Raw genomic sequence first — 72,089 nt, 5'->3', positions numbered from 1 at the left:
ATCAACACAAACTTACTACTCACACCGTCTCCACTATGTCAGGAGGGCTCTACTTGTATACGTGTTTAATAGAATAGGTTCTGTTGACATCGATGTGGAATCAGCTGGTGACGGTGTAAAAGGAGTGTGCTTCTTCTTGGCGCTAACATCGACCTGTAAGGCTAAGTTCATACTTGAGTTATTTGGTCAGTTTTGGCACCGTGACTGCCCAAATAAGTGAAGTGTGCAGTGATTCTAAGAGCAATGCCTGTCATCTGCATGTCATATGGACTCACAATATTATTTCACTACCAAAGCAGACTCCCTATGCGTGTTACTACAAGGCACAGTGTTCTACACCCCTATAAAGGCTCTCAGCAGCCAGGAAACAGACGTTTTTTTAACATATTTTGCCGCAAATTTACTCGGATCGAACTGAATTTTTTACTGAAAAATTTGGCAAACCGGTGAATCAAATTTTTTAAAAATTCGCTCATCTCTAATAGTAAGGGGTAGGCAACTTTCCTATTGGTTGCTAGGGATGTTGCTAAGCTCAGACTAAGACATTGCAGCCTTCTCATTGGCCAAAAAGCAAGAAGCAGGGAGGGATCATGGGTTCAGATGAAAATAAAATTTAGAATATTCTAAATCTTCGCAAATTCGTAGTAACGATATTCGCAATTAAAATTCGCAATTCGAATATTCACGCCCAACACTATTCAGCGGTTCAGTTATATGTTCTAAAGCCCTTTTTGGCATGTATTAGTGGCAAAAAAATATATATCATTTGCCGTTCAGCGGTGCAGTTGTATGTTCTAAAGCCTTTTTTGGTGTGTATAAGTGGAAAAAAGTAAGGGCCTATTTGCCCTTCAGCGGTGCAGTTATATGTTCTAAAGCCCTATTTGGAGTGTATTAATGGAAAAATATATATATATTATTTGCCATTCAGCGGTGCAATTATATGTTCTAAAGCCTTTTGTGGCATGTATAAGTGGAAAAAAGTAAGGGCCTATTTGCCATTCAGCAGTGCAGTTATATGTTCTAAAGCATTCTTTGGCGTGTATTAGTGGGAAAAAAAAGGGGCTTATTAGCCATTGTGTGAGAATATTACAGACTTATTTGGGGTGTTTTAATTTACTTTTTATTTATTTATTTGATCTAACAGTATGTCAAACAGAGAAGTGCCAGGCCCTGCACAGGGGAGTGGCAGATGCCTAAATGTTTCTGGCGCAGGCACAGGTCGCAGCAGAGTAAGGGTGCGTGGCAGCAGGAGTCGCAGCGAGAGGCCTGAGCTCCCGCTGTCATCTAGCGGTCTTTTCTTGAACAGCAACGCAGCGGTTCTTGAGTGGATGACTCGGTCATCCACTTCGTCCCAAGTGGCATCAGACACCCCCAGCCAAGAGTCGGATGGTTCGTTAGACACAACCTTTAGTTGGCATGGCCCGGGAGCAGGCCCTGTGCCCTCACCTGTCCTCAACCTGCCTCTGTCCTTTTCTATTCCCTTAGCCAGAGAAGTATTATATGCTGTGGGCTCAGCTCCACTATACAGTGAGGATGAGCTACTAGAGGACAGTCAGCAGCTACTGCCCAGCCAAGATGTGGAGGAGACATCCGCCGCTTCCTCTGGTAGATGGGCAAGTAGTGGTGAAGAGAGTGGCGCGTGAGCTGGTGTTGTGAGCGGTCAGGCTTCTGACCCAGAGACGTCTTGAGGAGGACATCAGTGATGTGCAGACAGTACTCGATGATGATGATGTAGCTGATTGCACTTGTGCACCGGGTGAATTAGGGGCTTCAGCATCATCGGGAGAAGAGGGTGGCAGCTTGCCTGTGAGGCAGCGGCGGAGCCAGCAAGTCGCTAGTGTGGCGGGGAGCCAAGTAGGGTGGCAGCAGTGGGAGGTCGGGAGCCAAACGTGCCCGGGCTAGACCACCCGCTTCGCAGGAGCCTACCTGCCTGTAAAGTAGTGGTGCAGAGGTTCATAGAAGCAGCGGCGGTAGAAGTTAGTCAGTGCAGAGTGTTGGGGGTAAAATCACCTACTCAGCGGTGTGGCAGTTTTTTGTTAAGCCGTTAAAGGAGGTCAACATGACCATTTGTAGAATCGGGGTGCGGAAGGTGAAGCGTGTGCAGGGTGCCAATTGTCGGGGGGTAATAATTCAATTAAGAATTATTAATTATGGTCATAAAAATAATTAACCATAAAAAAATTTAATTTATAAAATTTGTCATAAATTCTTAAAATCATGACCTGGTGAATTGTAGACAACCTAATTGATACAATTCACATCTGAGTCCGACTATTTCCTCAGATAAAGAAGTTATTTTTGACGTGAGATGATGTTAATGATAAAATGTAGTTCTGCATTATACAATAATACACAGGTATTATAAAAATATGCAGATTTATTGGTTACAAGATTATAAACATATATATAAGTAAATAAACACAATGATACATGCAAATGAATATATATAGCGTTAATATAAAGCATTACAAGCTTAACAATACATGTGAGTGGAAATAACTTGTCACATTATAACCAAGCTATTATTAGGTTTGGATATCAAAATAGGAACATAAGTTATATACATTACTTCTGTTCAGAGAAAACCTCATGATATCAAGATGGGCATGTCTAATCCTAGACATCATCATAGAATGCTAAATACATTCCACCCCCCTCTAACCAACTACACATCACATGACTTCAAGATGGGCAAATCCATTCAAGGATATAACTTAGAAGAGACAGCTGTATCCTTCCGCCCCATCCTGGACTATTTTCACATATATAACTTTGGTAAGACTATTAAGACAAATAACAGGGATCTAGGATCTTAAATGGGAAGGATTTGAAATACGTCTTTCCTGTGGGAATCCATCACTTAGCTTGGCGAAAAATGTTCTATCAATATATATATATATATATATATATATATATATATAAAAGCAATTATATAATTTATATAATGTTTTGCTAGATTATGAGTCTAGATTCTTCTGCAGGTAGAATGAAGCCTCACAATATCCTAAGACTACATCTCAATATGGAGATGATCAATTAATTTAATTATTTATTTGTTCGCCAATCTAGATGGTATAATTTCACCCACACTATCAAATTAGTCTTAATAAAATGAAATATCATTTTCTGTGTCTCTTACCAAGTCCTAGTAGGAATCTCACTTCTGCTCCTAGGAAAGCTGGGTGGTCCATCATAGCGCATCTCACCATGGCTTTCATTTTGATAAACCCCTCTAGAGAGCTCCACTTGTCTCCTCTCTCCTTTTCTCTCTTTTTCTCCTCTCCTCCCTTCTACCTTCCGTGTATGGCTTATGATCACAAACTTATCAGTTAGACACGCCTTCCTAGTTTGGAACTTTCCAATCATTGTCGGATGGGCGTGACCATTGATAAAATGTGACATCATAACCTTACCCAGAATGCATTTTTGCTACTGTTGTAATGTCACCTACTCATACCTAGGTGGCACTGCTGTATAAGCGATCTGCATCATAGTATAAAGGGTTAACTTATGTAAATCTGAATATACATTTTGACCTTAGAAGCTTTAATTCAAAGCCATAGGGATTAATTCTGACACTTGTAGCAATTAGAGACAGACCTCTAGGCGTCTCTCTAAATGTTTCTCACACTGTTGATTTATGGACTCATAAATAGTTTGAATGCCCTTGTTTTCTCACAGAGATATCAGTACCTCCTCTGTCATACCAAAGATGTGATTAATTGTTACAAAACACACATCTTCACAGACAAAGATTCTCCTAATGAGAAAGATATATACAATATACTGAATACATGTTGTCTTCGTAACATATAACAATATAATATAAAGTAATATATATATGTCCTACTGATTGTCTTATGCTAAGGACTAACTAAGGCTCATTAAATGAATACATACATATTATATATTTTGCTTCATTAATAAATGCCTAATTGTATAGGTAATTATCACCAGCTGCATAGAGCTTATCTTTATCTCCCGTCATAAATTTAAAAGTAGACAAGGAGGCCTCTTCTCAGACTGGTACACTTATGAGAAGAATAACACTAAGGCTTTGTGTGACCTTAATTTGGCCTACTCAAGACATACAAAATTGCAACTATAGTCGAGCATGGCTCTTAAAGGCAATGAACATCCATCTTGACAATAATGAATTGGATATGAATGTATTTACCTATGAAAAGGCACAACACAATGTTAGCACCACGGCCCTGCATCAACATATGCAGCGTTATCATAAAGTTGCTTGGGATAACCGTGGCTCTGATGTGGTGGTCCAGCCTGCTGCAGCAACCGTTGCATCACCCAGTAGCACGCACCTGATTTCAGGCAGTCAAGGCTCCATCAGCTAAGCCAAAGGGAGCTGTCTGTCCTTCCTATCATCTGCTGGTCGTGATGCTCCTGCTCCTCCTCCTACTCCTCGTCAGTCATTGCATCAGCAATTGCCAAGAGATAACAGTATATGTGCACTCATCTAATGCCGCAGAAGCTGACTGTGCTCCTGGCCAGGTTGCTGGTGCTGCAATCTTTCCCTTTCCAAGTGGTGGACTCTGCACCTTTCAGAGAACTGATGGCTTGTGCTGAGCCGAGATTTCTTTGCCAAAAAGGCAGTACCAGCTCTGCACACACATGTAGAACAGAAGGTGGGACAGTCCTTGAGCCTGTCGGTGTCTTCCAAAGTGCACGGCAGCGCCGATGTGTGGAGCTGTAACTACGGTCAGGGACAATACATGTCCTTTATGGGCAACTGAGTGAATGTGGTTCCTGCACAGCCACAGCAGCAACTTGGCCAGGTGATGCTGCTCCCATGTTGTCACGCCGTTGGTCCTACGACAATGTCCGCCTCTGCCTCCTCATCCATCACCGTGTCCTCAGCCTCCACTGCAGGGACTTTCACAGGGCCCCTCCAGCATACCACATGTGCATGGCACGGTGGTGTCACGCTGTTCTGCACCTCGTTTGCCTGGGCGAACGGAGTTACACAGGGGAGGAACTGCTCCGTGTCCTTCATCAAGAAATCGAATTTTGGCTTTCTCTGTGACAACTCAAAATCGGAACCATGGTGACCAACAACGGGAAGAACATAATGTCGGCACTGCGTCAAGGAGGACTGAGCCATGCGCCCTGCATGGCACACATGTTCAATCTGGTTGTCAAGCAGTTCCTGAAGTCTTCCACCCATCTATAAACCATCCTAAAAATGGCCAGGAAACTTTGCATCCACTTCAGCCACTCGTACACCGCAAAGCACACCCTCCTTGAGCTGCAGCGGCAGAACGGAATGCCCCAACATAGGCTGATATGTGACATTTCCACCCATTAGAATTCCACCCTTCATATGTTGGACCAACTATATGAACAGAGAAAGGCCATTGTGGCGAAACCAACCTCGCCACTGGGCTTTGGAGAGGACTGGCTGCTGGCCTCTTGCCCCAGGATTATGGGCCCTATCATCAGCCCATGCAAAACTTAAGCTCCATGGCAATTGAACTGTATGTGTGTGGTCTGAGCGCCATTCAATAATATGCGCTCAGACCTAAGCTATCTGGGGATATGTTGCATGTCTTTATTTTATGTAGTAAATGTAACCTTGTGTATTTTATTGTATTTTATGTCTTTTTGCAACCATGTGCTCAATGGAGTCTGCCTCTATCCCTGGATATAATTTGATTATTTTCCCATTGTCTCCAGGAAAGAGGGCTCTGTAAAACTGGTTTGAGCCAGATAGCCATATGCCAGCCAGGGCCCAAAAGATATTTTACTAACTTTTGAACCCCTGGTCTGATTCATGCCATTTTTTAATATGTTGTTCCCCTGAATGGATTGATTGCGAATATGTAATTTTTATGTGAATGTGATGTATGGTTTTAGAGTTATGAAAGTTGGGTAGAAAGTATGTTTAACTGTATGTATAATTGAGTCTCCTCTCAGGATAAGGGGAGGGAATATGCGGGTGTGTTTCTATTGTGCCATTGTCCCATTGTGTGTTTAAATGGTGATGTCTGTTCTGTTGTCCTCACATGTGTATTGGCGATCTCCCTTTGTCCTCAGAGATAATTGGATTGCTCTTCAGGTTGTCTGCACAGAGAGGAGGAAACCATGATGCATTGTGGGGATATGTTGTCCTATGTTATATTCTTCATTCTGGTCCTCTGGGGGCGTGAACGATTGGTTGCTGTAGTTACATTGTATGTCTTGTAATATACTGATTGGGAAACGGTCCGTTACATTGGTGGCAAGCAGCGGGATCGTTCCTACAGCCAGAAGGACAGCTACAAAGAAACATCATTCCCTGGAATTACAATTTGAGGGCAACGCATGTCCCAGTACAGCGACCCTGACAGCACCAGAATGGAAACAGCAGTGGAGTACGATGAGGGTGTCATGGATGACCGAGATGCAGTCCGCAAAGGCATCTGGTACCAGGTAATGGGTATTGTGGAGTATATGCAGGACGAGAGACTCCCCACGGAAGACCAGCGGTTGCAGAAGCGAGTAGCCCTGCGGATGCCCTTCCTGGGAGAGCAGCCCCGGGAGGAATGGGTAAAGGAATTGGAACTCCTAGCATGGCGGGAGCTGTGGCTGGAAGATGCCTACCAGGCGCTCTGGTGGTATGGGGCACAGTACCTACCCAGGACAGCTGAGCATGACAAGCCGGAGGGAGAGGAGTTTGATGGTCCTGGCTTGTTATGGGAGACCTTTTCAGAGCTGGAGTTTGGGAGCCCTACACAAGCCCGGTTCCATGATCTCTTGGAATGGAGGGAGAGCAGGTATGACTGGGACGACACTCATGTGATTGAGCAGGACCTGGTCCACCTGGTGACCCGGGAGATGGAGCTGGAACAGGGCTACCAGCAGCTGTTCCACGCCAGTGAGAAGGCTCAGCAGGACAGTAAGGTGACAGACCCAGTCTCCATTCCCCAGCGGCAGTGTGAATTGCAGGGAATTGGGAGCCCAGTCTCCATTCCCCAGCGGCAGTGTGAAGTGCAGGGAGAGGAGAGCAGCGTCCTCCCTCCTCAGCGGCAGGCGGAGATACAGGGGGCAGAGGTAGTTGTTCCTGCCCCCCAGCAGCAGCATGATTTTTTGGGAATTGGGAGCCCAGTCTCCAGTCCCCAGCGGCAGGCGGAGTTACAGGGGGGCAGAGACAGTCGGTCCTGTCCCCCAGCGGCAGAGTGTCCAGCAGGGAATAGAGAGCCCAGTCTCCTTTCCCCAGCAACAGGACACTGTATTGGGAGCGGAGACGGTCGGTCGCCCTCCCCAGCGGCTGGAAGTATGTATGGGAGAGGAGCTCATTACCCCCTCTCCCCAGCGGCAGCTTAACGCACCAGGGGGAGACAGTAAGCCCCACAACAGTGCAGATGGGACCGTGGTCTCTGCACTTACAGCACAGGGGGTAGAGACAGTCGGTCTCCCCCTCCAACAACCAGACTCTAAGCCAGGGAGCAACACAGAGACCGGGAGTACCAGCTTCCAACATAACCTTGGTGGACTCACTAGACAGAGACAGGCTACCAAATGCAACAGGTCCAGTATTGGGTTGAGGGTGGGCTGCCAGACTAACTCAGGTACCGACCGGCGTGAGGTCAGGTACCTGGTTAGTCTTCCATGGGGGGGGGAGATGTGTGGCGAAACCAACCTCGCCACTGGGCTTTGGAGAGGACTGGCTGCTGGCCTCTTGCCCCAGGATTATGGGCCCTATCATCAGCCCATGCAAAACTTAAGCTCCATGGCAATTGAACTGTATGTGTGTGGTCTGAGCGCCATTCAATAATATGCGCTCAGACCTAAGCTATCTGGGGATATGTTGCATGTCTTTATTTTATGTAGTAAATGTAACCTTGTGTATTTTATTGTATTTTATGTCTTTTTGCAACCATGTGCTCAATGGAGTCTGCCTCTATCCCTGGATATAATTTGATTATTTTCCCATTGTCTCCAGGAAAGAGGGCTCTGTAAAACTGGTTTGAGCCAGATAGCCATATGCCAGCCAGGGCCCAAAAGATATTTTACTAACTTTTGAACCCCTGGTCTGATTCATGCCATTTTTTAATATGTTGTTCCCCTGAATGGATTGATTGCGAATATGTAATTTTTATGTGAATGTGATGTATGGTTTTAGAGTTATGAAAGTTGGGTAGAAAGTATGTTTAACTATGTATAATTGAGTCTCCTCTCAGGATAAGGGGAGGTAATATGCGGGTGTGTTTCTATTGTGCCATTGTCCCATTGTGTGTTTAAATGGTGATGTCTGTTCTGTTGTCCTCACATGTGTATTGGCGATCTCCCTTTGTCCTCAGAGATAATTGGATTGCTCTTCAGGTTGTCTGGACAGAGAGGAGGAAACCATGATGCATTGTGGGGATATGTTGTCCTATGTTACAGTCTTCATTCTGGTCCTCTGGGGGCGTGAACGATTGGTTGCTGTAGTTACATTGTATGTCTTGTAATATACTGATTGGGAAACGGTCCGTTACAGCCATAAACAATTTCTTGATGATCCAAGCAGACAGGAGTACCTTCGATGTCAGCCAGTGGCAGCTCATGCGTGACACCTGCCCTTTGCTCAGGCCCTTTGAGGAAGCCACCTTATTTGTCAGCCACCAGGACTACGGGATGAACAATGTCATTCCACTGCTTCATGTCCTGGAACAGATGCTGGTAAATCTGGCTAGTCAGGGGACTGAAGACATGGCACCTACATCTCATGGCCGCATGAGCCCTGTGGGGGGTGAACTGGAGGGTGAGGAGGAGGACATTGGAGCACAAGCAATGTGTAGCAAAATTGGTGGTTTTTATACACAGGAGAGGAGGAGTAGGAGCAGCCAGAAGGGCTACAGGGTGATGAGGAAGATGAAGCAGAGGAACCAGACACACCGTGGTAGTATGCAGTGGAGATGGAGGCAGGGAGTCCCTCCGATTCACTTGCACAAATGGCCCACTGCATGCTCACTTGCTTGCATAGAGACTGCCGAATTGTCACCATTTGGCAGAGTGATGACTTCTGGTTCTCCACCTTGTTGGACACTCACTACCGGTCCACAATGGGGGCCTTTTTTACACCCGCTGAGATGGAGGACAAATTGAACAACTAAAGAGACATCCTATGTAGTCAGTTGGCCGCTGCCTATCTGCGCCATCATCCATCCTCTCGCAGGTCTGACCGGGGGGTCCCTCTGTGCTCACATTCCTCTGCCATTGCTGCTGTGGCAGGGTAGCGGGGGTAGGAGCAGTTTCAGCTCCTTTAGTGGCAACTTGAGTCTACAGTCGTGGCCAAAAGTTTTGAGAATGACACAAATATTAGTTTTCACAAAGTTTGCTGCTAAACTGATTTTAGATTTTTGTTTCAGTTGTTTCTGTGATGTAGTGAAATATAATTACACGCACTTCATACGTTTCAAAGGCTTTTATCGACCATTACATGACATTTATGCAAAGAGTCAGTATTTGCAGTGTTCGCCCTTCTTTTTCAGGACCTCTGCAATTCGACTGGGCATGCTCTCAATCAACTTCTGGGCCAATTCCTGACTGATAGCAACCCATTCTTTCATAATAACTTCTTGGAGTTTGTCAGAATTAGTGGGTTTTTGTTTGTCCACCCGCCTCTTGAGGATTGACCACAAGTTCTCAATGGGATTAAGATCTGGGGAGTTTCCAGGCCATGGACCCAAAATGTCAACGTTTTGGTCCCCGAGCCACTTAGTTATCACTTTTGCCTTATGGCACGGTGCTCCATCGTGCTAGAAAATGCATTGTTCTTCACCAAACTGTTGTTGGATTGTTGGAAGAAGTTGCTGTTGGAGGGTGTTTTGGTACCATTCTTTATTCATGGCTGTGTTTTTGGGCAAAATTGTGAGTGAGCCCACTCCCTTGGATGAGAAGCAACCCCACACATGAATGGTTTCAGGATGCTTTACTGTTGGCATGACACAGGACTGATGGTAGTGCTCACCTTTTCTTCTCCGGACAAGCCTTTTTCCAGATGCCCCAAACAATCGGAAAGAGGCTTCATCGGAGAATATGACTTTGCCCCAGTCCTCAGCAGTCCATTCACCATACTTTCTGCAGAAGGTCAATCTGTCCCTGATGTTTTTTTTGGAGAGAAGTGGCTTCTTTGCTGCCCTTCTTGACACCAGGCCATCTTCCAAAAGTCTTCGCCTCACTGTGCGTGCAGATGCGCTCACACCTGCCTGCTGCCATTCCTGAGCAAGCTCTGCACATGTGGCACTCCCATCCCGCAGCTGAATCCTCTTTAGGAGACGATCCTGGCGCTTGCTGGACTTTCTTGGACGCCCTGAAGCCTTCTTAACAAGAATTGAACCTTTTTCCTTGAAGTTCTTGATGATCCTATAAATTGTTGATTGATGTGCAATCTTAATAGCCACAATATCCTTGCCTGTGAAGCCATTTTTATGCAACGCAATGATGGCTGCACGCGTTTCTTTGCAGGTCACCATGGTTAACAATGGAAGAACAATGATTTCAAGCATCACCCTCCTTTTAACATGTCAAGTCTACCATTTTAACCCAATCAGCCTGACATAATGATCTTCAACATTCTCACCTGAGTTAACAAGACGATTACTGAAATGATCTCAGCAGGTCCTTTAATGACAGCAATGAAATGCAGTGGAAAGTTTTTTTTGGGATTAAGTTAATTTTCATGGCAAAGAAGGACTATGCAATTCATCTGATCACTCTTCATAACATTCTGGAGTATATGCAAATTGCTATTATAAAAACTTAAGCAGCAACTTTTCCAATTTCCAATATTTATGTAATTCTCAAAACTTTTGGCCACGACTGTAGAGTCGCTGAGGAGCAGCTTTCTTCACCTGCCTAGTGAAGAAACTACTCACTAGCAGCAGCAGCAGCTAGACCTGGAGCAGGACCTGATCTAGCAGGTAGTGGCATACTTGGACAGCACCCTGCCACTCCACATTGAAGATCTGCTGGACTACTGGGGAGCCAAACTGGATTTGTGGCCGCAACTGGAAGAGTTTGCCCTAGAAAAGCTGACCTGCCCGGCCAGTAGTGTGGCATCAGAGCGGGTGCTTAGTGCGGCGAAGGCCATAGTTACCCCAAGAAGAACTCGCCTGTCCACCCAAAATGTGGAGAGACTGACCTTTTGTCAAGATGAATCAGGCGTGGATCAACCAGGATTTCCACCCACCAATGCCTGATGCATCAGACTAGATCATTAATGTTGCCACACCAACACTTTGACAAAAGAGACCGGTTTCTTCTGGCTACCTGCCTCAGCTACTATTCTGATGCTGCCACCTGCCCGATCCCACGCATCTGATGCCAAGTGCTCCTTCTTTCACCCACCATCTTCATCTGGTACTGGTATTGCCACCCACCTCCCCACTCTGTCACTGGGTCACTCTTTGGACTCCTGATGCTGCTTCCACCTCACCACTCAGGTCTCCTGATGCTGCTGCTGCCACCTCCACACTCTGTCATTGTGCCACTCTGTGGCCTCCTCCTGATGCTGCTTCCACCTCTAGACTATGTCAGAGGGCCACTCTGTGGACTTCTCATGCTGTTCCCACCCTCCCCACTTCATGACTGGGCCACTATTTAGCCTTTCGGGCTGTCTGACATAATTTATTTGACCATTCTTCTGATCTGTCAGAAGGAAGGAAAAATGAGACGCACAACAGATCCTGTCTATGTAACAGCTTTAAGGCCTGCATTACATGGTCCCTATTTTGCATCAGAATTGGCTTATGATTTGGTAGCTAAAAGCAGGAGTGGGTACAAAACACAGAAGACATGCAAATATTCCATTCACGTGTCATCTATGTTTTGGATCCACTCCTGTTTTTTTTTGGCTTTAGCAATACTGATGGATTACTGACCAAATGCTGATTGAGTGAAGGTGGATGCTCCATAGACAGGATCCATTTTTTGTGGGTTATTGTTCCGACGGATCAGAGGAAGGGCAAAATAATCAGTGACGTCAACACAAACTTACTGCTGACACCCACTCCACTCTGTCGGGGAGCTCTACTTGTATAAGTGTTTAATTGAACAGGTTCTGTAGAAATCTATGTGGAATCAGTGAATTGGTGTAAAAGGAGTGTGCTCTTTCCCGCTATAGTAGGATCTTGGGCCTCTCCACGGTTCTTTATACCTGGCGCTAACATTGACCTGTAAGGCTGAGTTCACACTTGAGTTATTTGGTTAGTTTTGGCCCCGTAACTGCCCAAATAAATGAAGTGTGCAGTGATTCTAAGAGTGACGCCTGTCATCTACAGTGCCTTGCAAAAGTATTCGCCCCCTTGACTTTTTTCGTGTTTTGGTGCCTCACAACCGGGAATTAACATGAATTGTTTGAAGGTTTGCATCATTTCACTTACAGAACATGCCCACAACTTTAAAGATGTTTTTATTTTTTATTTTATTGTGAATCAAACAACAAATAGGACAAAATAACAGAAAAATTTAATGTGCATAACTATTCACCCCCCTAAAGTCAATACTTTGTAGAGCCACCTTTTGCGGCAATCACAGCTCCTAGTCACTTTGGATAAGTCTCTATGAGCTTGCCACATCTTACCACTGGGATTTTTGCCCATTCCTCCTTGCAAAACTGCTCCAGCTCCTTCAAGTTGGATGGTTTGCGCTTGTGAACTGCAATCTTTAAGTCAGACCAGAGATTTTCTATTGGATTGAGATCTGGGCTTTGACTAGGCTATTCCAACACATTTTCATGTTTCCCCTTAAACCACTCAAGTGTTGCTTTAGCAGTGTGTTTGGGGTCATTGTCTTGGCTGGAAGGTGAACCTCCGTCCTAGCCTCAAATCACGCACAGAGTGGTAGAGGTTTTGCTCAAGAATATCCCTGTGTTTAGCAGCATCCATCTTCCCCTAAACTCTGACCAGTTTCACAGTCCTGACTGCTGAAAAACATCCCCACAGCATGATGCTGCCACCACCATATTTCACTGTGGGGATGTTGTTCTTTGGGTGATGTGATGTGTTGGGTTTGTGTCAGACATAGCGTTTTCTTTGATAGCCGAAAAGTTCAATTTTAGTCTCATCAGTAGGGATGAGTTAACCCGAACTGTATAGTTCGGGTTCGTACCGAATTTTGGGGTGTCCGTGACACGGACCCGAACCTGAACATTTTCGTAAAAGTCCGGGTTCGGTGTTCGGCGCTCTCTTGGCGCTTTTTGAAAGGCTGCAAAGCAGCCAATCAACAAGCGTCATATACTTGCCCCAAGAGGCCATAACAGCCATGCCTACTATTGGCATGGCTGTGATTGGCCAGTGCAGCATGTGACCCAGCCTCTATTTAAGCAGGAGTCACGTAGCGCCGCACGTCACTCTGCTCTGATCAGTGTAGGGATAGGATGCAGCTGTTGCTGTTAGGGCGAGATTAGGCAGTGATTTATTTACTGAAGTGATCGATATACAGCTGTGTATCATACAACCTCTGCTATTCAATTGCTCACTGTTTTAAGGCTGCCCAGAGCGTTTTTCAGTCACTTTTTTCTGGGGTGATGGGCGGGCATTTTGTGTCTTGTGGTGCGCCAGCACAAGCTGCCACCAAGTCCATTTTTAACCATCAATAGTGTGTTTTTTTTTTGCTATATCCTACATCAGGGGCTTGGCTGTGCTTGCTATTTTATTGAGGGGGAAAATACAATTGCCAAAATAGCAGTACCCTAAATCTGGTGTTTCAGCTGTGGCTAGCCAATTGTAATACTGTCTGCTGTCTGCCGAAGCACAGTTTTTGTTCTGGGTTGAATACAATTCCCAACTTAGTAATTCCCTAAATAATTGTTTTCTGCTGTATCAAACCAAGTTTAAATCTATCCATAAAAGGGTATATTAGATTGAAGGTGCTAATAGGGTCATCCTCAATAACTTCACACGCTACCGTGCATTTCCAAGTCTAATTCTGTCCGTAAAAGGGATACCTGTCATCCAGGGCCTAAATACTAGGCCTACAATTTATATTCAGCTAAATCTGTTGTTACTGCTGTGGCTGGTCAATCTATTTAGTGTCCGCCAAAGCACAGTTTTTGTTCTGAGTTGAAATACAATTCCCAACTTAGCAATTTCCTAAATCAGTGGTTTCTGCTGTATCAGGCCAAGGTTAAATCTATCCATAAAAGGGTATATTAGATTGAAGGTGCGGATAGGGTCATCCTCAATAACGTTACACGCTACCATGCATTTCCAAGTCTAATTCTGTCCGTATAAGGGATTACGTGTCATCCAGGGCCTAAATACTAGGCCTACAATTTATATTCAGCTAAATCTGTCGTTACTGCTGTGCCTGTATTAGTGTAATACGGTACCTAAATAGATAGTTTGATAGTGTTAGGTGCCTGTAAAAAAAGGCCTGAATTTCAATTCAATACATTGGGCCAAAAAATGTTTTTCTTATTGTGGTGAACGGTAACAATGAGGAAAACATCTAGTAAGGGACGCGGACGCAGACATGGTCGTGGTGGTGTTAGTGGACCCTCTGGTGCTGGGAGAGGACGTGGCCGTTCTGCCACAGCCACACGTCCTAGTGAACCAACTACCTCAGGTCCCAGTAGCCACCTTAATTTACAGCGATATTTGGTGGGGCCCAATGCCGTTCTAAGGATGGTAAGGCCTGAGCAGGTACAGGCATTAGTCAATTGGGTGGCCGACAGTGGATCCAGCACGTTCACATTATCTCCCACCCAGTCTTTTGCAGAAAACGCATGAAAACCAAGCCCATCAGTCTGTCACATCACCCCTATGCATATCAGGGAAACTGTCTGAGCCTCAAGTTATGCAGCAGTCTCTTATGCTGTTTGAAGACTCTGCTGGCAGGGTTTCCCAAGGGTATCCACCTAGCCCTTCCCCAGCGGTGGAAGACATAGAATGCACTGACGCACAACCACTTATGTTTCCTGATGATGAGGACATGGGAATACCACCTCAGCACGTCTCTGATGATGACGAAACACAGGTGCCAACTGCTGCGTCTTTCTGCAGTGTGCAGACTGAACAGGATGTCAGGGAGGAAGACTGGGTGGAAGACGATGCAGGGGACGATGAGGTCCTCGACCCCACATGGAATGAAGGTCGTGCCACTGACTTTCAGAATTCGGAGGAAGAGGCAGTGGTGAGACTGAGCCAACAGCGTAGCAAAAGAGGGAGTAGTGGGCAAAAGCAGAACACCCGCCGCCAAGAGAGTCCGCCTGCTACTGGCCGCTGCCATCTGGGACCGAGCACCCCAAAGGCAGCTTCAAGGAGTTCCCTGGCATGGCAGTTCTTCAAACAATGTGCTGACGACAAGACCCGAGCGGTTTGCACGCTGTGCCATCAGAGCCTGAAGCGAGGCATTAACGTTCTGAACCTTAGCACAACCTGCATGACCAGGCACCTGCATGCAAAGCATGAACTGCAGTGGAGTAAACACCTTAAAAACAAGGAAGTCACTCAGGCTCCCCCTGCTACCTCTTCTGCTGCTGCCGCCTCGGCCTCTTCCTACGCCTCTGGAGGAACATTGGCACCTGCCGCCCAGCAAACAGAGGATGTACCACCAACACCACCGCCTCCGTCACCAAGCATCTCAACCATGTCACACGGCAGCGTTCAGCTCTCCATCTCACAAACATTTGAGAGAAAGCGTAAATTCCCACCTAGCCACCCTCGATCCCTGGCCCTGAATGCCAGCATTTCTAAACTACTGGCCTATGAAATGCTGTCATTCAGGCTGGTGGACACAGACAGCTTCAAACAGCTCATGTCGCTTGCTGTCCCACAGTATGTTGTTCCCAGCCGCGACTACTTCTCCAAGAGAGCCGTGCCTTCCCTGCACAACCAAGTATCCGATAAAATCAAGTGTGCACTGAGCAACGCCATCTGTGGCAAGGTCCACCTAACCACAGACACGTGGACCAGTAAGCACGGCCAGGGACGCTATATCTCCCTAACTGCACACTGGGTAAATGTAGTGGAGGCTGGGCCCCAGGCGAAGAGCTGTTTGGCGCACGTCCTTTCGCCGCCAAGGATCGCAGGGCAACATTCTTTGCCTCCTGTTGCCTCCTCCTCCTACTCGGCTTCCTCCTCCTCTTCTTCCACCTGCTCATCCACACACCTTCACCACCAACTTCAGCACTGCCCGGGGTAAACGTCAGCAGGTCATTCTGAAACTCATATGTTTGGGGGACAGGCCCCACACCGCACAGGAGTTGTGGCGGGGTATAGAACAACAGACCGACGAGTGGTTGCTGCCGGTGAGCCTCAAGCCCGGCCTGGTGGTGTGCGATAATGGGCGAAATCTCGTTGCAGCTCTGGGACTAGCCGGTTTGACGCACATCCCTTGCCTGGCGCATGTGCTGAATTTGGTGGTGCAGAAGTTCATTCACAACTACACCGACATGTCAGAGCTGCTGCTTAAAGTGCGGGCCGTCTGTGCGCGCTTCCGGCGTTCACATCCTGCCGCTGCTCGCCTGTCTGCGCTACAGCGTAACTTTGGCCTTCCCGCTCACCGCCTCATATGCGACGTGCCCACCAGGTGGAACTCCACCTTGCACATGCTGGACAGACTGTGCGAGCAGCAGCAGGCCATAGTGGAGTTTCAGCTGCTGCACGCACGGGTCAGTCGCACTGCGGAACAGCACCACTTCACCACCAATGACTGGGCCTCCATGCGAGACCTGTGTGCCCTGTTGTGCTGTTTCGAGTACTCCACCAACATGGCCAGTGGCGATGACGCCGTTATCAGCGTTACAATACCACTTCTATGTCTCCTTGAGAAAACACTTAGGGCGATGATGGAAGAGGAGGTGGCCCAGGAGGAGGAGGAAGAGGGGTCATTTTTAGCACTTTCAGGCCAGTCTCTTAGAAGTGACTCAGAGGGAGTTTTTTTTGCAACAGCAGAGGCCAGGTACAAATGTGGCCAGACAGGGCCCACTACTGGAGGACGAGGAGGATGAGGAGGAGGTGGAGGAGGATGAGGATGAAGCATGTTCACAGCGGGGTGGCATCCAACGCAGCTCGGGCCCATCACTGGTGCGTGGCTGGGGGGAAACACAGGACGATGACGATACGCCTCCCACAGAGGACAGCTTGTCCTTACCTCTGGGCAGCCTGGCACACATGAGTGACTACATGCTGCAGTGCCTGCGCAATGACAGCAGAGTTGCCCACATTTTAACGTGTGCGGACTACTGGGTTGCCACCCTGCTGGATCCCCGGTTCAAAGACAATGTGCCCACCTTACTTCCTGCACTGGAGCGTGATAGGAAGATGCGCGAGTACAAGGGCACGTTGGTAGACGCGCTACTGAGAGCATTCCCAAATGTCACAGGGGAACAAGTGGAAGCCCAAGGCGAAGGCAGAGGAGGAGCAAGAGGTCGCCAACGCAGCTGTGTCACGGCCAGCTCCTCTGAGGGCAGGGTTAGCATGGCAGAGATGTGGAAAAGTTTTGTCACCACGCCACAGCTAACTGCACCACCACCTGATACGGAACGTGTTAGCAGGAGGCTACATTTCACTAACATGGTGGAACAGTACGTGTGCACACCCCTCCACGTACTGACTGATGGTTCGGCCCCATTCAACTTCTGGGTCTCCAAATTGTCCACGTGGCCAGAGCTAGCCTTTTATGCCTTGGAGGTGCTGGCCTGCCCGGCGGCCAGCGTTTTGTCTGAACGTGTATTCAGCACGGCAGGGGGCGTCATTACAGACAAACGCAGGCGCCTGTCTTCAGCCAATGTGGACAAGCTGACGTTCATAAAAATGAACCAAGCATGGATCCCACAGGACCTGTCCATCCCTTGTGCAGATTAGACATTTATAACTACCTCCCCTTAACCATATATTATTGTACTCCAGGGCATTTCCTCATTCAATCCTTTTTTTATTTTCATTTTACCATTATATTGCGGGGCAACCCAAAGTTGAATGAACCTCTCCTCTGTCTGGGTGCCGGGGCCTAAAAATATCTGACAGTGGCCTGTTCCAGTGTAGGGTGACATGAAGCCTGATTCTCTGCTATGACATGAAGCCTGAATCTCTGCTATGGGACCTCTCTCCTCTGTCTGGGTGCCGGGGCCTAAAAATATCTGACAATGGCCTGTTCCAGTGGTGGGTGACATGAAGCCTGATTCTCTGCTATGACATGAAGCCTGATTCTCTGCTATGACTTGAAGCCTGATTCTCTGCTATGACATGAAGCCTGATTCTCCGCTATGGGACCTCTCTCCTCTGTCTGGGTGCTGGGGCCTAAAAATATCTGACAGTGGCCTGTTCCAGTGTTGGGTGACATGAAGCCTGATTCTCTGCTATGGGACCTCTCTCCTCTGTCTGGGTGCCGGGGCCTAAAAATATCTGACAATGGCCTGTTCCAGTGGTGGGTGACATGAAGCCTGATTCTCTGCTATGGGACATCTCTCCTCTGTCTGGGTGCCGGGGCCTAAATATCTGACAATGGCCTGTTCCAGTGGTGGGTGACGTGAAGCCTGATTCTCTGCTATGCCATGAAGCCTGATTCTCTGCTATGACTTGAAGCCTGATTCTCTGCTATGACATGAAGCCTGATTCTCTGCTATGGGACCTCTCTCCTCTGTCTGGGTGCTGGGGCCTAAAAATATCTGACAGTGGCCTGTTCCAGTGTTGGGTGACATGAAGCATGATTCTCTGCTATGACATAAAGCCTGATTCTCTGCTATGGGACCTCTCTCCTCTGTCTGGGTGCCGGGGCCTAAAAATATCTGACAATGGCCTGTTCCAGTGGTGGGTGACATGAAGCCTGATTCTCTGCTATGACATGAAGCCTGATTCTCTGCTATGGGACATCTCTCCTCTGTCTGGGTGCCGGGGCCTAAATATCTGACAATGGCCTGTTCCAGTGTTGGCTGACGTGAAGCCTGATTCTCTGCTATGACATGAAGCCTGATTCTCTGCTATGACTTGAAGCCTGATTCTCTGCTATGGGACCTCTCTCCTCTGTCTGGGTGCCGGGGCCTAAAAATTTCTGACAGTGGCCTGTTCCAGTGTTGGGTGACATGAAGCCTGATTCTCTGCTATGACATGAAGCCTGAATCTCTGCTATGGGACCTCTCTCCTCTGTCTGGGTGCCGGGGCCTAAAAATATCTGACAATGGCCTGTTCCAGTGGTGGGTGACATGAAGCCTGATTCTCTGCTATGACATGAAGCCTGATTCTCTGCTATGGGACCTCTCTCCTCTGTCTGGGTGCTGGGGCCTAAATATCTGACAATGGCCTGTTCCAGTGGTGGGTGACGTGAAGCCTGATTCTCTGCTATGACATGAAGCCTGATTCTCTGCTATGACTTGAAGCCTGATTCTCTGCTATGACATGAAGCCTGATTCTCTGCTATGGGACCTCTCTCCTCTGTCTGGGTGCCGGGGCCTAAATATCTGACAATGGCCTCTTCCAGTGGTGGGTGACGTGAAGCCTGATTCTCTGCTATGCCATGAAGCCTGATTCTCTGCTATGACTTGAAGCCTGATTCTCTGCTATGACATGAAGCCTGATTCTCTGCTATGGGACCTCTCTCCTCTGTCTGGGTGCCGGGGCCTAAATATCTGACAATGGCCTGTTCCAGTGGTGGGTGACGTGAAGCCTGATTCTCTGCTATGACATGAAGCCTGATTCTCTGCCATGAGACCTCTCTCCAATTGATATTGGTTAATTTTAATTTATTTTATTTTTATTTTAATTCATTTCCCTATCCACATTTGTTTGCAGGGGATTTACCTACATTTTGCTGCCTTTTGCAGCCCTCTAGCCCTTTCCTGGGCTATTTTACAGCCTTTTTAGTGCCGAAAAGTTTGGGTCCCCATTGACTTCAATGGGGTTCGGGTTCGGGGCGAAGTTCGGGTCGAGTTCGGATCCCGAACCCGAACATTTCCGGGAAGTTCGGCCGAACTTCTCGAACCCGAACATCCAGGTGTTCGCTCAACTCTACTCATCAGACCAGAGCACCTTCCTCCATACATTTTAGGAGTTTCCCACATGCCTGATCACAAACTCATGACGTGCCTTTTTGTTTTTAGCTGAAAGTAATGGATTTCTTCTGGCCACTCTGCCATAAAGCCCAACTCTATGGAACTTATGGCTTATTGTCATCCTATGTACAGATACTCCAGTCTCTTCTGTGGAACTCTGCAGCTCCTCCAGGGTTACCTTAGGTCTCTGTACTTCTGAAGGTAATTGGTGGCTACCAGAGCTTTTTATGGGCTTCCAAACAAAGGAGGGGGGGGGGATACATATGCACATGCCAATTTTCTGTTTTGTATTTCTAAACAATAGTTTTATTTATAGATTTTTCTAATTTCACTTCACCAACTTAGATTATTGTGTTCTGATCCACCACATAAAATTCAGATTAACAAAACTTTGAACTAAAGGCTGTAATGTATCAAAACACAAAAAAAGTCAAGGGGGTGAATAATTTGCAAGGCACTTGTACATGTCATACTGACTCACAGTATTGTTTCACTACCACAGCAGACTCCCTCTGCATGTTACTGCAAGGCACAGTGTTCTACACCACTATAAAGGCTCTCTGCAGCCAGGAAATAGCTGTTTTTTAACACGATTTGCCACAAATAAAATCGGATCGAACACAATTTTTTCGGAAAATTCGGCAAAGCGGCCGAATCGAATTTTTGAGAAATTCGCTCATCTCTAATTATGATCCTGAATACAGATGATAAGAACTTTAGCTGAATCTCTGCAAGGATTGAGTTCACGAGGCAACATGAAGTACAGAGAGGACAGACAGGACAGGCTGTGGTAATAGAGACTGCATACAAATGCTGCTGCTTATTAGCCACATAATCCTCTCATCATCTCCATTCTTCCAGAAATTCACCTGTATTCAGGATCATAATCCCTGACAAGTAGAGCAGAGAGGAGGATGAGGCAGATGTTTTCCTCAGTGTTGTGAAGTAACTTCTCTTCCTGTATGATTAGGACAGATTTTGTGTGTACTAATAGGACGGCGGACATTTTATTTCTCCTAATGATTGCTCCCTAGACAAAACGAGCCAGTCTAACTAAGGCCTCATGCACACGACAGTATTTTTTCACGGTCCGCAAAACAGGGTTCCGTTGTTCCGTGATCCGCTTCCGTTTTTGGTTCCATTGTGTTTCCGTGTGTCTTCTGTTTTTTTTGCGGACCGCAAAAAGGAAGGAATGTTCCAAAACAGACAAATTAAAAAAATAAATTATATCCACACCCAGGATACAGGTATAAATGCTGTTCACCTGAGTTTGGTTAGGTGTCCATTTTCTGTAGTCTTTATAGGGTAGAGAGGTGCGTTTGGTTGCTTTGCTGTTCTTTGCTTTTTCCTTGTGGCGTCTTGGTTTCACCATGGCGGATGACTCTGAGGAAGAAGTTGTACTGCACTGGCTAGTTTCTCGTCGATGGGGACAGCGCTCCCTTTTGTTGGATGAGGAACCGATTAGAAGGCGGCGATTTTGGGTTCATCCGATTGTTTCCCAACGCTACCGGAAAGGACACTTTCATACACTCTACAAAGATCTATGGCAGCATCCTGAGAAGTTTGGGGCGTTCTGTCGGATGACAGTGTCTACATTTGATAGCTTGCTGTCGTCTCTACGTACTGTCCTTACCTTCATGGACACCAATATGAGGCACAGCATTTCTCCAGAGGAAAGGCTCATTGTCACGTTGAGGTAAGCTATATCTTTTATTCCTAGTTCAAACAGTAATGTGCATGGCTTATGTCTTCTGTTCCTTTTTTCTTGAAAAGGCTGGTGTTAGACATATGTTTATTTTTTACCTAAATTACCTTTCTTGGGCCCAAATATGTTTATTCAATTGTATAATATATTTTTGATGCTAAATCAGTCACACATAACATGGCCTAGTTAAAGGTAGACGCGTATTTTAAACAGGTAAACTATTTGTGTTTGTTTGCCTAATGTTATCATCATGCAGAGTGTTCACATCATCCTTTCATTCGCCTATATATTCTGCATGTAAATGTCGTAAACACAGTTGCTGTAGCATAGCTGGTGTGAGTAGTGCCCACACCGCAATTTCGGAAAGTGTTTTGGTGATTTGTAGCCATATGTCTCATATCAAACATTTGCCAAAATGAATGTATTATTTATGCACTTATTTCAGCTGGTTAGTGATTTTTTTTCTTTCTCTATTTTTCAACAGATTCCTTGAAACTGGGAACTCATTTGCATCCCTGCATTTTGAGTTTCTTTTGGGAACCTCAACCATTTCTCGGATCGTGCGTCACACTTGCCATGTCATCTGGCAACAACTCCGAGAGACGGTGATGCCACAGCCCAAGGCGGACGATTGGATTTGGATCGATGAGGGCTTCAATTGATCAGCGCAGTTCCCCAACTGCCTTGGGGCAATGGATGGCAAGCACATCCGTGTGAAGAAGCCTCCTCACTCAGGGTCCCGATTCTTCAATTATAAGCAATATTTTTTGGTAGTGCTTATGGCTGTTGCTAACAGTAACTACCGGTTTATAATGGTTGATTTCGGGGCCTATGGAAGCACAGCAAGATGCACGCATCTTTTCTGCTTCTAGAATGGGTGTGCGGCTTCGTGCCAACCAGCTTGCCCTGCTCGAGTCCAGAGGACTGCCCGGATCTGATGGTCCGCCGCCTCCATTTGTCATCGTGGCGGATGAAGGCTTTGCATTGACTCACCATGTTATGCGGCCCTTTCCAAAGCGTGGTTTGGATGTCAGGAGGCGTATTTTCAACTACCGGTTGACTTGTGCCCGTCGGTATGTTGAGTGCGCTTTCGGGATACTCTCTAGCAAGTGGAGGGTGTTTTTGTCATCCATACAGATGGATCCGGAGAATGCTACCCTGGTGATTCAAGCTTGTGTTGTTCTACACAACTTCACCAGGATTCACGAGGATTCCTCTTCTGTTGACATGGAAGATTTTCCTCCGTCAACAGGTTTGGGTTTGGATAGGACCTTGCATAGAGGACCTGGAACTGCAGGCATTGCAGTTCGGGAACTCTATGCAGACTACTTTTTAAGCCCAGAGGGGTCCTTGCCATGGCAGAGGGACGCGATTCGTGACAGTGTTTAATTTCTTCTGTGCTCGATAGTTTTCTTTTTTTGTTTTCTAGATAGCTTGTGTAATTTTTGTCATAGTTGAGTGTAGGGACTCGCAAGAGAATAAGGACCCTTGACGTGGGCTTGCGGGCTGAGGTTTTTGGATCCCACATTTAAAAATCCATAATCAAAATAATAAAGATTCTTATGTTGGTCTACTTTTTTAAACTTAATGTTTGATTTTTAAATATGCTTCCAAAAACCTTCTAATACCTCATTAAAATATTAATTATTAACCAATTATGTTGCCTAATAAAGTGTGCGAACTTGAAGTATTGTGTGTGTATCTGTTGTGACAAAAATGGTAGAAGTGTTCTAATGTGTTGTAGAATAAAGAACATAAGCCACTTGACATTTTGCTACAAAAATTTACTGTAACCCAAGAAATCATCCATTCAAAAATAACCTTATTTTGTTCTAAATTCAAAATGCAGATAAATGCTTCTGACAAAATAAAAAAAAAATAATAATAATTCACATTTCAAATAAGTCTCGAGTGAAGGAACCAGGGGCATAGGAAGATCCTGGGCGTACCTGTGCCGGATCTGGTGCCCCAGCAGAATACATGCCCACATTCATGGACTGGGCAAGGGGAGGGTTGCGGTCTTGGGACCCATGGAAAGTTGTTCCCGGCAAAGGTGGACCATGGGGTGTATATGTAGCCTGGTGGAAGCTGGTAGGCTGCTGAGTGGAAGACATCATTACTTTTTGGAGCAACTTGTTTATATAAAGATGTATGTCTCCCTGGTATGGGATAGAATACATTTGTAAAACAAGTGCAATGGAGGCAACACAATGATGATGGCTTTCTTTTGGCACATGCCTCATAAGTGGCGCAAGCCCCCTCAACATTGCTTCTTCTTCTCCATCAGTCCTCCTCTGAGCTAGGAACTCGATAACTCGGGCATCTATCATTTCCCGAGTTACTACCTCAGAGGAAGACTGGCGGACATTCCTCCTTCTCCTGGGCTGCTGTGATGTTTGGGGCCTTTCTTGTTCCCCGCCGCTCGTTGCCATGGGCGGTTCTGTGGCCTCCACTGCTGGTGTTGCTTGTGGGCTGGATTCTGGAGAAAAAATGGCTGGGGTTTCTTCACCCCCCAAATCCGAATCGTCTGTGTCTTCCAAATTGTCCACAGTTCTGTAGTTGGAAGAAAAATTGTAATATAGCTTAATGTATTATAATATCACAGAACCAACATACAGAATACTATGAAATTTACAAACAATATACACTCACCTAAAGAATTATTAGGAACACCTGTTCTATTTCTCATTAATGCAATTATCTAGTCAACCAATCACATGGCAGTTGCTTCAATGCATTTAGGGGTGTGGTCCTGGTCAAGACAATCTCCTGAACTCCAAACTGAATGTCAGAATGGGAAAGAAAGGTGATTTAAGCAATTTTGAGCGTGGCATGGTTGTTGGTGCCAGACGGGCCGGTCTGAGTATTTCACAATCTGCTCAGTTACTGGGATTTTCACGCACAACCATTTCTAGGGTTTACAAAGAATGGTGTGAAAAGGGAAAAACATCCAGTATGCGGCAGTCCTGTGGGCAAAAATGCCTTGTGGATGCTAGAGGTCAGAGGAGAATGGGCCGACTGATTCAAGCTGATAGAAGAGCAACGTTGACTGAAATAACCACTCGTTACAACCGAGGTATGCAGCAAAGCATTTGTGAAGCCACAACACACACAACCTTGAGGCGGATGGGCTACAACAGCAGAAGACCCCACCGGGTACCACTCATCTCCACTACAAATAGGAAAAAGAAGCTACAATTTGCACGAGCTCACCAAAATTGGACTGTTGAAGACTGGAAGAATGTTGCCTGGTCTGATGAGTCTCGATTTCTGTTGAGACATTCAAATGGTAGAGTCCAAATTTGGCGTAAACAGAATGAGAACATGTATCCATCCTCTGATGGCTACTTCCAGCAGGATAATGCACCATGTCACAAAGCTCGAATCATTTCAAATTGGTTTCTTGAACATGACAATGAGTTCACTGTACTAAAATGGCCCCCACAGTCACCAGATCTCAACCCAATAGAGCATCTTTGGGATGTGGTGGAACGGGAGCTTCGTGCCCTGGATGTGCATCCCTCAAATCTCCATCAACTGCAAGATGCTATCCTATCAATATGGGCCAACATTTCTAAAGAATGCTATCAGCACCTTGTTGAATCAATGCCACGTAGAATTAAGGCAGTTCTGAAGGCAAAAGGGGGTCCAACACCGTATTAGTATGGTGTTCCTAATAATTCTTTAGGTGAGTGTATATGCCTACTATATATAAGGCGAGGCAACATATATCCAAAAAGGGGTCCGAAATTAAAAATATGATAAATTTTAAAAAAGGGCACATAGCATAAACTAACCATTGAATAACTGTTGCTTTGTACTGTGTGCCAATAGCATAAGTTATGGCAAAAATTGCTGGGGTGTTGGTTGGTAGCCTGATCAGAAACTTGTAGGTCAGGAGCTAACCAAGTGCTGATATTCTGTCCTTCTATATCTGGCCTGCTCAACCAATGTGCCTCCATATGTTTTTAAAATGTAACTCCCAGCATGTCCTAATAGCTGTAAGCTCTCTAGACATGCTGGGAGTTGTAGTTTAACAGCAGCTTGAGTGTCGCATTATGGATATGCCTGGCGTAAAAGAATCAGCCTACACAAGGGCCTGGTGGGACTTGTATTGTACAAAAAACTGGAGCAACGCAGGGAGAGCAACCCTGGTTTAGTTAAAAATGGGCGAATGAGATTGACATTATTTGAGAATACCTTGAAAACATTTTTTTTTTTTTAAGAAATAACTTTGAATAGTGTGCAAAAAACATTGACCATATTTTAAAGTGTTAAACAGTACTGGAATGAATCCAAAACTCATAAATTTACTAAAAAACAAAAAAACATCTCCGGTGCATCTCCAATTGAACTATAGAAATATGAAAGGTGTATTTCAAAAATATTACATAATGTCGCCATATTGCTCTGATATGGGCACATTGTCTGATTGGTGTGTGTCCCAACGCTCGAACGTGCAACTATTTATGGCGAACAGAGCACAGAGTGCTGTTGCAGGAGGACCACATATTTTCCAGGGTCCGTCCACCACCATGCGCTAATCCCCGCCTCTACCATAGAAGTGAATGGGAGGGTGCCGCACATGCACGGCCCATGCTCCCATTTATTTATATGGGGCAGACGCTATTAGCGGAACAAGCACACAGCTATTTTATGCGTCCCCATAGAAATGAATAGAGGGATGTTGCGCATGTGCAATGTGGCCTCCTTCTCTTTCATGGCTATGGTTGCAATATAGGTGCAAGTCCCAGCAGAGAGACGTGGACCTGAAAGACAATGGGTGCATATCCTATCAATATGCCTCCATTGGATGAGATGAGTAAGCACCTTTTGAACACCTTTTGAAATTAACTACCAACAATGTCTCAGCATCATTTTGGGCCTAACCTCAAAAAAGGAGTAACAACAAAGGTGAAGTGAGAATTTAGACATAATTTTTTGAAACATTGGTGAAACAGGGCATCCTGTCTAAAAGCACAAGTCTGAAATACACCACCAACATCATATATAGCAGACCAAACTTGGAAGAAAGGTCTGCTAGATATATTCGTCCTGGTGTTTTTAACTGAAAACAACCAAAAAATGTCAAAAATTATTTTCTTGAAAAAACAATAAACATCCAAAATTCATAAAAGTTCCAAAAAAGTTTACAATAATGCCAAAAGGGGATACTGGACAGGACATCGTACAGTCGGGCAGTTGTGGGTGTTATATAATGTTTGTTAATTACTGGAAGGACGAAATTTTTTGAAGACTGATTTAAACAAAGTCTACTTTCTGATATTGGAAGTAGACAGATGTTTAATGATCAATTCCAACAGGGCACATGTGTCCAAAATTCTGATAAAACACATCCTGGGTATACATTACGACAGTGGCCAGAAGGTAAGGTCCGAACAGACATTAAAACATTGTGGTGTGGTAAAAAGTTCATGGAAATTGAACAAAACATGGACACAGTGGCGTACAGAGAAATGACTGGGCCCAACCACAAATTTGCAAAGGAGGCCCCCCCCTACCACAGTAATTTGTTTGATACACCTTCCTATCAAGCTGCTCCCAGTCCTGTGGCTAGTAAAGAGCACTCTCTTATACCAGGCCGCAGTTTCTACAGTTTTACACACTGTCTATACTGTTACTGTATATATAAATGTGCTAAAACTGTTGAGGGGGCCCTGACAAAGTATTTTACTCCTCCTCCTCCAGGATGGGCCACTTCAGGGTCAGGGTCCAAAAGCAGCTGCTTCACCTGCTTCCCCTATAGCTAGGCCCCTACATGTACATACCACTAGAGCAGGGATGCTCAACGTGCGTCCCTCAGTCTAGATGTTGCAAACTGACAACTCCCAGCAGGCCTACAGCTACAGCAGGGCATGGTGGGAGTTGTTGTTTAACAACAGCTGGAGGCCCGCAGGTTGAGCATCCCTGCACTACACAATTAAGCCTGGCCACAAAAGGAACATGATTCGGAAGTCACTGAAGTACTTTTCTATATCATTAGGGACAACACAAGGACCGAACACCAAAACGACATTGCTTGCACGTACCTAATTCTGCACAACCTCGGTGATCCGCTTTATCCCATTCGCTCGGCTTTAAGCGACTGGCCACTTTCTCCCACGAAACTTCCTTGCGCACACGGTCCTGATATACAGGGGACCATGTGTCCCACAGCTCGGGCCTTTCATGGACAAGAGTGATAAGTTTGTCCACATCTACTTTGGCATTTTTAGTTGGTACAGTAAAATAGCCAAATTATGACAGGCAAAAAAAAAGTGTCTGCCAAATCACCACACAAGGCTCGCCAATCTGGTAGTTTAAACTTCCTGTCTTTTTTTTTTTTTTTATTGCCAAAAGGACTTGGAGACAGGTTGCCAGGCAACTGATCCGCAAAAAAAAAAACGGATGCGGATGACATACGGAAGGCTTCTAATGTGCATCCACGATTTTTGCGGACTCATTGTGCAGCGTACTCAAGTTAGGGTTAACAGTGTTCCTGGGTATTGTAGTGCAATTGTGACCACTAACCTGAGACAGCTGACTCTCTGCAAGGCAGGTAATGATAAGTAATGTTCGTGACGCCAGTGCCAATTAAACGGTGGCACGCCGTTTGCTGATAGCAGGAATAACTGAGGAATCACGTGATGTTAAAACAGAACTCAAACTTTAGTAGTCATCATACATGGACACAGATGGAAGCGCAGTTCCTTTGAAGACAGTTGGTTTCAATACATTTGATGCAGGCAATATATAGCAAGGTGACTTCAGAGTGTTAAACACAGGACTTGCAGTACAGGCGGCTTGCACTCTATTCCTGACTGATCCTGGAACTTAGAAACTCTTCTCCAAGGCCCGATGCCCTAGCTCTGGCTTATATCCTTGGTTTTATAATGATCAAGTACCTCCTCTGTTATCTTTAGTACCTCTTGCTTTTCTGGACTTGCCTCTGTCTCTCTCAGTTTCCTCAGGCTGGTTAACTGTGGTGTTCCTGCTTCTGCATATATGAACTCAGGAGGGGAACCTTCTCCTTGGATCTGGAACCCGATTACAGGGACTGCAATACCCTCTCCTGGTCTGCAAGCTCCAGGCCTGGACTTAACTCAGACATAGTCTGATCTCTAACACAGTCTAAATCTCCTATTCCTCTCCCTGACTGGGCCTTATATAACCTAGGGCTCCTTAGCTCCCTCTAGTGACTCAGAGCTGGAATGACACCCTTAGCAGGCCTGTACATGCACATTTTACAGTAACAGGGCAGTACATAGCATTACATTATATTTTATGAAGATGACTTATACCAACCTCCCCATAAATAAGGGGAAACGACAGCACACAAGTGACCCTTCTGTAGTGACGGGCATTACAGCCCCCGTACACTACAATTGACTTGAATGGGTCCGCGAACCGTTGTCTGCGAAAAAAATAGGACAGGTCATATTTTTTGGACGGACTGGAAACACGGATCACGGACGCGGATGACAAAGGGTGCATTATCCGAGTTTTCAACGGACCCATTGAAAGTCAATGGGTCCGCAGAAAATCACGGAAAACGGAACAACGGACACGGAACACAACACAACAATGGTCGTGTGCATGAGGTCTAAGGAAAGGTATTTGGGAATATATTAATCATAAAGTAATATTTAAATATTTTCATTTTCTTCATTCCCAGAGAACCCCTTTAAGCATTTCATAAATTGACTTCTTTAAAATCTGTACGTCGTAGCGAGTTATATGCGGGCTTCAGTGAGGACACTCTGTACAGCTTGTGGATGCCATTTTTTAATTCTCATGCCCTCTGGTACTTTTATAAATGGTTCAGATTTTCTGTACACAATTCCGCTGTGGGGAATCAGCAGCATTTACGCTATTTGTGGCTATATTCTTAAACTGCTCACAGTTTTAACATTTTATTCTATTGTCTTACTACTGGGCAAGGATGATATCCTACAGAGCAAGCAGGAGTTAAAAAAAAAAAAAATGGCTCTGCATGGTGTAAAATAGAAGTCATACTCATGTTACTTATCAGGCTCGGACTGGCCCACAGGGGTACAGGGGAATCCCCCGGTGGGCCCCTGAGCAAGGTGGGCCCCTATTCTCCCACCCCCTGCACAAGTGGCACATAACACATTAGATTTACTGCACCTACATACATACATTCAATCTACAGCACCTCAACCAGCCTATGTTCATACACTGCTCAAAAAAATAAAGGGAACACTTAAACAACACAATGTAACTCCAAGTCAATCACACTTCTGTAAAATCAAACTGTCCACTTAGGAAGCAACACTGAGTGACAATCAATTTCACATGCTGTTGTGCAAATGGGATAGACAACAGGTGGAAATTATAGGCAATTAGCAAGACACCCCCAATAAAGGAGTGGTTCTGCAGGTGGGGACGACAGACCACTTCGCAGTTCCTATGCTTCCTGGCTGATGTTTTGGTCACTTTTTAATGCTGGCGGTGCTTTCACTCTAGTGGTAGCATGAGATGGAGTCTACAACCCACACAAGTGGCTCAGGTAGTGCAGCTTATCCAGGATGGCACATCAATGCGAGCTGTGGCAAGAAGGTTTGCTGTGTCTGTCAGCATAGTGTCCAGAGCATGGAGGCGCTACCAGGAGACAGACCAGTACATCAGGAGATGTGGAGGAGGCCGTAGGAGGGCAACAACCCAGCAGCAGGACCGCTACCTCTGCCTTTGTGCAAGGAGGAACAGGAGGAGCACTGCCAGAGCCCTGCAAAATGACCTCCAGCAGGCCACAAATGTGCATGTGTCTGCTCAAACGGTCAGAAACAGACTCCATGAGGGTTATATGAGGGCCCGACGTCCACAGGTGGGGGTTGTGCTTACAGCCCAACACCGTGCAGGACGTTTGGCATTTGCCAGAGAACACCAAGATTGGCAAATTCGCCACTGGCGCCCTGTGCTCTTCACAGATGAAAGCAGGTTCACACTGAGCACATGTGACAGACGTGACAGAGTCTGGAGACGCTGTGGAGAACGTTCTGCTGCCTGCAACATCCTCCAGCATGACCGGTTTGGCATTGGGTCAGTAATGGTGTGGGGTGGCATTTCTTTGGAGGGCCGCACAGCCCTCCATGTGCTCGCCAGAGGTAGCCTGACTGCCATTAGGTACCGAGATGAGATCCTCAGACCCCTTGTGAGACCATATGCTGGTGTGGTTGGCCCTGGGTTCCTCCTAATGCAAGACAATGCTAGACCTCATGTGGCTGGAGTGTGTCAGCAGTTCCTGCAAGACGAAGGCATTGATGCTATGGACTGGCCCGCCCGTTCCCCAGACCTGAATCCAATTGAGCACATCTGGGACATCATGTCTCGCTCTTTCCACCAACGTCACGTTGCACCACAGACTGTCCAGGAGTTGGCAGATGCTTTAGTCCAGGTCTGGGAGGAGATCCCTCAGGAGACTGTCCGCCACCTCATCAGGAGCATGCACAGGCGTTGTAGGGAGGTCATACAGGCACGTGGAGGCCACACACACTACTGAGCCTCATTTTGACTTGTTTTAAGGACATTACATCAAAGTTGGATCAGCCTGTAGTGTGTTTTTCCACTTTAATTTTGAGTGACTCCAAATCCAGACCTCCATGGGTTGAAAAATTTGATTTCCATTTTTTTATTTTTGTGTGATTTTGTTGTCAGCACATTCAACTATGTAAAGAACAAAGTATTTCAGAAGAATATGTAATTAATTCAGATCTAGGATGTGTTATTTTTGTGTTCCCTTTATTTTTTTGAGCAGTGTATAAAAAACTTGTTCAATTATTTATTATATTCGAATGTATCCATACTGTGGGACCCCAAAATAAATTTTACTGGTGGGCCCTAGGTACCCCAGTCCGACACTGTTACTAATCCCCAATGCTCCACTGGTTTCTGCTACCTGGTCCCTCTTGACACACAGGGAATGGCAATTTAGAAAATCAATGGTTGAGGCGGGTCACTGTTGCAGCCATTGATTGGCTAAGCAGTCATTTGCAGTGTGTTTAGAGTTTTACAGGAGCGCGAGGCATAATTTCGAATGAAAGACGGGAAGGTATAATTTATTTTAATATTTTACACCATGTGGCCAGAAAGCACCTGTAATCTCCTCCCTCTGTTTCATTTCAACTGGGGAAAATATGAGTGGTTGGGTCTTAGCTAAGTGGGTCTAGCCCAGTGCTTCTCAATTATTTTCTGTCATGTGCAGTATCCCAGGGGGTCAGTAGCTGCTTTGGGTATGCGGGGAGTCGTAGTGCAGGGCAACCCACTAACCTGGGATTCACTGTCGTCTTCAATCTGGGTAAATACTGGAACAGGCAGTTCATAAATGTCGTGACGCCAGTGCCAATTGAACGGTGACACCCCGTGTAGTGATAGGTGGAATAATAGAGTAGTCCGGATATTCATATAACAGGTCAACTTTACTGCATGGATTTGTAGTAGGATGAACAGCCAGAGAATACAGTTCCAGAGTTATTCCACACTTTACCATACAGTTAACAGTAGTGGTTCAGGCTTCTACTTACAACAAGGTTAACTTCGAGACAGGCCTTCTAGGTTCAGGGATTCCCTCTTATGCTACTTGCAGCAATACCCTCAAGATCCGGACACCTAAATCCTGGTGATAACCCTTGAGCAAATACTTGGTAGAGGTCTTCTTCCCTCCTGATGGCAGGCTCTATCTTTTGAGTTCTTCAGGTATAACTAACCTGGAAAGCTGGGTGGGTATGACCCTCCACACCAGTAGTGCAATCTCTGCACTCTTGACTGAGCCCTGATCCTCTCAGCACTCACTCCAGAAACATCTAACCACCTCCTAGGCTAGGCCCTAGCCTATTTATACTGAACTGGGGGCTCCCTCTGCTGGCTGGAATAATGATTGCCTGCAACAGGCCTAACTGGCTTAAAGGGAAATACACCTCACAATCTAGCAGTGTCGGGTAACCTACCCGTATGCTGCACACCCCCAGACTTTAACGTGAGTAAGGCCTCGTACTCACACACCTTCCTGAACCGGCATAACATGGTACATAACTTAAGCATTACATTATAAATATAATAGATAATTATTTCACACAGAAAAACATAACATTAGTAACTTCATGACCAAATGACGCAAGGGAAAGGGGCGTCTTCTTACTTCTTAGTCACGGCCGCCGACCTGGCACAGCGGACTTAAGGTGAACCAGATTAGTCCATTTTTCTTTGGTTGCAGTATAATAACGGAACTACCCAGGGGTTTCCTGTGGGTGTATCACAGGCAAGGGCTAACGTGGAGGAGTCCATTCTTGCGCACAAATGTCAAGCAAGGTATTACCAGTAGCAACTGCTCGGGAAGAGACACCACCAGCATAGTCAAAGTCTCCCAACCGGACTGGCGGACGTCCCCTGATCATCCGGGTAGACCTTCTCAACACAGGGGTCTCCTCTTCCCTTAGCAACGAGGTAGAAGAGAGAGGAGCAACAGGAGGGTCTCCATCAGTGAGACCTTGGTCAGGAACAACAGGAACAACAATATCCCTTAGAAGGGGGACTGGATCCGGGGCATCTTGAACCGGCTCTTCTGGAGGTGAAGATACATTAGCTGCCGGAGCGGGCACCAACAAGTTCAACCATGGTGTCAGAAGCCAATGCATGGGATCAGAGTCATACCTTAGATTATTGACAGCCTGCATCGGATCCTCGGGCTGTATTGATGGCTTTGACACAGGTGATTCAGATCTAGAACTCTCGGCACTGGGTTCTGGTGTCAGGCAGAGTTTTAACCGGTTTCTGTGTACAATTTGGGATCCCCTGCCTTCCCGGGTGATCTCATAAGTGTGAGTCCCAACATTTGGGATTGCACTGACAACATAGGGACTTTGCTCCCATTTACTGTCCAGTTTACTTGTACGGCGGTTATTTTTTAACCATACCACAGCCCCTATTGTCAAGGGTTCTGCATGGGCTGCTTGATCATAGTCTCTCTGCTGTCGGTCTCTAGCATAATCCATACGTTCCTAAACAATGGCTTTGGTCGTATTCAATCGCCTTTGGCGCTCAGCAACCCAGTCGGTATTAGGTAATGGGTTGATGCAATCAGGTACGTGTATGTCCAAGGAGTGATCAGCAGGCAATGTCCCTTGGCGCCCAAACATCAAATAAAAAGGGGTATACCCAGTGGAACAATGGATGGTATGATTGTACGTGAACATGAGCTGTGGCAACAGACTAGGCCAATCTCCTCTGGTTTCAGGAGGTACGGCCCTCAGCATCTCTATCAAGGTCTGATTCATTTTTTCACACAATCGATTACCTTGAGGATGGTAGGCCGTTGTCCGGATCTTCTTACAGTTGTGTAAGCGGCACAGTTCATGGAACAGATGGGACTCAAAAGCAGGTCCTTGATCGGTGAGGATCTTTTCTGGACATCCGTAGGGCAGGAGGAAGTGTTTCCAGAACAGTTCGGCTGTAGTCTTGGCTGTCTGGTCTCTCACAGGCACCGCTACAACAAACTTAGTGAAATGGTCAATAATAGTCATGGTATAAGCATACCCTGAGCGACTAGGCTCCAGCTTCACATGGTCGATGGCGACAAGTTCAAGAGGAAGGGTACTTACAATGGGTCTCAGTGGTGCCCTCTGATCATGGTGCTCACTTCGTTTTAAGGCACAGGCTACACACTCCCGACACCACTTCTCAATGTCTTCTCTCATGCCCACCCAGTAAAACCGCTGGCGGATATTAGCCTCAGTCTTTTGGACCCCAAAGTGACCGGATTGATTGTGGTACATCTCCAACACCATACCTGCATCTCGTCGGGGTATGAGAATCTGGTGCACTCTTTCATTGGACACTGGGTCTAGGCTTCTCCGTAGCAATAGGCCCTTTTGTATGAAGAGCTGATGGCGCTGTCTCCACAGTTTGATGAGTTCGGGATCTGCACTCTTACGCCGAATCCTCTCAGGGGCTCTGCCACTAGTAATGAAGTCCAACAACTCACCCAGCACTCTACTTTCAGACTGTAGTTTCACCCACCTTTCTTCTTTAGGCTCAGGCCTACTGAAGGGTGAAGGAACTGCAGCTCTGTCATTGGTAGCTCGAGCCTGATCCTGTTGAGCAAATTTGTTATAGAAAGCCGGCATTTCTACATCTTCCCAAGCATCTCGCCCATCATCAGGAGCTGTCTCTGTGGGAAGCCTGGATAAAGCATCAGCATTGTCATTAGTACGTCCAGCACGGTATTTTACAGAGAAATCATAGTTGGCAAGGCGAGAGGCCCATCTCTGCTCCAAGGCCCCCAATTTAGCTGTATTTAGATGCGCTAGAGGGTTATTGTCAGTGAATGCAATGAACGGGGTGGCAGCTAGATAATCTTTGAATTTCTCCGTCACTGCCCACACTAATGCCAGGAACTCTAGTTTGAAGGAACTATAATTCTGGTCATTTTTCTCAGCCCCTTTCAGGGAGCGGCTTGCATAAGCTATCACCCTTTCCTTTCCCTCTTGGATCTGGGCTAACACAGCTCCCAGGCCTCGCTTGCTAGCATCGGTATACAGATGGAAGGGCTTGCTGTAGTCTGGATAACCTAACACAGGAGGCTCGGTCAGTTTCTTTTTTAACAATTGGAACGCTATCTCTCTTTCCTCATTCCACTCAATGGGCACAGGAGTTCTAGGACTTTTCTTGGGTTGCCCCCTCAGGAGTTCCTGGATAGGATCAGCTATTTGAGCAAAATGGGGGATAAAACGTCTATAGTAGCCTGCAAAACCAAGGAAACCCCTCACTTCATTGACGGTAGTAGGAACCGGCCAATTACGGACAGCCGCTAACTTATCAGGGTCAGGTTGCACGCCCTCTCCGCTTACCACATGCCCCAGGTATTTTACTGCAGGTTTGAGCAAGTGACACTTGGATGGCTTTACCTTCAAGCCATATTTGATAAGGATTTCAAATACTTCTGCTCAATGTTTCAGATGGTCTTCATATGTTTTTGAGTACACAATGACGTCATCTAGATACAGCAGCACTGTTTCGAAGTTTTTGTGACCCAAACACCGCTCCATTAGTCTCTGGAAAGTTCCTGGGGCATTACATAGCCCGAACAGCATACAATTGAATTCGAACAGGCCCATGGGAGTAGTGAAAGCAGTCTTTTCCCTATCTGCAGGAGCCATGGGTACTTGCCAGTAGCCACTGGTCAAGTCCAAGGTGGAGAAATAGGCAGAGGAGCCCAGAGCAGTTAGTGACTCCTCAATGCGGGGCAGTGGGTATGCATCTTTGTGGGTCATTTGATTAATTTTCCTATAATCCACACAGAAACGGATACCACCGTCCTTCTTCTTTACAAGGACCAGGGGTGCCACCCACGGGCTACGGCTGTCCCGGATTACATTAGAGTCTTTCATCTCTTGGATCATTTCCTTTACAGTCTGATATGAAGTAGGCGGTAAAGGTCTGTATCTCTCCTTGATAGGAGGATGAGAGCCAGTAGGTATGGTGTGTTGTATGGCACTCACCTCTCCATAATCAGTGGCATGCTTACTGAAGGCCTGGTGGTGCTCCTTGACAAGCTGAAGAATCCCTTCTTGTTGATGTTGGGGGGTAGTCTTGTCCCCTACATGGAGCTCTTCCCACCAGGGCACTTGTGGCTGGGTCACCGGCGAACGTCCGCTGACTGCAGCTGGCAGCTTTTCTGTCACTGGAAGACGAATGATGTCTTGGAAGGACACCTGGGACAGCTGAGCAACAGGGTAATGCTTAGTAAGCGCAACAGGATGATCACTCAGGTTAATCAGACGGACAGGTACTTTACCTTGGGAGACGTTCACCAGGCACTTGGCAGCTCTCACATAAGGGTAGTTCTCCATCTGGATTGGTTCCACCAGGGCTGGATAATCTCGGCCTTGGACTCCCAGGACAGCACGACACCATAAGAGAGTTTGAGAATTAGGAGGCAAAGTCACAGGCTAAATATCACGAATCTTGGCAGTACAAATTTCTCCTTTCCCATTAGCAAACCTCTGCTGGGCACTTAACACAGTAATAGTCTTCTGAATAACCCTCTTGGTTGCAGAGGAAGCAGTGGGCAAAGTCTGGTGTAATACGGCCAGTATTTCCGAATAACAGTTTTTGAAGACATTGGTGCCTAGAATGACAGGGTGTCCTCCTCTGTCGCCGGCCTGTACTACTATCACCCCCTGTTGCGGTAAGGTTACTTCTCCCACCTGCAGGGTGGGTTCCCAGTATCCATGAATCTTTACTGGTTTGCTATTGCTGGCGATAATCTCCACCCAGGATTCAGGCGGCTGGGTTAATTGGTCGGTGTCCCAGAATCTTTCAAAGGCGGGCAGCTGAATAGTAGTGACCTGAGACCCAGTATCTAATAGGGCTTCAAAGGGGACCCCATTGATCTCTATATTGATTTTAGGATGGGATCCTACATACCAGGGCATCCAATTTGGATCCTTTGGACCTATTGTTCTACCTCCCGAGCGGTGGTCCTCAGCCTCGAGGGTAGCCCGTTTAACTGCCAGCAAGTGGATTCTGTGTGTCCCACCTTTTTACAGTATTTACACACGGGCCGCTTGCGATCTCTATTACGCCTCCCAGGATCCCTGGGGTGAGTCTCTTGGTATGGAGGTGGGAACGGCCTAGGAGGTGACAAGAACTCTTCCTCTGACATTATGGGTTTTTCCCATTCCTCTATTCTTCTGCACACTCTCTCTAGACTTTTAGTGAGGTGATTTTACTTGCTCTGTCAGCATGGCGATAGTATCGGTAGCTGAAGCTTGAACAGCTTGACCGGCCTTAGCCTGGTTAGTGATAAGCGGTTTTGGCCTGCAGGCTGATGACTCAGGTGGGGTGCTCAACTCCATAGATACTGCTGACCCCAGAATTTTTATTGCCAGTTCTTTAAAGTCCAGAAAGGTACTGTTAGGGTGCTGGGCGGACAGCATCTTTAATTGGGTCCTTATTTGCTCACTAGACACCCCGGTGATAAATTGTTCCCTCAGGGTCTGGTCCTGATTATCAGCCTCCTTGGGATCTATCTGGATTACAGACCCTAAAGCCTCCTGAAGTAATAGGGCATAGTCACGGAGGGACTCACCGGACTTCTGTTTCTTGCCAAAGAAGTGCATCTTTATCTCTGAGGCAGTCCTTGTTTCAAAAGTGGCCCTGAGGCGGGTGAATATCTGCTCCAGAGTACTCCGCTCAGCAGCAGGCCAGGATAATACCTCTCTGCGGGCAGCTCCCTCCAGTTGTGCTAGCAGGATTTCCATTTGCTGGCCGGCATTTATGGGGTACAGTTTGAATAATGCCAGCAACTTTTCTTTAAAGTCTCTTAGGGTATGGGTCTCTCCTTTATAGCGGGGAAACCATGGGGCCCCAAAATAGTAAGGCATGGTAAAGGGCATCATGCTGGGGGCTATAGGATGATTAGGAGCCGCAAGCTCTCCCGGGCCGGCTGCTCGGGCACTCCCGGTTCCGACATGTTAGCTTATTACGATGTGGCCGCTGGCGACTAAAGGGGCCGGAACAATCCCCTTCCCTCCGGTTACAAGTCCTTACCGGTATCGCCTGGCTTGCGCAGTCCAAATCTCGAGAGACTCCGGACGTCCTGAGTACGCGGTGACGTGGAACAAGCAGGGCCGCGGCGGTGCGATGATGAAGAGGGGCGGGATTCTCTGTGTCTTTGAAGGGATCCGCCCACGAAGGTCCTCAGCAGCGCGGGAAACTTTACTCCAGGCGGCCGGTGGCCATCTTGGTCACCATTCCCTGACAGCAAGCAGGGTTGTTGACAAGTGAATAAATTGTAATCCACAGCCACGATTTTCTTTTCCTGGGGGTAGAGCAACACAGCACAGCGCCTCCGATTCCTCCCAGGCACAATTGTAATCCACCGACTTGAAAATAAAGGGTATAGTCCTTGAAATACGGTGGTGGAATAGTTAAAGCACACAGTTCACACTTCTCTGCACTCCAGAAGCATGCGGATCCTGTTCGTGACGCCAAAACGAGCGATGCAGTATCCCAGGGGGTCAGTAGCCGCTTTGGGTATGCGGGGAGTCGTAGTGCAGGGCAACCCACTAACCTGGGATTCACTGTCGTCTTCAATCTGGGTAAATACTGGAACAGGCAGTTCATAAATGTCGTGACGCCAGTGCCAATTGAACGGTGACACCCCGTGTAGTGATAGGTGGAATAATAGAGTAGTCCGGATATTCATATAACAGGTCAACTTTACTGCATGGATTTGTAGTAGGATGAACAGCCAGAGAATACAGTTCCAGAGTTATTCCACACTTTACCATACAGTTAACAGTAGTGGTTCAGGCTTCTACTTACAACAAGGTTAACTTCGAGACAGGCCTTCTAGGTTCAGGGATTCCCTCTTATGCTACTTGCAGCAATACCCTCAAGATCCGGACACCTAAATCCTGGTGATAACCCTTGAGCAAATACTTGGTAGAGGTCTTCTTCCCTCCTGATGGCAGGCTCTATCTTTTGAGTTCTTCAGGTATAACTAACCTGGAAAGCTGGGTGGGTATGACCCTCCACACCAGTAGTGCAATCTCTGCACTCTTGACTGAGCCCTGATCCTCTCAGCACTCACTCCAGAAACTTCTAACCACCTCCTAGGCTAGGCCCTAGCCTATTTATACTGAACTGGGGGCTCCCTCTGCTGGCTGGAATAATAATTGCCTGCAACAGGCCTAACTGGCTTAAAGGGAAATACACCTTACAATCTAGCAGTGTCGGGTAACCTACCCGTATGCTGCACATGCCCACCCCCTAGGAAGAAGAAAACATTTCGCGCCCCCCGCGCGACTGTAAATAGTATCATTTGTCTATAAAATTGTTATAAGTACACCTCTGCATAACACTGTATCCTTATTAACGTATAAGAGAATAAAAAAAGAAAGAAATGTGGATCGGACACACACTTATGGGGGGATCTGTGGATGACGGACACTTATGGGGGGATCTGTGGATGACGGACACTTATGGGGGGATCTGTGGATGACGGACACTTATGGGGGGGATCTGTGGCTGGCACTGTTATATATGTGCCATCCACAGACCCCCCACCCCATAACAGTGCCATCCACAGTGCCCCCCCCCACCATAACAGTGCCATCCACAGACCCCCACCCCTTAACTGTGCCATCCACAGATTCCGTGTGCCCGCCGCCGCCGTTTAAAGTTATTAAACATGCCCCCCTCACTCCTAATAGTACCGTATATCCGAATTTCTTCTGTATAATGCCGGCAGGCGGGCCGGGCGGCCGGCGCGTCCCTCAGTGACGTCACTTGTCTGCGCCGCCTGCTTCATTCATAAAGCAGGCGGCGCAGGCACGTGACATCACTGAGGGACGCGCCGGCCGCCCGGCCTGCCGGCATTATACAGAAGAAATTCGGATATACGGTACTATTAGGAGTGAGGGGGGCATGTTTAATAACTTTTAATTCAATAATACATTTTATATTAGTATACCGGAGGGAGCGGTGGGGCGGGGCTATAGTACAGTGACCGCACCGCCCCACCGCTATTGCCGGCCCCCAGCTCCTCCTCCCAGTCCCTCCCCCGGCCCCCGCTCTGTACATCGCATCCAGCGCCTGCGCCGGCCTCTGGTCAGACGGGAGATGAGCGCTCATCTCCCTGCCGCATATTACACTGCGAGCTGTCGGCCGCCCGGCGCCCCTGTTGCTATGGCGCCCTGTGCGGCTGCACAGCCCGCACACCCCAAAGGCCGGCCCTGAACGAGCCCCCCTTTACGGAGCCTGGCGCCCCCCCACTATTTGAGAAGCACTGGTCTAGCCTAACAATGTGTTCTGTTGCAGGCAGTTGTCTTGTCAGGCACGGGAAGGTGAGCAGGAAAAAGGGGGATGTGGATGCTATACTGGGACACAGAGGGAAGATTTCTTTATATACATACAATGCTTTCAGAAAGTCTTCAGACCTTTAGTTTTTTTTCATATTTTGTTATGTTGCAGGCAAGTTTTCCCTATCATTTTGCACTCAATACCCCACAATGAGAAAGTGAAAAAAGAATTTTAGAAATGTTTGCAAATTTATTAAAAAGGAAAAATAAAACATTTCGCAGGAAAATAATTATTTTAGACCCTTTCCTATTATACTTGAAATTTTGCTTTGAGGGTCCCATTATTCTTGATCATCTTTGAGTTATTTTGTATACCATGCTTGGGTGGTGATAAATTCAGTTTACTGGACATGATTTGGAAAGAAATAACCCTATCTATATAAGGTCTTAGGGCTCTTTCACATGAGCGAATGCCGTGCGGGTAATCTGCTGCGTTAAAGAGAGCCAAGCCCCATTCCGGACAGCAGAGACATGGAGCATTAATATGATTAATAATGCTCCATGCCTCTCTGTGATCTTTTTTTAATACAAAATCACATGGAGATAAAGTTGTCACCTTGATTTTGTAGTAAAAAGGTCACAGAGAGGCAAAGAGCATTATCAATCATGTTAATGCTCCGTGTCTCTGCTGTCCGGAACGGGGCTTGGTACTCTTTCACGCAGTGGATTCCACGCACGGGATACGCTTGTGTGAAAGAGCCCTTACAGTTGACAATGCATATCATGACGAGGAAAGAACCGCCTGTGGAGGTCAGAGACAGGTATGTGTGGAGGCACAGATTTGGAGAAGGGTACAAAAAATTTCTGCTGCACTGAATGTTCTAAAGAACACAACATTTTTAACCCTTTTACTACTGAGCCACTTTTCATCTTAAATCCCAGGCCGATTTTTGCAAATCTGACATGCCTCACTTTATGTGGTAATAACTTTGGAATGCTTATACTTATCGAAGCCATTCTGAGAATGTTTTTTCGTGACACATTGTCATTCATCACAGTGATAAATATGAGTCAATATAGTTACATAGTTACAGTACATAGCTACATAGTTGATAAGGTTGAAAAAAGACATAAGTCCGTGAAGTTCAACCAAGGAATAGGTGGGGACGTGAATTTTTACAGATTTTCAAAAGCATTTAATAAGCATTAATGTTGTTTACTTTTAAGAATTCATCTAAACCCTTTTTAAAACTGTCCACTGTTCCTGCCTTGTGCGTCCTGAGAAATTCTATTCCACAGCTTCACAGTTCTTACAGTGAAGCAGCTTAGACGCTTCCGGAGACTGAACTTTTTCTTCTCCAGTCGGAGGCGGTGCCACCTTGTCTGTTGAGGGCATTTTTTATGGAACAGCTTTTCACCATATTTTATGTACAGCCCATTTATATATTTGTATAGGTTAATCATATCCTCCCCTTAGATGTCTCTTCTCAAGACTAAATAAATTTCTAAGACTCTCCATGCCCCTTATCAGTTTAGTCGCCCTCCTCTGTACTTTTTCCAGCTGCAGTGCGTCCTTTCTATGGACTGCTGCCCAGAACTGAACTGCATATTCCAGATGTCGCACGAACGCTTTGTAAAGTGGTAATATTACATCCCTGCCTCGCGAGTCTATGCCTCTTTTAATGCATGACAATATCCTGATGGCCTTAGAAGCTGATTGACATTGTATGCTGTTATTTAATCTACCATCTACAAGGGCACCCAAATCCTTCTCTGTAAGTGACTCTCCCAGTGTTACAGCACCTAGGATATATGAAGCATGGAGATTATTACTACCAAGATGCATAACTTTACATTTATCCACATTGAACCTCATTTGCCAAGTTGATGCCCAATCACTCAAAGTGTTCAAGTCAGCTTGTAGTTTATGGACATCGTCCATAGACTGTACAGTACTACTTAGCTTAGTGTCATCTGCAAAAATAGAAATGGTGCTATTAATCCCGTCCTCGATATCATTAATAAATTAAATAATAATTGCCCAGGACTGAACTTTGGGGTACATCACTTATAACCCAGAACCATTGTGAATAGGAATCATTGACCACAACTCTCTGGACAAGGTCTATCAGTCCTTCTATACTTTCAAAGCCAATAGACCTTACTTTACCTATTAAGCATCTATGAGGGACAGTATCAAAAGCCTTTGCAAAATCCAGAAACACTACATCCACGGCCTCCCCTCTGTCCAGGCTTCTACTCACCTCCTCATAAAAACAAATCAGGTTAGTCTGACAACTTCTGTCCTTGGTAAACCCATGTTGGTTATCACTTATAATATTATTTACAGTCACATACTCCTGTATATAGTCCCTTAAGAGTCTTTCAAACATTTTTCCCACAACAGAAGTTAAACTAACTGGTCTATAATTACCTGTGAAGGACCTAGATCATTATTTGAATATGGGCACCACATTTGCCTTGCGCCAATCACTTGGCACTATTCTAGTACCTAGAGAATCTTTAAAAATTATAAACAGGGGCACAGCAATGACTGAACTGAGCTCTTTAAGCACTCTTGGCTGTAATACATCTGGACCCGGAGCCTTTACCTTATTTAACTTATCTTGGACCATATCTACAGTTAGCTAATTGAATATATTACTGGATGTACTAACAGACTACTAGGTATAGCAGTGGTACTATACATCCAAAAATTGGTGAATTTCACCCGAAAATGTAAATGAGAATTTATTTATTTTTTAACCGGCCTACTAGATATAGCAGTGGTACTGCGCTATATCTAAAGCAGTGTATGAAAGTAGTTGTTACTTAGAACCAAAAAAACCTGAAAGTCGAGTTCATATTCTGCTACAAAGGTGGCTGTCATAAGTCTGTGTTGCGCATGTACAGAGACAGATGTCACAAGTCTACACTGCGTGCAGAATTATTAGGCAAATGAGTATTTTGACCACATCATCCTCTTTATGCATGTTGTCTTACTCCAAGCTGTATAGGCTCGAAAGCCTACTACCAATTAAACATATTAGGTGATGTGCATCTCTGTAATGAGAAGGGGTGTGGTCTAATGACATCAACACCCTATATTAGGTGTGCATAATTATTAGGCAACTTCCTTTCCTTTGGCAAAATGGGTCAAAAGAAGGACTTGACAGGCTCAGAAAAGTCAAAAATAGTGAGATATCTTGCAGAGGGATGCAGCACTCTTAAAATTGCAAAGCTTCTGAAGCGTGATCATCGAACAATCAAGCGTTTCATTCAAAATAGTCAACAGGGTCGCAAGAAGCGTGTAGAAAAACCAAGGCGCAAAATAACTGGCCATGAACTGAGAAAAGTCAAGCGTGCAGCTGCCAAGATGCCACTTGCCACCAGTTTGGCCATATTTCAGAGCTGCAACATCACTGGAGTGCCCAAAAGCACAAGGTGTGCAATACTCAGAGACATGGCCAAGGTAAGAAAGGCTGAAAGACGAACACCACTGAACAAGACACACAAGCTGAAACGTCAAGACTGGGCCAAGAAATATCTCAAGACTGATTTTTCTAAGGTTTTATGGACTGATGAAATGAGAGTGAGCCTTGATGGGCCAGATGGATGGGCCCGTGGCTGGATTGGTAAAGGGCAGAGAGCTCCAGTCCGACTCAGACGCCAGCAAGGTGGAGGTGGAGTACTGGTTTGGGCTGGTATCATCAAAGATGAGCTTGTGGGGCCTTTTCGGGTTGAGGATGGAGTCAAGCTCAACTCCCAGTCCTACTGCCAGTTTCTGGAAGACACCTTCTTCAAGCAGTGGTACAGGAAGAAGTCTGCATCCTTCAAGAAAAACATGATTTTCATGCAGGACAATTGTCACGAGGGTATCGAGAACCACGCCTGACTCCGTTATACCCGGGGTCAGGAAGTCGCAGCGGTTGGCTGCACGCTCTATTTAAGATAGGGCTGTTTTCCTTATGGTAGCTTTCTGGGTTTGCTTTGCAAACCCTTTTGGCTCACTCAGGGATCCGTAGCTCCTTCCCCTCAGCTGTTCCTTGTCCAGCACTCCCAGACCTCCTTATATTCCTCTCTGACACTTCTCTGGTTGCCAGAGATAGAGCTTCCTGTCTGGACATCTATTCTGACCTTCTGGAGCTGTGTTGCTGCGTTCTCTGGTAGTTGGTCCAGAACGCTACCCTCCGGATCCCTGTTGGACCTTTGTGGAATGCTGTGGTCGCCTACCTGGGTGTATGTGTTTGTCTGTATTTGTCTGTCCTCTCCCTGGTGTTTCCCTCTTAGTGATAGTGGTGCGGACTAGCGATCCCACCGGCCCGTTCACTATCTAGGGCTCATTTCAGGGAAAGCCAGGGTTTAGGCACGTGATCGCCGCACGGGTGAGGAACCCGTCTAGGGACGTCAGGGCAGTCAGGTGCCAGCCGCAAGGTGAGTTAGGGGTCACCACCTTTCCCTCTCCCTTGGGCAGGGCTTTCCCTGTTTTCCTCCCTGTGCGTGACGTCGGTCATTACATTATCTCTGGCCCTTATTTTGTGTAGGTAAAAAAAAAAAAAAAAAATAATAATTTTTTTTTTTACCTACTTAGAATCCAGTATGGATCAAATTGCTGCTCTGTCCAAACAATTTCATGGCCTGTCTTTGGAGGTGGTAGGATTGAAGGAGTCGGTCCTCCAGCAACAGCAGCGATTGCAACTGACTGCAAGCCCAGCGGTTGCTACTGGTAACCAGGTTGTTGCGGAACCCAAGGTCCCTCTCCCTGACAGATTTTTTGGGGGAAGGGACAAGTTTTTGACATTCCGTGAGGCCTGTAAGTTATATTTTAAACTGCGCCCTTACTCCTCTGGTAATGAAGATCAGCGGGTGGGGGTTGTTATTTCCCTGCTGCAGGGGGATCCGCAGTCCTGGGCGTTCTCTTTACCTACTGATTCCCAGGCTCTTCGGTCAGTGGATGAGTTTTTTGGGGCCTTGGGTCTCATATATGATGACCCTGACCGAGTCGCCCTGGCTGAATCAAGATTACGGAGACTCTTACAAGCAGAGCGGCCGCTAGAGGAGTATTGCTCTGAATTCCGTAGGTGGGCTACGGATACCCAATGGAACGACCCGGCTCTCAGGAGTCAGTTCTGCTCTGGGTTATCCGAAAGGGTTAAGGATGCGCTTGCATTATATGAGACCCCCTTTTCCCTTGATGCGGTTATGTCCCTTTCTATCCGTATAGAGAGACGCCTTAGGGACAGGTCGAAAAAAACGGAGCAATTGGTAACCCCTCCCAAGCAGCAGTTAGTCTGTACGGACTTAGACGAGCCTATGCAGCTAGAAGGAACTACTCGTCAGGTCCGTCCTCCTGAGGCTCGCCGTAGGCGTGGGGTTTGTTTTTTTTGTGGGGAGAGGGGTCATTTCATTAATGTCTGTCCTTCTTTCCTCAGAAACAAAAGACCGTCGGAAAAACTACTAACCCCAGGCTGTGTGGAGGATGTCAGCCAGGGGGTATACGTTTCCTCCATACGTACATCGCAATTTGTGTTGCCAGCGGTTATTATTTTTGGTGATAAGACGGAGACTATTTCTTTCTTTCTAGACAGTGGAGCAGGGGTAAATTTGATAGATTCCCATTTTGCCCGCACTTTGGGGTTGTCTCTCTGTACTTTACAGAGACCCATTCCCATATTCGCTATTGATGCTGCTCCCCTGTCTCAGAGAAACCTCACCCACATGCAGTGGCGTTGCAAGGGGGGTGCGGGGGGTGTGTATTAGATGTAGCAGTGCTGGGTGTGTTTGGGCAGCTGTCATGTGTATAGCTGTAGCAGAGCTGGGTTTGCTGGGACAGCTGTCATATATAGAGATATAGTAGAGCTGATTGTGCTGGTGCAGCTGTCATGTGTATCATATGTAGCAGAGCTGGGTGTGCTGGGGCAGCTATCATTTATAGAGATATAGCAGAGCTGAGTGTGCTGGGACAGCTGTCATATAGAGATATAGCAGTGTTGGGTGTGTTAGGGCAGCTGTCATGTGTATAGATGTAGCAGTGCTGGGTTTGCTGGAGCAGCTGTCATATATAGAGATATAGTAGAGCTGAGTGTGCTGGTGCAGCTATCATGTGTATTCGCTATTGATGCTGCTCCCCTGTCTCAGAGAAACCTCAGCCACATGGTTCATAATCTACACCTTCGGGTAGGGGACCACCATAACGAGATGCTTTCAGGTTATGTTCTGGAGGGGCTTCCCACTCCGGTAGTGCTGGGTCTTCCCTGGTTGGTAGCGCACAATCCAGTAGTGGATTGGCAGGCCAGGGAGATATTGGAGTGGAGTGAGCAGTGCAGAGAAAATTGCTTAAATAGCAATTGCTTAGTCGCCTCCATAACTACCCTACCTACATTTATTTTGGATTTTGAGGATGTTTTTTCTGAAAAGGGTTGTCAGAAGTTACCACCTCATCGTCCTTATGATTGCCCGGTTAACCTTATTCCCGGCGCAAAATTACCCAAGACCAGGTTAAATAATCTTTCGGGTCCAGAGAGACAAGCCATGAAAGATTATATCTCCGAGAGCTTGGCTAAGGGACACATCAGACCCTCTTCTTCACCCGTGGCTGCAGGGTTTTTCTTCGTTAAAAAGAAAGATGGGGGCCTGCGTCCTTGCCTAGATTTTCGTGAATTAAATCGGATAACCATCCGAGACCCATACCCTCTTCCTCTCATTCCTGACCTGTTTAATCAGATTGCGGGTGCTAGGTGGTTCTCCAAACTTGATCTTAGGGGGGCCTACATTCTGATTCGTATTAAGGAGGGGGATGAGTGGAAGACAGCGTTTAACACCCCTGAGGGGCATTATGAAAATCTAGTTATGCCTTTCGGTCTGACCAATGCTCCTGCCGTCTTTCAACATTTCGTTAATGACATTTTTAGTCATCTAATCGGCAGGTTTGTGGTAATATACCTAGATGATATTTTAATTTATTCGTCTGATCTGAAAACACATGAGGTGCATGTCAGACAGGTACTGCAGGTCATACGGACGAATGAATTATATGCTAAAAATGAAAAATGTGTCTTCGCCGTTCAGGAGATACAATTCCTAGGTTATTTTTTATCTGCTTCAGGTTTCCGTATGGATCCTAGGAAGGTCCAGGCAATTTTAGATTGGGATCTTCCTGAGAACCTCAAAGCACTACAACGGTTCTTGGGCTTCGCGAATTTCTATAGGAAATTCATTAAAAATTATTCACTTATTGTAAAACCCCTTACTGACATGACTAGGAAGGGGACTGATTTTTCAAAATGGTCTGACGCCGCTAAAGTTGCTTTTTCCTCTCTAAAAGAGAGGTTTACCTCAGCACCTGTACTAGTCCAACCTGATGTCTCTCAGCCTTTTATTGTTGAAGTCGATGCGTCAGAGGTGGGAGTGGGGGTGCCAGTCTCCTGGCAAATGGCGTCCTTGTGCTTTCTTTTCCAAAAAACTATCTGCAGCAGAAAAGAACTACGATATTGGCAAAAGGGAACTATTAGCTATTAAACTTGCGTTTGAGGAGTGGCGTCACTTCTTAGAGGGGGCAGTCCACCCCGTCACTGTGATTACGGACCACAAAAATCTTCTGTACCTCGAATCAGCTAAGCGTCTCACCCCTAGACAGGCTAGGTGGTCGCTATTTTTTACCAGGTTTAACTTTGTGATTACCTATCGTCCTGGGGCAAAGAACACCAAGGCTGATGCACTATCTCGTTGTTTCCCTGGAGGGGGTAATGTGAGTGATCCGGTGCCCATTCTTCAAAGAGGAGTGGTTGTTTCTGCGGTACACTCTGTTTTGGAGGGGAAGGTGTTAGAGGCCCAGGGGGACGCCCCGGTCTCTTGCCCCTCAGAGAAATTGTTTGTACCGTTGAACTTACGTTTCGAATTATTAAAGGAACATCATAATTCGGCACTTGCTGGGCACCCGGGTAGTAAAGCAACCTTGGAGCTATTGTCTCGTCGTTTTTGGTGGCCAAGGTTGCGTCAGGATGTATTGGATTTTGTGTCTTCCTGTTCTACCTGTGCGCGCGCAAAAGTTTCACATACACGTCCTGCAGGGTCTCTATTACCACTCGTCATTCCCAATAGACCGTGGACACATCTGTCAATGGATTTTATCACTGACTTACCTTTGTCTGCGGGTAAAACAGTTATTTTGGTAGTAGTGGACAGGTTTAGCAAAATGGTACACTTCATTGCGTTACCCGCACTACCTAATGCTAAGACTCTTGCTCAGGTATTCGTCAAATCGTGAAGCTTCACGGGGTCCCCTCCGATGTGGTTTCGGATCGGGGTACCCAGTTTATTTCTAAATTTTGGAAAGCTTTTTGCTCCCGTTTGGGGGTACACTTGTCCTTTTCCTCAGCTTTCCATCCTCAGTCGAATGGACAGACTGAGCGTACCAACCAAAACCTTGAGACATATCTAAGATGTTTTGTGTCTGAAAACCAAGAGTTGTGGTCATCATATTTACCGTTAGCTGAGTTTGCCATAAATAATCGTCGTCAGGAATCCACTGGCAAATCACCATTTCTTGGTGCATATGGTTAGTTCGGGTTTTTCATGCCTCTCATCCTGAGAGACCTGGTCCTGACTGTCCGGAGGCCCCTCGTAGAGAGGGGGGTACTGTCACGAGGGTATCGAGAACCACGCCTGACTCCGTTATACCCGGGGTCAGGAAGTCGCAGCGGTTGGCTGCACGCTCTATTTAAGATAGGGCTGTTTTCCTTATGGTAGCTTTCTGGGTTTGCTTTGCAAACCCTTTTGGCTCACTCAGGGATCCGTAGCTCCTTCCCCTCAGCTGTTCCTTGTCCAGCACTCCCAGACCTCCTTATATTCCTCTCTGACACTTCTCTGGTTGCCAGAGATAGAGCTTCCTGCCTGGACATCTATTCTGACCTTCTGGAGCTGTGTTGCTGCGTTCTCTGGTAGTTGGTCCAGAACGCTACCCTCCGGATCCCTGTTGGACCTTTGTGGAATGCTGTGGTCGCCTACCTGGGTGTATGTGTTTGTCTGTATTTGTCTGTCCTCTCCCTGGTGTTTCCCTCTTAGTGATAGTGGTGCGGACTAGCGATCCCACCGGCCCGTTCACAATCTAGGGCTCATTTCAGGGAAAGCCAGGGTTTAGGCACGTGATCGCCGCACGGGTGAGGAACCCGTCTAGGGACGTCAGGGCAGTCAGGTGCCAGCCGCAAGGTGAGTTAGGGGTCACCACCTTTCCCTCTCCCTTGGGCAGGGCTTTCCCTGTTTTCCTCCCTGTGCGTGACGTCGGTCATTACAACAATGCTCCATCACAATCGTCCAAGTACTCCACAGCGTGGCTGGCAAGAAAGGGTATAAAAGAAGAAAATCTAATGACATGGCCTCCTTGTTCACCTGATCTGAACCCCATTGAGAACCTGTGGTCCATCATCAAATGTAAGATTTACAAGGAGGGAAAACAGTACACCTCTCTGAACAGTGTCTGGGAGGCTGTGGTTGCTGCTGCACGCAATGTTGATGGTGAACAGATCAAAACACTGACAGAATCCATGGATGGCAGGCTTTTGAGTGTCCTTGCAAAGAAAGGTGGCTATATTGGTCACTGATTTGTTTTTGTTTTGTTTTTGAATGTCAGAAATGTATATTTGTGAATGTTGAGATGTTATATTGGTTTCACTGGTAAAAATAAATGATTGAAATGGGTATATATTTGTTTTTTGTTAAGTTGCCTAATAATTATGCACAGTAATAGTCACCTGCACACACAGATATCCCCCTAAAATAGCTAAAACTAAAAACAAACTAAAAACTACTTCCAAAAATATTCAGCTTTGATATTAATGAGTTTTTTGGGTTCATTGAGAACATGGTTGTTGTTCAATAATAAAATTAATCCTCAAAAATACAACTTGCCTAATAATTCTGCACTCCCTGTATACTCCACACGTGAATTTTCAGCAACACTTTGCTTCGCTTCGCATATACAAAGGCAACTGTCACACGTCTATATTCCACATGCGATGAACCTGTTATCCGCCTCCAACATGTAGTCAGATCTCGCCTTTTGTATTAAGGAGCTTTGAACCTACCCCAATAAGGGCACCGCTGCTCTAGTCCAGTATTCCACACCAGCTATTTTTCTGTTTTGTCATAGCAGTGGTACTATACACCCAAAAATTGGTTAATTTCACCAGAAAATGTTAATGACAATTTTATTTATTTTTTAGCCGGCCTACTAAGTATGGCAGTGGTACTATACAGCCAAAAACTGGTTAATTTTACCAGAAAATGTTAATGACAATTTTTTTTTTTAACCGGCCTACTAGGTATAGCAGTGGTACTATATATCCAGAAATTGGTGAATTTCACCCGAAAATGTTAATGACAATTTTATTTATTTTTTAACCCCTTAAGGACTCAGCCCTATTTCACCTTAAGGACTTGGCCATTTTTTGCAAATCTGACCAGTGTCACTTTAAGTGCTGATAACTTTAAAACGCTTTGAGTTATCCAGGCCATTCTGAGATTGTTTTTTTGTCACATATTGTACTTCATGACACTGGTAAAATAAAGTTAAAAAAATTCATTTTTATTTATAAAAAAATACCAAATTTACCAAATATTTGTAAAAAAATAGCAAATTTCCAAGTTTCAATTTCTCTACTTTTATAATACATAGTAATACCTCCAAAAATAGTTATTACTTTATATTCCCCATATGTCTACTTCATGTTTGGATAATTTTGGGAATGATATTTTATTTTTTGGGGATGTTACAAGGCTTAGAAGTTTAGAAGCAAATCTTGAAATTTTTCTGAAATTTTCAAAAACCCCAATTTTTAGGGACCAGTCACTTTGCGAGGCTTACATAATAGAAACCACCCAAAAATGACCCCATTCTAGAAACTACACCCCTCAAGGTATTCAAAACTGATTTTACAAACTTTGTTAACCCTTTAGGTGTTCCACAAGAATTAATGGAAAATAGAGATACAATTTCAAAATTTCACTTTTTTGGCAGATTTTCCATTTTAAAATTTTTTTTTCCAGTTACAAAGCAAGGGTTAACAGCCAAACCAAACTCAATATTTATGGCCCTGATTCTTTAGTTTACAGAAACACCCCATATGTGGTCGTAAACCGCTGTACGGGCACACGGCAGGGCGCAGAAGGAAAGGAATGCCATACGGTTTTTGGAAGGCAGGTTTTGCTGGACTGTTTTTTTTTACACCATGTCCCATTTGAAGCCCTCCTGATGCACCCCTTAGAGTAGAAACTCCATAAAAGTGACCCCCATCTAAGAAACTACACCCCTGAAGGTATTCAAAACAGATTTTACAAATGTCGTTAACCCTTTAGGTGTTCCACAAGAGTTATTGGCAAATGAAGATGAAATTTCAGAATTTAAATTTTTTGGCAAATTTTCAATTTTTCCCAGTAACAAAGCAAGGGTTAACAGCCAAACAAAACTCAATATTTATGGCCCTGATTCTGTAGCTTACAGAAACACCCCATATGTGGTCGTAAACCGCTGTACGGGCATACAGTTTTTGGAAGGCAGATTTTGCTGGACTGTTTTTTTTTACACCATGTCCCATTTGAAGCCCCGCTGATGCACCCCTAGAGTAGAAACTCCAAAAAAGTGACCCCAATTTAGAAACTACAGGATAGGGTGGCAGTTTTGTTGGTACTAGTTTAGGGTACATATGATTTTTGGTTGCTCTATATTACACTTTTTGTGAGGCAAGGTAACAAGAAATAGCTCTTTTGGCACCGTTTTTATTTTTTGTTATTTACAACGATCATGTGATATTTTTATAGACCAGGTTGTCACGGATGCGGCGATACCTAATATGAATACTTTCTTTTTATTTATGTAAGTTTTACACAATGATTTCTTTTTTGAAACAAAAAATAATAATGTTTTAGTGTTTCCATAGTCTGAGAGCCATAATCTTTTCAGTTTTTGGGAGATTACCTTGGTTAGGGTATGATTTATGCGGGATGAGATGACGGTTTTATTGGCACTATTTTGGGGTGCGTGTGACTTTTTTTTTTTTTTTTTACATCAAGAAAAGCAAGCTAATGGTGATGGACACGTAAGTGTGTCCCATAACATCACCTTACATTCGATATTGTGACAGAGATATTAAAAGAATAATACAAATAATAATAACTAAACAGAGACATGTGGATTTCTGTGCTATACAACAGATGTAATTCTTTTCTACATGCGTTATGGCACCCAAGTGGTTAGCTTCACAGAGAAAGTTTTCTAAAGTCTTTCCAAGGTTTCCATAGGGCACTGAAGTTTCTATAAGAGTTTCAAGCAGACATTTATTCAAACCTGCAAATGGAATCAATTTTGTTAAGCCAGTGCTCAATGGGAGGAAGGTCATGGGTCAGCCAGTATCTAGGTACCAGTAAATGGGCTGCTGATAGTAATTTTTTAAATAATTTAAGTGATATGGAACTGGGAAGATGTGAGTGCAATCCTAAGAGAGCAAATTTGGGGCAGGGGGAGAAGGGTGTTTTACAGATTGAGTTGCATTTTTTAAATATTTTGGACCACCATGGGCTAATTAACGGGCATGTCCACCAAAAGTGGTAGAACGTCCCCTTTCCAGATTCACATCTCCAGCATACGTCAGAGCCCGAAGATGATTAAAAAACGACAAGTTATTTCTGGTGTTTTATACCACCTAGTGAGGATTTTATATCCGTTTTCTTGGATTCTGACGCATCTGGAAGAAGAGTGAGGTTCAATAAAGAGGCGATGTTGATCTTCTATGGTAAGTGGCGTAGCCAGGTCCTTCACCTAAGAGCCAATAAAGGATGGTTTAGGCATGTTGACAGGAGATGAGAGTTTCCTGTAAATAAGGGAGATGAGTTTTCAGGGGGGGGGGGGGGGGTTTGCACAGATAAGGCTTTCAAACCAGGTTAAAGGCCTAAGCATATCATTATATTGGATATTTTCAGAGATAAAAGATCGCAAGAATAATATGAAAAATATGAAAGGAGTAGCTGTGGAGAAATGTGTATATTACCACAGTCCTTCAGTTTGCCATCTTCATCAAAAAGGGAAATTACGGGTATTGTGGAGTTTCTAATCGATAGTGGGAGGCTTTGTGATAATTCCAGCGGGGCCAGACACAGAAGGTCTCTTTCCTGGATAAAGGGGGAAGGTAGAGAGACCGCTAGAGCTGATTTTTGGAACTTATCCCAGGCATCTAGGGTGGCTCTAATATTTAGATTTTGTTGAATATGGATTGGGAGGATTTTTTTTAGGGCAAATTAAGAGGACTCTAAACGATGAAAGGAATAGAGAGGATTCCATACCCACCCAGGATTTGGATGGGGTTTCCCTAAACCAATCTACTACTCTAGACATTAAGGTGGCCATATTATAGGTCCCTAGGTCCGGAAGGTTAATACCGCCTGCAATTTTAGGTCTCTGTAGGACGTGTAGGCTAATACGAGCTTTTTTCTTATTCCAGATAAAATTCCGGATTTTCCTATTGATGGATTGGAAATATGAGTTGGGGATAGGAAGGGGTAGGACCTGTTGAATATAGTTTAGTTTTGGCAAGACCAGAGAGGTGAAAAGGTTTTTCCGGCCAAACCAGGAAAGAGTTGGAAAGTATAAGTTATCAATTTGGGATTGTATGGATTGTAATAGAGGGGAATAATTGAGATTGAACAGTTTGGAGAGGTCTGGTCCAATTTTGACCACTAAATAAGTGATGGTGGGTGAGTCCCAGTTAAAGGGTGAGGTGGAGGCGAGTTTATTCCTAGTGTGTGGGGGCAAACCAATAGCTAGAACGTGGGATTTTTTCATATTAATTTTAAAGTTAGACAGGGGGCTAAAAATCTCTAAATGGTCATAGATACGAGGTAGAGAGGTGGAGGGATTGGTAGTTATGAGTAAAAGATCATCAGCAAAAGCAGCGGCTTTATGTTTGTGGCCTCCTAAATCAACGCCTTTGATCAGGGGGTCCTGGCGGATGGATTGTAAAAGGGGTTCCATGACCAGGACAAAAATCAAGGGGGATAATGGACATCCTTGGCGAGTACCATTTTTGATAGGGAAGGGGGGGGGGGGGAGAGTGTGTCGTTCACCAGCACCGATGCCGAGGCATTGAGATACATTGAAAAGACTGCTTGTATAAAAGGGTCTGGAATTCCAAATTTCATCAAAACGAGACGTATAAAGTCCCAGTTGACTCTGTCAAATGCTTTTTCGGCATCGGTGCTGAAGAGGACTAATGGGTAGGATTTCCTTTTAGCGTAGAATATGGCATTTATAATTCTTGTTGAATTATCTTTACCTTCCCTGCCAGATACGAAGCCTGTTTGATCTTTATGAACTAGAAAGGGAAGAAGCGGGGGTAAGCGGTTAGCGAGAATTTTAGCCATTAGTTTAAGGTCCAGGTTTAGTAGGGAAATCGGGCGATAATTTTCACAATAGGCGGGATCTTTGTCTGTTTTGGGAATAATAGTAATATGTGCTTTGGTCATATCTTGGCTCAAAGGTGTTCCCTTCAAGGATTGATTGAAGAGCGAGAGTAGGTGAGGGACTAGGAGTTCTTTGAAGGTACGATAATAAATTGCTGTTAGCCCATCAGGCCCGGGGGCTTTGTTTTTGGGGAGTTGTTGTATGGCCTCTTTCACTTCCTTGAGTGTAAAGGTAGATTCTAGGTGAAGTTTTTGAAAATGGTTCAGGTTTGGAAGAGACAAGGATTGAGATGGTACTTCTGTATGGGAAGTATTATCAGGGATATTATATAAAGTATGGTAGAAGTTTTGAAACTGGGAGACTATTTCTTCCGTCTTGGTCATAATGTCCCCTATGTATTTTACCTATATGGTTATGGGCTCTCCTTTGTTTTATCTTGTTCATCATAAATCTCGACGCTTTGTCCCCATGGGAAAAGAACTTGAATTGAGAATTGAGAAAATGTTTGGCTGATACATTATTTAGAAGGTTTTTTAGTTCGGAACGAAGTCTAGTCAGTTCAGTTAGGTCTGTGTCGGATAGGGTTTGTTTATGTTGGGACTCTAATTTTTTTATATGTAGTAACAAAGTATCTATTTGGGCCGATCTCAACTTTTTCGCATGGGAGCCTAAACTGATAAGTTGCCCTCTCATGAAGGCTTTGTGGGTATCCCATAACAAGTTGGGGGAGGTATCTGGGAGGGCATTCAGAGTAAAAAAGTCTTCTAGAACATTCTTTAACTTAGAGATATAGTTTGGGTTAGAAAGGAGTTGTTCATTGAGTCTCCATTTAAATGTTCTAGGAGGGGGTATTGTAGGGGAAATGGAGATGAATATAGGGGCGTGGTCGGACATGTGAATAGAATCAATGCATGGATCTTTGCATATTTGGATATATTTCTTGGGTATTAACAGGTAGTCCAATCTTTGATAAGAACAGTGTAAATTCGAATAGAAGGTGTAATCCTTCACTGATGGGTTTAATATTCTCCAAATGTCGACCAATTGTAATTCCGCAATTGAGTCATTGATTGTGCGGAGTGCCCTTTTGGAAAGAGCAGATTTATTAGTAGAGGAATCTAAAGACGGATTCAAAGTGGCATTAAAATCTCCCCCTAGAATCAGTATACTTTCTTGAAAAAGAGATATTTTTGGGATAAGGTCTTTGAGCCAAGCGGCTTGATCAACATTTGGAGCATATATATTAACAAAGGTGTACATGCTTTTATCAATATAACCAAGTATCTACCATCAACATCTTGTTGGTGGGTACAGTATTGGAAGGGTACATTTCTACTAAAACCTATGCTGGTTCCTCTAGAGGCAGAAGAATTAGAACCGCAATGGTACCATACAGGAAAGTTGGAGCGAGAAAGATCGGGATATCTACCAAACCTGAAATGGGTTTCTTGTAAGAACAGAACTGAAGTCTGTTTTTTTTTCATGAAGGACAATATTTGACATCTTTTAGAAGGTGAATTAAAGCCTTTTACATTAAATGATGCGATTTTCAGATTAGCCATCATTTCGATTTAAAGAGATCCCGATCCATCTGACCCCAACCAGGTGGCGAAATTTTCGGCCAATCGGGCCTAATCAGTAATCTCTGTGAAAATACAATTATGTAAGAGGTAGTATGGCAGATCCACAAAACAAAAAAGGTAACCACTGGGGTATTAACAATATACCACAGTAACATGATAACCGTTAACATGTGCGCGCATGCGCTAGCTAATACTATATTGGCCATGGGGGTAGTGGATTTCAGGTTAATCGCCCCGAAGTGTTGCTATCGTCGAATATATAATCGGCATGAAAAATTTTCGAAGCATGATTGAAAAATAATCGGAAGGGGGAATATATAGGGATGACTGAGGAGGAAAGTTTAATCGAAGGAAGGTTCGAGGAATAGTAAGTAGAGAGGAAAGAATGATGGGAGGAACTGGAGAAGACAGTGAGTATGGATAGAAGGAGCGTAGCGACCGATTCCGGTATACCGCGGAAGCGCAGATTGTTTCGTCTGCCCCGGTTTTCTTGATCTTCCAGGGCACAGTACAGGGTATTTAAGTTCGATTGGATCAAGTTAACATGTTGAGAGACTGTCTGTTGATGCTTTATGATAGCAGCTTGAGAGTCCTCCAAAGCTTCAACCCTCCATCCGATATGTTTAATATCTTGTTTGATGGTAGAAAGGTCCGAGCTTATGGGATCGAGGGCTGCAGATAAAGATGACATCAGCGTGTCTTTAAAGTAGGGTCTGGATATAGGAAGCGTGTTCGGTTCCTCTTCTTCTTCTGCTGCAGCTTCTGGGTGTTCTTTCTGTGAGCGGCTGCTTGAGCGCGGGGAGACAGGCGCCATCTTGTTTTCTCTAGCCACATACGAGAAGGCAGCTTTTTAAATAAATTTGTCCATTTCTCCCTTGCTCATCGCAGATTTTTGTTGATCGGAACCTTCACTGGGTTTGGAACCCCCAATCTTCACCATAGTGACTTCTTATAGCTGAAATCCAAGCTGTTAGGGCGATTTTTCAAACGGAGCTGAGCACTCACACAGCCATTCACTGCAGGAGCCGGCTCCGCCCCGTGTGTGACTTTTTGATCGCTTGCTATTACACTTTTTGTGATGTAAGGTGACAAAAAATGGTTTATTTAGCACAGTTTTTTTTTTTTTTTTTACAGTGTTTATCTGAGGGGTTAGGTCATGTGATATTTTTATAGAGCCGGTCGATACGGACGCGGCAATACCCAATATGTATACTTTTTTTTTATTTATGTAAGTTTTACACAATAATATCATTTTTGAAACATAAAAAATGATGTTTTAGTGTCTCCATATTCTGAGCCATAGTTTTTTTATTTTTTGGGCGATTGTCTCAGGTCGGGGCTCATTCTTTGCGGGATGAGGTGACGGTTAGATTGGTACTATTTTGGTGGGCAAACGGACGTGGCGATACCTAATATGTATACTTTTTTTTTTCCCTATTTTTTACCAAATTTTTTTAACTTTATTTGGGGAAAATTACGTTTTTCTTTATCTTTACTTGAAACTTCAAATTTTTTGGGGGGAAAACTTTATTTTTTCAACTTTTTTTTTTACTTTATTTGACAGGATGCCTGCTGAATGATTTCAGCAGACATCCTGTTGCGATTAACCCCCGCCGCGCCGCAATCGCGATTTAAAGTTAGGACGTACCGGTACGTCCTGAGTCCATAAGGACTCGGGAAATAGGGTGTACCGGTACGTTCTAAGTCCTTAAGGGGTTAACCGGCCTACTAGGTAAAGCAGTGGTACTATACACCCAAAAATGTATTAATTTCACCAGAAAATGTTAATGACAATTTTATTTATTTTTTAACCGGCCTATACACCCAAAAATTGGTGAATTTCACCCGTAAATGTAAATGACAAAGTAGTGAAATGATATAAAATAAAACACGTACAAAAAAAAAAAAATGGATTTATGAGGTGGAGTTCCATATGGAGTAGGAGTTTGAGGAGGCGGTGGACGTAGCGGTGGAGGAGGACGAGATAGCCAACACAGGTTTTTGGTTTTAATTTAATTTTGTAATATTAAGGTACAATCCAAAATACAAACATGAGCAATTGCGCTGCAGTATAACAATGGCTGCTTAGTGCCGGTATACATGTCTATTCCTCAAACGGTACAGACAAGTCCTGAGGGATCCATGCCTGGTTCATTTTAATGAACGTGATCTTGTCCACATTGACTGTGGACAGGCGGCTGTGCTTGTCTGTGATGACGCCCCCTGCCGGGCTAAACACACGTGTCACAGCCACTATCTCTGGCTGTGACCTTCCGTCCTTGCTTGTTCGGCGCTCCTCGCTGAAATTTCGTTTTTGTGTGTTATCTGTGGTTCTGTATGGGTTAACTCCCCTGTGTTCCTATTAGGAGTTAATCCTCTGTCTGCTCCACCCATGGAACCTGTATATAAGGCCACAGTTCCGTGTGAATTCCGCATCACGGATGCGGACCCATTCACTTCAATGGGTCTGCAAATCCGGAATCGCGGAACGCCCGCACGGGACGGGACCCCTCGGAAGCACTACGGAGTGCCTCCGTGGGGTTAGGTCCCGTACTTCCATTCTGCTAAAAGATAGAACCTAAGTCCTATCTTTTTGCGGAACGGCCGGATCGCGGACCCATTAAAGTAAATGGGTCCGCGATCCGATGCGGCTGACCTACGGCCGGCTATTTGCGGGCCGCAGCACAGGCATGGGTCACACACGTTCGTGTGAACTCGGCCTAAGGCTGAGGTTTCCTCAGTTCTGGGTCAGCTCTCCTGGTGTGTGTTGTCTTGTCCTGCTCCCGGTTTGTACTCTCTCTCCCATGCTGCTGACCCATGGGATCCGTGTCTGTCTGTGCTCTGTGGGTTTCCCTACTTGTTCATTGACGTCCTCTTTCCTGTCCTCTTTGATGTCCTCTTTCCTATGTTTCTGTTATCTGTTCTGCCAGTTATGTTTGTTATGTTATTTGTCTCTGTTCAGCAAGCCCTTGCTGCACCTTTCTTTGACGGTACATAGAGCTCATGTTTTGTCTGTGCTGCCTTCCCTGGTTTTTGTTTCTGCAATAAACTCTTATGTGTCTGTACTTGATTTCCGTTTGTTTATTGCTTGACGACGCGGTGGTCTCTCCTGGGACCTCCTACTCGTGACAACACGTTCAGATAATACACTGGCTGCAGGGCAGGCCAGCACCTCCAAGGCGTAAAGGGCAAGCTCAGACCATGAGCCCAATTTGGAGACCCAGAAGTTGAAGAGGGCAGACCCGTCATTCAGTATGTGTAGGCGTGTGCACACATACTGCTCCACCATGTTGGTGAAACATTTCGGCCATGCTAACCCTGCCTTCTGAGGTGCCGTTGGTGCCCTAGCTGCATTGGCGACCTCTTCCTCGTCCTCTGCCTTCGCCTTGTGCTTCCACTGTGCCCCCGCTGTCAGGTGGGAATGCCACCAGCAGCGCATTTACCAGTGTGAGCTTGTACTCGAGCATCTTACGATCACGCTCCTGTGACGGAATTAAGGACGGTACGTTGTCCTTGTAACGGGGATCCAGCAGCGTGGCCACACAGTAATCAGCAAAAGTTAGAATGTGGGCAACTCGACGGTCGTTGCAGAGACACTGCAGCATGTAATCGCTCATGTGTGCCAGGCTGCCCAGAGGCAACGAAAAACTGTCCTCTGTGGGCGGTGTATCGTCTGTGTCCTCTGTATCCCCCAATCCATGCACCAGTGATGGCCATGAGCTGGTCTGGGTGCCACCCTGCTGTGAACATGGTTCCTCCTCCTCCATCTCCTCCTCCTCATTTTCCACCTGGTCATCCTCCTGAACTGTGCCCTGGCTGGACAATTGTGTACCTTGGGTTTGTGGGTGCAGGAACCCACCCTCGGAGCCACTTGGGAATGACTGGCCGGAAACCCTACGAAATGATCCCTCTTCCTCCTCCTCCTGTGCCACATCCTCTTCCATCATCGCCAGGAGCGTTTTTTCAAGGATGCATAGAAGTGGGATAGTATTGCTGAGAACGGCGTTATCGGCACTGGCCATGTTGGTGGAGTACTCAAAACAGCACAACAAGGAACACAGGTCTCGCATGGAGGCCCAGTCATTGGTGGTGAAGTGGTGCTTTTCCGCCGAGCGACTCACCCATGCGTGCAGCTAAAACTCCACTATCGCCTGCTGCTGCTCGCACAGTCTGGCCAGTATGTGCAAGGTGGAGTTCCACCTTGTGGGCATGTCGCATATGAGGCGGTGAGCGGGAAGGCCGAAGTTACGCTGCAGTGCTGACAGGCGAGCAGCAGCAGGGTAAGAACGCCGAAAGCACGCACAGACGGCCCGCACTTTATGCAGCAGCTCTGACATATCGGGGTAATTTTTTAGGAATCTCTGCACCACCAAATTCAGCACATGCACCAGGCAAGGGATGTGCATCAAACCGGCTAGTCCCAGAGCTGCTACGAGATTTCGCCCATTATCGCACACCACCAGGCCGGGCTTGAGGCTCACTGGCACAAACCACTCATCGGTCTGTTGTTCAAGGCCCGTCCACAGCTCCTGCGCGGTGTGGGGTTTGTCCCCCAAACAGATAAGTTTTAAAACTGCCTGCTGTCGCTTACCCCTGGCTGTACTGAAGTTGGTGGTGAAGGTGTTACGCTGATCGGATGAGGAGCTGGTAGAGGATGAGGGAGCAGAGTAGGAGGAGGAAGCAACAGGAGGCAAACTGAAGCGCCCTGCAATCCTCGGTGGTGGAAGGACATGCGCCAAACTGCTATCCGCCTCAGGCCCAGCAGCCACTGCATTTACCCAGTGTGCTGTTATGGAGATATAACGGCCCTGACCGTGCTTACTGGTCCACGTATCCGTAGTCAGGTGCACCTTGCCAAAGATGGCGTTGCGCAGTGCACACCTGATTTTGTCCCCTACTTGGTTGTGAAGCGAAGGGATGGCTCGCCTTGAAAAGTAGTGGCGGCTGGGCACGACGTACTGTGGGACAGCCACCGCCATAAGGCCTTTAAAACTATCCGTCTCCACCAGACGGTATGACAGCATTTCAAAGGCCAGTAATTTAGAAATGCTGGCATTCAGGGCTAGGGATCGCGGGTGGGTAGGGGGGTACTTCCTCTTCCTCTCCAGCATTTGGGAGATGGAGAGCTGAATGCTTCCGTGGGACATTGTAGAGATGCTTGGTGACCCAGGTGTTGGTGTTGCTGGCAGATCCTCTGTTTGCAGGGTGGCAGGTGGCACTGTCACTCCAGAGGTGGATGAAGAGGCCGCGACTGCAGCAAAAGAGGAAGCAGGAGGAGCCAGAGACCTTTCTTGGTTTTTGAGGTGTCTACTCCACTGCAGCTCGTGCTTTGCACTTAAATGCCTGGTCATGCAGGTTGTGCTCAGGTTGAGAGCGTTTATGCCTCGCTTCAGGCTCTGATTGCACAGCGTGCAAACCACTCGTGTCTTGTCGTCAGCACATTGTCTGAAGAACTGCCACGCCAGGGAACTCCTTGGAGCTGGCTTTGTTGTTCTCAGTCCCTTGCTGCGGTGGGCAGTAGCAGGCGTACTGTCTAGAGGACGGCCGCTCCGCTTTTGCACCCTGCTCCCTCTTCTGCTGTGCTGGTGGCTCTGTGCGACCACCACCTCTTCCTCCGAACTACATCGGTCACTCACATGACCTTGATTCCATGTGGGGTCGAGGACCTCATCGTCCTCCACATCATCTTCCACCCAGTCTTCACCCCTGCCTTCCTTGTCGGTCTGCACACTCTCGAAAGCCCCAGCAGTTGGCACCTGTGTTTCGTCATCATCCGAGACGTGCTGCTTTGGTCCTCCCAGGTACTAATCTTGAAAGATAAGTGGTTGGGCATCGGTGCACTCAATCTCTTCCACTTCTGGGGCAGGGCTAGGTGGATGGCCCTGGGAAACCCTGCTAACAGAGTCATCAAAAAGCAGAAGAGACTGCTGCATGACTTGGGGCTCAGACTGCTTGGCTGATTTGCAAGGGGGTGAGGTAAAAGACTGATGGACATCGGCTGCAGGTGCCAACTGTGGTCTTTCAGCAGGAGACTGGGTGGGAAACAATGTGAAGGAACTGGATCCACTGTCAGCAACCCAATCTACTATCGCCTGTACTTGTTCAGGCCTCACCATTCGTAGAGCAGCATTAGGCCCGACCAAATACCGCTGCAGGTTTTGTCGCCTACTCGCACCTGAGGAAGGGGTTTCACTTGTGCGTGTAGCTAGCACAGATCGACCATGTCCTCTTCCTGCAACAGGAGCTCCACCAGCAGCACCACGACCTGGGCCACGTCCCTTATTTGACGCTCTCCTCATATTTTTCGAATTTAGGATCTTGCCCTAAATGGGTGTTTGATTAATAGTAGAATAGAACAACAGTATGTAAAGGGTGTATCTCACACAGTCTGAACCAGTGTAGGCCTGAATTAAATATTTCTTTGCACAAAATGGCTGTATTTCAAATGGCTGTATTTCAAATCCCTGAATCAAACCCCTGTATGTAGAGGTTGTATCTCACAGGGCCTGAACCAGTGTAGGCCTAAATTAAATATTTCTTTGCACAAAATGGCTGTATTTCAAATGCCTGATTCAAACCCCTGTATATAGAGGGGGTATCTCACACGTCTGAACAAGTGTAGGCCTGAAGTACATATTTTTTTTGCACAAAATGGCTGTATTGCAAATGGTTGTATTTCAAATGCCTGATTCAAACCCCTGTATGTAGGGGGGGTATCTCACACGTCTGAACCAGTGTAGGCCTGAAGTACATATTTTTTTGCACAAAATGGCTGTATTTCAAATGGCTGTATTTCAAATCCCTGAATCAAACCCCTGTATGTAGAGGGTGTATCTCAATGGGCCTGAACCAGTATAGGCCTGAATTCAATATTTCATTGCACAAAATGGCTGTATTTCAAATGCCTGATTCAAACCCCTGTATGTAGAGGGTGTATCTCACAGGGCCTGAACCAGTGTAGCCCTGAACTAAATATTTGTGCTCGGATCGGCTCATGCTGAGAGGATACCCTACCTAAGCCTATACTCCCCCGCCTACTAGAAGCAGCAGAGTTATGCCGGAACTGCTTATTGAAGGGTAGCCTAAAGGGGGCTACCCCAATGATGAGACCTGAAAGAAGGGAGGGCTCCTGGGTGGGTTGAAAGCGTTCGAACCGACAAGTGGGGGCAGGAGGGCCAGGTTTAAATAGTGAACGCCCCGCCTCCCCTCACACAAATCCGGCACTCTCAATTGCCTACCACTTGTGCTCGGATCGGCTCATGCTGAGAGGATACCCTACCTAAGCCTATACTCCCCCGCCTACTAGAAGCAGCAGAGTTATGCCGGAACTGCTTATTGAAGGGTAGCCTAAAGGGGCCAAAAGAACCATGCGTAGGAGTGTTGAAAGTTTTTAATAACAGAAATTACAACACCAAAACTTTTTCCAGTTACAAAGCAAGGGTTAACAGCCAAACCAAACTCAATATTTATGGCCCTGATTCTGTAGTTTAAAGAAACACCCCATATGTGGTCGTAAACTACTGTACGGGCACACGGCAGGGCGCTGAAGGGAAGGAATGTCATATGGCATTTGGAAGGCAGATTTTGCTGGACTGGTTTTTTTGACACCATGTCCCATTTGAAGCCCCCCCTGATGCACCCCTAGAGTAGAAACTCCATAAAAGTGACCCCATATAAGAAACTACACCCCTCAAGGTATTCAAAACAGATTTTACAAACATTGTTAACCCTTTAGGTGTTCCACAAGAGTTATTGACAAATGGAGATGAAATTTCAGAATTTCCATTTTTTGGCAAATTTTCCATTTTAATTTAATTTTAATTTTTCCCAGTAACAAAGCAAGGGTTAACAGCCAAACAAAACTCAATATTTATGGCCCTGATTCTGTAGTTTACAGAAACACCCCATATGTGGTCGTAAACAGTAGTGTTGAGCGCGAATATTCGAATATCGAATTTTTTTAGCGAATATCGGCACTTCGCTAATTCGCGAATATTTCGAATATAGCGCTATAAATTTGATATTTCGAATATAATTTATTTATTTTTTTTTGTTATATTTATTTCTTTCCCACTTCCCTAAAGTTGTTCTTACCTGTCCTTAGGATTCCTGACTTCCTGGCTGCTCCAGTCAGTGCCCGTTGCCGCTTCTGCCGACTTCCGTGCTCATGGAGCGGGACGCTCCATACTAGAATGGGAACCATGGGAACGTCTCCATACTAGAATGTACTGTCGGATTTGAGAATTACGTTGAAATCGCAATTCGATTAATTTAAGTTATAATAATCTAATTGCGATTTCAACCATGTTTACTATGGTTAGCTTGGTAGAATTAGCGAATATGGCGAATGTATTCGTCATATTCCTCAAAACGAAGATAACAAAGTATTCTCCATCTTCATTTTAGCTCCATATTCGTCAACTTCGTGTCACGGCTGTATGTGAGCAACAAGAGTATACACAGTAAAAAGAGCTACTGACCGGACCCAAACTAGGGAGGATAAAGGGTGACCCCTGTCAGACCCTCAAAGCTCTCCCTATGCTGCTAAAGCACATGCCCGGATCCAAATGGCGGAACGAGGCATGCCCACGTACCTAAGACTGATGACCACTGTAACCCCTACAATAGTGGAAGGGGCACAGCCACCGGTGCCCTGCTCAGTATATGGAGGGAACCGTGGCCACCTCAGATCCAGTCAGAAAATAACCAGGTACACAACAATGTCTGCACACTTAGCTGAAGGTGCTGCAGCCGCAGAGAAGACGGATCCAAGGAGTGCTTGCTGCAGCAGAACACAGGTCCAGTGAACTGATAGCTACAAGTGAAGATACTCAAGCAAGAGCTACAACTGAAATGAGAAATATAATCCACGCCCTACAATAGGAGGAGGGGTGATTTAAAGGCAGGGAAATCAACTGCAGGAGGAACAGCTGGGAGGAAGGAAACAGAAAGTAAAGACTTCATCACAGGGGCGGAGAAACAGAGCAGTGAGAACTCCTCCAAACTCTAGTTGTGACATCATCACAGGGGTGGAGAAACAGAGCTGTGAGAACGTCCCAAAGCTCTGGTAGTGACAGTACCCCCCCTCCTACGGGTGGACTCCGGACACCCAGGACCCACCTTCTCAGGATGAGCCCTATGAAATGCCCTGATGAGGCGAGTGGCTTTAATGTCCGACACCGGAACCCACATCCTCTCCTCAGGACCATAACCCTTCCAATGAACGAGGTACTGAAGAGAACCGCGGACAATGCGAGAGTCCACAATTCTGGAAACCTCAAACTCCAGATTGCCATCAACCAAAATCGGAGGAGGAGGCAAAGAGGAGGGTACCGTGGGCTGGACATATGGTTTTAAGAGAGATCTGTGAAATACATTATGTATCTTCCAAACCCGTGGAAGATCAAGACGGAAGGCAACAGGATTGATGACTGACAAGATTTTATAAGGCCCAATAAACTTGGGACCCAATTTCCAGGAGGGAACCTTCAGTTTAATATTTCTTTTAGACAACCACACCAGATCACCCACATTCAGGTCCGGACCAGGCACACGTCTCTTATCAGCCACACGCTTATACTTCTCACTCATCTTTCTAAGATTACTCTGAATCTTTTGCCAAATGGTAGACAAAGACGAGGAAAATCTCTCCTCCTCAGGTAAACCAGAAAGAGCCCCTCCCGAGAATGTCCCAAACTGCGGATGGAACCCATATGCACCAAAGAATGGTGACTTATCAGAAGATTCCTGACGACGGTTGTTCAGAGCAAACTCAGCAAGAGGGAGAAATGAACACCAATCCTCCTGGTTCTCTGCCACAAAACAGCGCAAATATGTCTCCAGATTCTGATTGAGGCGCTCAGTCTGACCATTCGACTGCGAGTGAAAAGCAGAAGAGAAGGACAGCCGAACCCCCAGGCGAGAACAGAAAGCCTTCCAGAACCTGGACACAAACTGCGTGCCTCTATCGGAAACAATATCAGAGGGAATGCCGTGCAATTTAACAATATGGTCGACAAAAGCTTGCGCCAACGTTTTAGCATTGGGTAAACCAGGGAAAGGTACGAAATGAGCCATCTTGCTAAAACGGTCCACCACCACCAGGATCACCGACTTCCCCGAGGAACGAGGAAGATCCGTGATAAAGTCCATGGACAGGTGTGTCCAAGGACGGGAAGGTATGGGTAACGGGAGAAGGGAACCCGAAGGCCGTGAACGAGGGACCTTAGCGCGAGCGCACGTCTCACAAGCAGCCACAAAACCCTCCACCGACTTACGAAGAGCCGGCCACCAAAATCTCCGAGCAATGAGATCTACCGTGGCTCTACTCCCGGGGTGACCAGCAAGAACCGTATCATGATGCTCCTTGAAGAGTTTGTGACGTAGCTCAGGAGGCACGAACAACTTCCCAGAAGGACAACGGGCAGGTGCCTCAGTCTGGGCAGCCTGGACCTCGGCCTCCAAATCGGAATATAGAGCAGAAACAACTACCCCCTCCGCCAAAATGGGACCCGGGTCCTCGGAGTTTCCTCCTCCCGGAAAACAGCGAGAGAGAGCATCAGCCTTCACATTTTTGATCCCAGGTCGGAATGTAACGACAAAATTGAATCTGGAGAACAGAGACCATCTGGCCTGTCTCGGATTCATACGCCTGGCCGACTCCAAGTATGCCAGATTCTTATGGTCGGTAAAAACGGTGATAGGGTGCCTGGCCCCCTCCAACCAATGGCGCCATTCCTCGAAAGCCAACTTGATGGCCAACAACTCCCTATCTCCCACATCATAGTTTCTCTCTGCCGGGGAGAGTTTTTTAGAGAAAAAGGCACAGGGTCGCCATTTGGCAGGAGAAGGGCCCTGGGACAAAACTGCACCCACACCCACCTCGGAAGCATCCACCTCAACAATAAAAGGTAAGGAAACATCGGGATGCACCAAGACAGGAGCAGACGCAAAACTCTCTTTAATCTTAGAAAAGGCTGCAAGCGCCTCCTCCGACCAAGAGGAAAAATCCGCCCCCTTTTTTGTCATGTCAGTAAGGGGTTTGACAACAGAGGAATAATTCAAAATGAACTTTCTGTAATAGTTCGCAAAACCCAGAAAGCGCATCAATGCCTTCTGATTCTCAGGAAGCTCCCACTCAAGTACAGCACGGACCTTCTCCGGATCTATGCGAAAACCAGAAGCAGAGAGGAGAAAACCCAGAAATTGAATCTCCGATACCATAAAAAGACATTTCTCCAGCTTGGCGTACAATTTATTTTCCCGCAGAATCTGCAGAACCTGAAAAAGATGATCCTGATGGGTCTGAACATCAGGGGAAAAATCAAAATATCATCAAGATACACCAATACAAATTTCCCCGTTAAATGGTAGAAAATACTATTAACAAAATGCTGAAAGACGGCCGGAGCATTCATCAGGCCGAAAGGCATAACGAGATTCTCGAAATGCCTGTGAGGGGTATTAAAGGCCGTTTTCCATTCATCCCCCTCTCTGACCCTGACCAGGTTGTACGCGCCTCTCAAATCCAATTTGGAAAACACCTTGGCCCCAACAATTTGGTTGAAGAGGTCCAGGAAGGGGATAGGGATCGCGAATCGTGATACGGTTCAGCTCCCTAAAATCTAGGCAAGGTCTCAGAGAGCCATCTTTTTTTTTAACAAAAAAAAACCCCGCGGCCACAGGTGACTTTGAGGGACGAATATGCCCCTTATCGAGACTCTCGGTTATATATGTTCGCATTGCGATTCTTTCCGGTTGTGAGAGATTGTAGAGGCGTGCTTTTGGCAGCTTGGCGCTGGGAATGAGGTTAATAGGACAGTCAAACTCCCGGTGAGGAGGTAGCTCCTGAACACCGCTCTCGGAAAACACGTCTGAGAAATCAGAGAGAAATTATGGCACAGTTTTAGTAGACACCTCTGCAAAAGTCGCTGTGAGACAATTCTCTCTACAAAAGTCACTCCACTCATTTATTTGCCTTCCTTGCCAATCAATAGTGGGGTTATGTCTAGTGAGCCAGGGTAACCCCAAAACTAGAGGAGAAGGCAATCCGTTAAGGACAAAACAAGATATATCCTCCACATGAGTGTCACCTACAGCTAGCCGGATATTGTGAACAATGCCCTTCAGAGATCTCTGTGAGAGTGGAGCAGAGTCAATAGCAAAAACAGGTATATCCTTTTCTAATGTGCAAACCTGAAAACCATGCATGGCTACAAATTGAGTGTCAATAAGATTGACGGCCACTCCACTATCGACAAAAAATCTCACAAGAAATTACCTTGCTCTCTAGCGCCACCCTGGCAGACAGGAGAAAACGGGAACTGCAGGTCAGAGGAAAAGCATCAATTCCTACATCAACTTTGCCCAAAGTAGCAGATGAAGCAGAACTTGAAGATTTACCTTTTGAGGTTTTTCTCTTATTATCGCTCTTAGTACAGTTCAAGAATCTCCTAGACGGATAAACATTTGCCAAATGACCTATGCCCCCACAACAAAAACACACCATACTCTGAGGACTAAATCCTCTTTTATCAGGGGCAAGTCGACCTAGCTGCATGGGCTCCTCCTCAGAGGGGAGCGAGACAGGATGAGGTCCCTGCACACTGAATGAGTCCGCACCATTGCCCCTAGACTGACAATGGCTGGACAGAGAGGTCTCGTTTCTTTCTCTTAGACGCCTGTCAAGGCGTACCGCCAATGACATGGCAGACTCTAAGGACGTTGGTCTCACATGGAAAGCAAACGCATCTTTCAATCTCTCTGAGAGACCATGACAGAACTGACTCCGGAGTGCAGCATCATTCCAACCTGAATCAGCTGCCCATCTCCGAAATTCAGAACAATAAAGCTCCGCAGACAGTTTGTTCTGGCATAAAACACGTAAGTTAGATTCGGCCAGAGCAACACGATCCGGGTCATCATATATCTGCCCCAGGGCCACGAAAAATCTTTCCACGGATCGAAGGGAGGGATCCCCTGATGGCAGCGAAAAAGCCCAAGTCTGAGCATTACCCCTGAGCAGGGAGATGACAATCCTCACCCTCTGCTCCTCCTTACCAGAGGAGTGGGGACACAAGCAAAAATGGAGTTTGCATGCCTCTCTGAAGCGAACAAAATTCTCACTGCCCCCAGAGAACGTTTCCGGAAGTGAGACCTTTGGCTCGCAACAGACTCCATGAGCCGGAGCAGAGCCCAATGCTTGGAGCTGAGTCATAGATTGACGGAGATCCGCTACTTCCAAAGAAAGACCCTGCATGCGGTCAACCAGGCCAGAAAGCGGATCCATGTAAAAAAAGGACGGTTTTGGTGGATTATAATGTCATGGCTGTATGTGAGCAACAAGAGTATACACAGTAAAAAGAGCTACTGACCGGACCCAAACTAGGGAGGATAAAGGGTGACCCCTGTCAGACCCTCAAAGCTCTCCCTATGCTGCTAAAGCACATGCCCGGATCCAAATGGCAGAACGAGGCATGCCCACTGTAACCCCTACAATAGTGGAAGGGGCACAGCCACCGGTGCCCTGCTCAGTATATGGAGGGAACCGTGGCCACCTCAGATCCAGTCAGAAAATAACCAGGTACACAACAATGTCTGCACACTTAGCTGAAAGTGCTGCAGCCGCAGAGAAGACGGATCCAAGGACAGCTGGCAATATCCGGAGTGCTTGCTGCAGCAGAACACAGGTCCAGTGAACTGATAGCTACAAGTGAAGATACTCAAGCAAGAGCTACAACTGAAATGAGAAATATAATCCACGCCCTACAATAGGAGGAGAGGTGATTTAAAGGCAGGGAAATCAACCGCAGGAGGAACAGCTGGGAGGAAGGAAACAGAAAGTAAAGACTTCATCACAGGGGCGGAGAAACAGAGCAGTGAGAACTCCTCCAAACTCTAGTAGTGACATCATCACAGGGGTGGAGAAACAGAGCTGTGAGAACGTCCCAAAGCTCTGGTAGTGACACTTCGCTAATTCTAGCAATCAAATAGGAAAGTTGACTATAGAGACAGCTGTTTTTAATTCGCTATGCGATTATATTCTTTTTTTCTTTTTTTTATAAATAGAATAATTATAATTATCAAGTATTATAATTATTCTATTTATTAAAAAAAGCAAAGTAATATAATTGCATATCGAATTAAACTTACCTGTCTCTATAGTCAACTTTCCTATTTGAAATGATTGCTAGAATTAGCGAAGTTGACGAATAGGTAGCTAAAACGAAGATGGAGAATACTTCGTTATGAGGAATATGACAGATACATTCGCCATATTCTACCAAGCCAACCATAGTAAACCAGCTCCAAGTTGAAATCGAAATTCGATTATTATAACTTGAATTAATCGCATTGCTATTTCAACTTGGACTTGGTTTACTATGGTTGGCTTGGTAGAATTAGCGAATATGACAAATGTATTCGTCATATTCCTCAAAACGAAGATAAAGAAGTATTCTCCATCTTCGTTTTTAGCTACCTATTCGTCAAATTCGCTAATTCTAGCAATCAAATAGGAAGGTTGACTATAGAGACAGCTGTGTTTAATTCGCTATGCGATTATATTACTTTGCTTTTTTTTTTTTATAAATAGAATCATTATAATAATCAAGTATTTAACTATTCAATTTTTTCTTAAAAAAAGCAAAGTAATATAATCGCATAGCGAATTAAACTTAGCTGTCTCCATAGTCAACTTTCCTATTTGATTGCTAGAATTAGCGAAGTTGACGAATAGGTAGCTAAAAACGAAGATGGAGAATACTTCGTTATCTTCGTTTTGAGGAATATGACGAATACATTAGTCATATTCGTCATCTTCGCTAATTCTAGATATCAAACAAATAATAGGAGAGTAGCCCTAAGTTAAAATCGCAATACGCGATTATTTAAATCGCATATTAATCACGATAACTAGAATAATGACGAATATTCGATTTTGACGAATATAAAATGAATATTCTATCGAATATTCGTGAATTTCATCGAAATCGAATATGGCACCTGCCGCTCATCACTAGTAAACAGCTGTACGGGCACACGGCAGGGCGCAGAAGGAAAGGAATGCTGTACGGTTTTTGGAAGGCAGATTTTGCTGGACTGTTTTTTTTGACACCATGTCCCATTTGAAGCCCCCCTGATGCACCCCTAGAGTAGAAACTCCAAAAAAATGGCCCCATTTTAGAAACTACGGGATAGGGTGGCAGTATTGTTGGTACTAGTTTAGGGTACATATGTGTTACGGGGTTCCGAAGGTGCACTCGGTCCCCCATTGCCCGCAGACCTGTTGCTTAGCTTTTGGAATGAGGTTCTGTGTTTGACCTCATTCCCAGGGCGGCTTTACTAGCTGGGTGGCTCCCTGCTCCTAGTCTGCCTTGAGCGCCGAGCTGATCACTCGGTGCTCGACTGGTTGGTCTGTCGGTCATGTGACGCTGGCCACGTCACATGACCCTCACTCCCCACTATAAATACAGGCAGCCTGCTGGCTACAGGTTGCCTGTTAATTTCTAGGTTCCTGGCTATTTGTTGGACTGCTGAATACTTACCTGATCCTGTT

The sequence above is a fragment of the Bufo bufo genome, chromosome 1 (assembly GCF_905171765.1).
Source record: "Bufo bufo chromosome 1, aBufBuf1.1, whole genome shotgun sequence".
NCBI classification, from domain to species: domain Eukaryota; kingdom Metazoa; phylum Chordata; class Amphibia; order Anura; family Bufonidae; genus Bufo; species Bufo bufo.
This window is presented reverse-complemented; position numbering follows the sequence as displayed.